This window comes from Lolium perenne, chromosome 1 (assembly GCF_019359855.2).
Source record: "Lolium perenne isolate Kyuss_39 chromosome 1, Kyuss_2.0, whole genome shotgun sequence".
NCBI classification, from domain to species: Eukaryota; Viridiplantae; Streptophyta; class Magnoliopsida; order Poales; family Poaceae; genus Lolium; species Lolium perenne.
Window position 1 is genome coordinate 33,357,819 of NC_067244.2, and position 72,089 is coordinate 33,429,907.

Consider the following 72,089-nt stretch of genomic DNA (forward strand, 5'->3'; position numbering starts at 1 on the left):
CATGTAAATCCAAGCTAATTAGGACAAGGTGCGGGCACTATTGGCAATCTATGCATGAGGCTTGCAACTTATAGGATATCTTATACATAACACATATGCTTTATTACTACCGTTGACAAAATTGTTTCTTGTTTTCAAAATAAAAGCTCTAGCACAAATATAGCAATCCATGCTTCCCTCTTCGAAGGGCCATTTTTTACTTTTATGTTGAGTCAGTTTACCCACTTCTTTCTATCTTAGAAGCAAACACTTGTGTCAACCGTGCACTGATTCTTACATACTTGCATATTTGCATTCATCATATTACTTTGTATTGACAACTATCCATGAGATATACATGTTACAAGTTGAAACCAATTACTGAAACTTAAATCTTCGTTTGTGTTGCTTCAATGCCTTTACTTTGAATCTATTGCTTTATGAGTTAACTCTTATGCAATTCTTATTGATGCTTGTCTTGAAAGTTCTATTCATGAAAAGTCTTTGCTATATGATTCATTTGTTTACTCATTGTCTTTACCATTGCTTCGAATCACTTTATTCATTACATATGCTTACCATAGTATTAATCAAGATTATGATAGCATGTCACTTCAGAAATTATCTTTGTTATCGTTTACCTACTCGAGGATGAGTAGGAACTAAGCTTGGGGATGCTTGATACGTCTCAAACGTATCTATAATTTCTTATGTTCCATGCTACTTTATTGATGATACTCACATGTTTTATACATACTTTATGTCATATTTATGAATTTTCTGGCACTAACCTATTAACAAGATGCCGAAGAGCCAGTTGCTGTTTTCTGCTGTTTTTGGTTTCAGAAATCCTACAAAGGAAATATTCTCAGAATTGGACGAAATCAACGCCCAGGGTCTTATTTTTCCACGAAGCTCCAGAAGACCGAAAGGGAAACGAAGTGGGGCGACGAGGTGCCGCCACGCCAGGGCCGCGCGGCCAAGGGTGGGGCCGCGCCGCCCTAGCGTGTGGGGCCCACGTCAGCCCCCCGAATCTGCCCTTCCGCCTACTTAAAGCCTTCGTCGCGAATACCCCAGTACCGAGAGCCACGATACGGAAAACCTTCCAGAGACGCCGCCTGTCAACACCCGGATTTTTAAGTCCAGATGCCTATTATGCCATTCATCGCAATCCCAGGAATATTATTTTTGCGAGACATAATAGATTAATATCACAACACATCATTCATTACAACGCATAATTGTCTTACAACAAGGGATCACATGATCCAGTCTCATTACAATACTAGTTGATCTATTGATCAATTACACAACACATAGCGGAAGCGAAGTAGCGTAGTAGTAGTCCATCTATTCCACAGGCAACTGTTGACGTCAGGAGTGATCCTAGTTGTCGTAGATGTCCTGCTGTCCTTCTTCCGGGTTCCGGTACTCTTCTTCATAGTCTGGCCATTTGAATAGCCAGGGACACAGCCGTGAGTACTTTAAAGTACTCGCAAACTAATACTAATGTAAGTAGTATCAACTATAATAAGGGGGTTCTAAGCTCTAGTTTCATTTGCATAAAGCCAGTTTTATTTCATAAGCATAAATCAAACCTCTTCATTTGCCTAACTTACTCAAGTGGGAACATTAGTGTCATTCCCACAACTCAGTTGTGATTCAAGTCAAGTCACCCTTCACCATTCAACCTTTTTAAGAAATTCTGACACCGGAAACTGTATGGCCTTTCCAACCGTCCGTAACCGTGGACACGGCTATTCGAATAGGTTTACACTCTGCAGAGGTTGCACACTTGTGCCACAACATTTGATTACATCCGTCAGGGATAGCCCTGAATAATCGTAACTCAGTACGCGGATCATCAACCCTAACCTTTCACTTACATATCCTAGTATAGGCACCTCTGCCCATGAGCTTGGCCTCCCAGTGAAGATAACCGTCAGCCTGGGAACTGCACAGGGCTTGGGCCGGACAGTTCACCTCATTCACATCGTTTCACATCATTTCACCAGTACGGAGGCAGCCTCGGCATAACCCCTATGATGCTTGTTTAGAGGGAACCCATACTAAGATATATAAACTTCTAGTTAGACCCTACCCATAATCAGGTATTGTGGGGGTACTTGAAATTTGGAAAGGTATCGCATCCAAATCAATATCAGTTTTAAATCAAAAATCACCATCTTCTCTTAGTCATATCACCTTTCAAACATCATTCAAAAACAACTTCACTTCACCAAGTTCCCATCTAGAGTAGTCAAGTTTTATTTGTTAGCAATAGCACTAATCATGAGGGGTGCTAACTTAGCTTTTCTTGCTCTAGATTTAAGCTTGGTGCTCATGTGCTACTCTAAACCAAGTGAATCATGAATCAAAAAGTACTTTGAAAATAAAAGCAGTAAAACTTGTATAGTAAAACTTGGGATAGGACCACTAAGCATAAAGTAAAAGAGGGTGATGCATTGCTCTTGAGAGCTTTGCACTTTGCAAGTGTATTAGCTTGCCTTGGTTAGCACAGTTGTCAAAGTGGTCTTCCTCTTCCTGGTAGAAGTCCTCTTCTTCCTCGTAGTCTCCGGTACTAGCGTCTATAAATGAATACGAGGGTAACAATCACCAAACAAATCTTAATGGGCTACTTAGCCTTATTGGCTCACTCAAGATGATCTATTATCAACACAAACCTTACTTAACATTATCTTAGGGTTTTCTTTATTTCATGTTGGAAACACACTTTAATTCTACTATTTGATGATTACACGATTTAATGCTACTTAGGGTTTCTGTTTATTATTCTTGAGAAATAATTTCCTCTCATTGAAGGTTGCTAAGATTTAATTTCCTCATATGATAATATATGAACTCATGTTGACCAAGGTCAACAATTCATGCTCATCATTTTGGGACAATGATTTAAATGAGGTGATGCACCTCATGCAATTTAACACCAACATAGTAATGGTTTAATATCGTCAAATAATTCCATATGAGATTTAATAGACCATGGTCTCTACCTCATGTAGAATTACTTGAGACAAAGATTTAAATGAGAGGGATACTTCTCATATGATTGAATAATTAGTTGGAACAATTTAAATGCTACTATGGCAATCATTTAATATTCTTAAGTGAGCAAATATAAGACCAAGCAACAAGGGTCATCACATTACTTCATACAACTTGAGAAGATGATTTAAATGAGGTTCTACACCTCATAGATTTAAAATCTTAAATTTTGGAAGTAATTTAAATGGGCTAGTATTGACTACATAGCCAATTTTTGATTCTAGCCCATGATCATATGAAGCAACCATATCATATTTTTACATAAACAATTAGAGTATTCGAAATGTGATTTATTAGAATTTGAATCACCTCATAATAGTTTATGGTTGATTTTAAATAATTATTTGAAGTTTGAAAAGGCCCTGCCTTGTTATTTTTACTATTTCAATTCTACAACAGATCTTGGTTTGAATCCGGTTGGGTGAGATAGATAATTTCATGAGCTTTCCAAATATATAAAGTTTGTCAAATTTGGTTTGGTAGATTTGGAGTTATTCAATTTTTAGCAACATACCAGTATTGAATTCACACTGAAATGATTTATTCGCATTTGAATTGACGGGCTTAGGCGGGAAATGCTAATGGGCCGCAGAGGGATTAAACGGGCCAGCCCAGTGGGCGGCCACGCTGGACGAGAGGGGACTGGCGGCGGGGTCCACTGTCAGCCAGTAGTTTCCCAGCCCGAATCGGTACGCAAGGAGGGCCGTCGGATCAAAAGGCGATCGCACGGCGGAGGGTCGTCCTCATCCTCGACATGGCTCGCCGGAGATCTAACCCTACCGGCGGCCAGACTAGGGGGTCGGAGAGCTACCTGGAGGAGGGCGAGCGTCGGCGAGGTGGGAGTTCGACGTTGGAGATGACGGCGAGTAGATTGGTGGTCGTGGGAGCTCCGGGGGTGCTCGGAATCGTCGGCTTCGTCGAGCTGCTGAGGCGGCGGGCTCCGGCCAAATTCCGGTGAACTGGTGGCTAATTGAGGAGAGGAAGAGGTATTGGCGAGCTAGAAGAAGGTGGGGAGGCGACTGGTGTGAAGGATTGGTCCCGGGGCAGCCTGCTTTTATAGTGGCGAGTGGTGGCCGAGGGGTGCGGTGAGGTCATCGCCGTCGATGCGTCTACAGGGAAAGAGGGGCATGGGCGAGGGTGATGTAGGGTTGGTGACGTCGAGGCGGACACGACGGGCGTCCGGGCGTTGAAAATGGAGCACAGGAGCGTCGTCGTCACCATCGTGTACCCGAGCACGGCGGCGGACAGTCGTCGTTCGTGACGACGGCTACAGGGCGAGCGCGTCCAAGCGGTGTTGTCCGTGAGGTAGCTGACGTCGAGGTGAGGGTGTAGGAGAGAGGAGAGGGCTGGGGGTGGTCAGGGTCGATGGGAACGGAGGGCGTCCTGGCGCGTCCTGTGGCTGGGTCGTGCACACTCTGGCACGATCTGGCCATGGTGACCACGTCGCGTTCTGTGTGATGCCGTGCGTCTACTGGCCAGGGCTCGCGCCAGCAGGTACAGGGGAGTGAGGCAAGCTTCCAGGACATGGTTAGAGAGAGAGGGGAAGAGAGGGGGCAGGTGTGACAAGGTGGTGACCATGGTGATTGGCATGGTGCTGTCCTTGAGGTTTTTGTGCATTACTCTTGGTTTCAGTGGCATGGCCAGGTCAAGTGGGGTGAGTCCAGGCTATTTGACAAGGTTAGCAAGATTGGATAGGCCTAGGGCTTGTAAAAATAATTTTTGCCAAAGTTGTATGTGACACATGCAAGTACTTGGCATAGTTGATGTGTGATGATCATGGCCAATCTATGTGAGGTCATGGTGGGGGTTTAGAGGTACCAAGGGCACTATAGAGAGGTACAAGTGAGGGAGAGAGGGGAAGTACAAAGTTGGTGGGGTGATTGTACCCTAATTTTTACTCTATGTAACAAAAAGATCACATGCAATGGTCTCTCTTGGATTTGATTTTTGGCCAAATTTCTGCATGGGAGTGGTCTACATAATGTTTGGTACTCATTGGTGGTCTTGGTTTGAATTTTGGACAAGATTTGTGAAGATTCGAAAATTGGAGGGAATCTAGATTTGGTTTCAATGTTGCCACTTGGCTTGACTATTGTGAGCAATGGTCAACTCTCTGGTCAAAGTGGTCAACATCAAAAGTGTTCATCTTGATGAGGTCTTGGATGAGGTGCAAAGAGTTGGCAGGGTTTGGTTTGAAAATTTCTTAATAGAAGGGCTCAAAGTGGGTATCTGGTTATAAATGGCACATGTGACCATATTGCATGTAACTTAGGATTTGAATTGTATTTTCATTTGATTTGAGTTTCTTTGATTCCAAAAGTGTTAATAAGTGTTTATTAACCATTTACAACCAATGGTGCAAGCCAAAAGGGTCTGGGTTAAAGATTTGCAAAATTGGCCATAGCCACATATGTGATGAAGTGCATTTTTTTCTTAGTTTCTTATTTTATTTTTCTTTGCTTCACTTAGGCATGGTTTACGGTTTATTTAGTATTAGATTAGGTCTAGAGATGGTTTCACACCATTTGGGCAAAGTAGGAGTGCATAGGACAAGATTTGATAAAATGGCTAAGTGCCACATATGCATCAATGCATATGTTGCATTTGATTTTTACTTTGACTTGGCTTGACCCAATTGGGGTTGTTGAGTGTTGAAATGGTATATAGGAGTGATCCAACCATGCATCACAAGTCCTAGGGTCAAGGTCCTCAATTTCATAAATTTGCTACTTTACTCTCATATGCCTCTATGGCATTTTTATTTTCTTTTTATTTTCTTTGGTTTCAACTTGGAAATGGTTTGAGAAGTACTAGACAAGGTTTATAAAGGTTTTCCAAACCTCTAAACAAAGTAGAAAGGTCTAGGGTAAAGATTTGTAAAAATAGCCATAGGCACATATACCTTTTTCTTATTTAATTTCCTTTTATTCTATTTTAACTAGGGTGATGAAAAGAGGGGTGAGGTTTAGGTTTTAAGATTATTCAAAGTACTATAACAAGCAATCATGGCAATAGCACAAGGATTAAGCAAGATTACTATGGATCAAACTTAATTGAATAAAAGTTTTTGTTGGTTCCAAAATTTGGAACTAGGGAAGTTCATTTGTTTTATTTTGAAATTTTTGGGATGTTACAAACCCTTCCCCCTTAAACAAATCTCGTCCCGAGATTTTAAGAAAAGTTAGGTTCCTAAGAGAGATTGAGTATTTTGATTAACAGGAAGACATACTTGGCATGGTCTGGGGTGCTTCCTGAGCTTCAGTGGCATTCATGTGGTAGAGGCGGCCGTTGTTGTTGTTCTGGTTCCTTCTACCTGCGAAGCGACGCTGTTGCTGGGCAGGTGCAGCAGTGTTGGCGGCAATCTTGGCAAGCTTCTTGGGGCACTCATTGGAGTAGTGACCCACAACTCCACATTCATAGCAGTTCACAGTTGACTTGTCTTTGGGAGTGACGGGAACAGCGTTGCTTCCAGTCCTCGGGGCAGTATTGGGGTTGTTGTTGTTACCGTTGTTGTTGTTGCTGTTGGGGTGGGTGTTGTTGTTGTGATTGTTGTTGTTGTTGCCTCCGGGCTTTGGGGGTCCTCCATTGTTGTTGGGGTAGTTGGGGCGATAATTCTGAGCAGGGGGTTTGTTGTACCTTGGGGTGAATCCTCCAGAGGAGTTGTTGCGGTACTTCTGGGCATTGTTGGGCCCATTCTGGTTCATCATTCTTCTCTTGCGGTTCTCGTTGGCTTGATGCAGCTTCCCTTCCATCTGAATGGCTGAGTCTACTAGGGCTTCGAGGTCAGCGAACGGAATGTTCACTAACACAGTTTGCATCTCGTCATGCAGTCCGTTCAGAAATCTTTCCTTCCGCTTCTCATTGGTGTCGGTCTCATCCGGGGCGTACCTTGACAGGGTGAGGAACCTATCGCGGTATTCCACCACGGACATCCTTCCTTGCTTGAGTTCGCGGAACTCGTCTCTCATCTTCTTGATCAGTCCTTGGGGCACGTGGTATTTGCTGAACTTCAGCTTGATGTCTTCCCAGGTCATCATCTGTCCTGCATTCATGGCACGGGTGCTGGTCCACCAAGCTCTGGCTGGTCCTGCTAAGTAGTGCGTGGCAAACAGCACTTTCTCTACGGCTTCAACTCCCGCAACTTCGAGGTTGTTCTCCATTGTCTGGAGCCAGTCATCAGCATCTAGGGGCTCTTCAGTCTTGTTGAACATGGGTGGGTTGGTGTTCTGAAAGTTCTTCAACTTTGACCCCGGGTGGTCGTGGTTTACATGGCCGTTGTTGTTCTGAGCAAGCTGCTGCAGTGCAGCAATGTTGGCTTGGCGCTCAGCTCTTTCGACTTCTCGGTCTGCCATCATCGTCTGCAGCAGTTGCATCATGGCATCCTGGGTGGCGTTGCGGGTTGGTGGGGCCATCTGAACATTGAGGTAGATGATAAGATAAGAGGGAAATTTCTATGGTTTGTTTTGTTAAATTTTTTAAAAGTTCACAAATTGAAATTTTGAGTAGTGTTGCGGGGGTAAAAACCAACAACACTTTTTCATTCATACCAAGCATCACATATTACAAATCTAACACACCGTTGGTTTGAAGAACCATTCATCGCTCTACGATACAAGGGGGATCCTGATACAACTCACACCTACTTAAGTGCTGGGGTGATACTACTCTTCAGGGTGGATTCTTCGTCTTCACGGGTGATGTGCTTGGCGAGAGGCGAGGGCGTTGTCCAAATCCCTATGGGTTTTGTACAGCCTGAAGTCCTGGTGTGCTACATAGTGGTTCATCTTCGTGGGTGGTGGCATGGTCATCGATCTTCCCATGGAGTCATGTCTTGGGTAGTAGATGAAGCGAGTGTTCTTGATCTTGTTCTCATTTTGTCCACACAGACGGGAAATTGCTTCCTGCATAGCTCTGACTAGTCCTTCCTTCCAAGTGTTTCCCGTTACAGAAAACCAGATGGTTTCCCATACCGGGGCTCCAAACTTTCTTCGTAGATCAGTAGAAACTTCCCACCGAGGGGGTTCTCCGGAGTGGTTGTTGAGGGGTATTCCGAAGAACTCGGGATACGGGTGTCCTAGATATTCCACTAGTTGCTTCAAATCCTTTTCGAACCTCAGTTCTCCTCCGTGACCAAGCTGATAGCACTCCCATTTGTATTCCATCTATGAACAAAGAGGAGGAGTAAATTAGAGAAGTATTCAAGTGTGCAAAATTTTAGATAGTGCTACAAAGAAAAAGTAGAGCATGAATTTCTCATTTTGAAAAAGATTTTCAAGGATAAGAGTGAGAATAAGTTTTTCACAAATATTCACTTCTTTGGTTTTGAAACTAAGTTTTACAGACGTCCATTCTAACTAGGGTCTCCTAAGGTCAACAATGGCTCTGATACCAACTTGTCAACACCCGGATTTTTAAGTCCAGATGCCTATTATGCCATTCATCGCAATCCCAGGAATATTGTTTTTGCGAGACATAATAGATTAATATCACAACACATCATTCATTACAACGCATAATTGTCTTACAACAAGGGATAACATGATCCAGTCTCATTACAATACTAGTTGATCTATTGATCAATTACACAACACATAGCGGAAGCGAAGTAGCTTAGTAGTAGTCCATCTATTCCACAGGCAACTGTTGACGTCAGGAGTGATCCTAGTTGTCGTAGACGTCCTGCTGTCCTTCTTCCGGGTTCCGGTACTCTTCTTCATAGTCTGGCCATTTGAATAGCCAGGGACACAGCCGTGAGTACTTTAAAGTACTCGCAAACTAATACTAATGTAAGTAGTATCAACTATAATAAGGGGGTTCTAAGCTCTAGTTTCATTTGCATAAAGCCAGTTTTATTTCATAAGCACTTTAGTAAATCAAACCTCTTCATTTGCCTAACTTACTCAAGTGGGAACATTAGTGTCATTCCCACAACTCAGTTGTGATTCAAGTCAAGTCACCCTTCACCATTCAACCTTTTCAAGAAATTCTGACACCGGAAACTGTATGGCCTTTCCAACCGTCCGTAACCGTGGACACGGCTATTCGAATAGGTTTACACTCTGCAGAGGTTGCACACTTGTGCCACAACATTTGATTACATCCGTCAGGGATAGCCCTGAATAATCGTAACTCAGTACGCGGATCATCAACCCTAACCTTTCACTTATATATCCTAGTATAGGCACCTCTCCCCATGAGCTTGGCCTCCCAGTGAAGACAACCGTCAGCCTGGGAACTGCACAGGGCTTGGGCCGGACAGTTCACCTCATTCACATCGTTTCACATCATTTCACCAGTACGGAGGCAGCCTCGGCATAACCCCTATGATGCTTGTTTAGAGGGAACCCATACTAAGATATATAAACTTCTAGTTAGACCCTACCCATAATCAGGTATTGTGGGGGTACTTGAAATTTGGAAAGGTATCGCATCCAAACCAATATCAGTTTTAAATCAAAAATCACCATCTTCTCTTAGTCATATCACCTTTCAAACATCATTCAAAAACAACTTCACTTCACCAAGTTCCCATCTAGAGTAGTCAAGTTTTATTTGTTAGCAATAGCACTAATCATGAGGGGTGCTAACTTAGCTTTTCTTGCTCTAGATTTAAGCTTGGTGCTCATGTGCTACTCTAAACCAAGTGAATCATGAATCAAAAAGTACTTTGAAAATAAAAGCAGTAAAACTTGTATAGTAAAACTTGGGATAGGACCACTAAGCATAAAGTAAAAGAGGGTGATGCATTGCTCTTGAGAGCTTTGCACTTTGCAAGTGTATTAGCTTGCCTTGGTTAGCACAGTTGTCAAAGTGGTCTTCCTCTTCCTGGTAGAAGTCCTCTTCTTCCTCGTAGTCTCCGGTACTAGCGTCTATAAATGAATACGAGGGTAACAATCACCAAACAAATCTTAATGGGCTACTTAGCCTTATTGGCTCACTCACTACAACAAAACAGAGTTTAAGTAACACAACCATGTAACACATAGAAAAGTTTGTTACAAGTAAAATTGGAGTAACACATCATTTGTGTTCCAAAGGTAGACAGTAACACGCACTAGGTAGAAAATGAGAATGTGTTACAACGATATTACAGCGGTAACATACACAAATTGTGTTACTCTTGAAGTGATACAAATCATAATGCTAGTAACACACAACAATACATTTACCTGGTGTTACAACTCCCGATAGGGTAAACGGTTGCGAAGACTTCTAAAATAGTTGCATCCATAAGTCTCCATTATCATAACACATAAGATAAACAATTTAACATGTTTTCTTTTAATTTTTTATTTGGGCGTATTCAAGATTTGGAACCGCTAACCCAACGCACATGCGGCTCCTTGACATATGGAACCCCCAGAACAGAAAAAACATTGTATGACCCATAATTTTCATGCGAACCAATTGAACCGACATGCTGGACCACGCGATATGTAATCGGACATAGGAAACATAACTAGAACAACATATACTTTTGGTGCGGTGCGGGAATCGAACAAGCCACTATTCCTATGATTTTCCAAAGTTTTTTAATATTTTTCTTCTTTTATTAAAATGGTTAGTATTTCCTAAAATAGGGAATGTTCACCACCATTAAGTTCTTACCAAAAGAGACAATGTAACGCAGGCCCAAAATAAAGCTGGTCTTAGTCGCACCCACCCAAGGAAAATAAAGCGCGCGGAGATGAAAAATATTATATGTCGTACGCGGGCTTTCAATTTTTTCCAGATCGAACCTTTTTAACTCCTGGCCGCCCGCCCCATATTGACCTATCTCTTCGTAGTGCAGCCCCGTGGAACTTTTCTTCCTCGTCCTCAACAGCCGTGGCCTAGATCTTTGGAGACTGCATGCCGGAGGCGTTTGTATAGGCGAGGAAGGTGGCAGCGGTCTTGAGGCGGTGCCCCGGGTGTAGACTGGCGGCTTTCATCGAGGCCAAAAATTCATGGGGCTCCAGATCTCCACCAGATCTATCGGCAATGGAAGACGGTCAGTTCGATTTGTTTTTGAATTGTGCCTTCTCATCGATCTGTTGTTGCGTGTAGATCCGCAATATTTTAATCTGTTTCATCACGAGATCCAAACTCCGATTTCCTCTTTCCTTGGTCTTGTGCCAGGGGTACTGGGGTTCCAGTCTTGGGAGCAACATCACGAGATCGTCAGAATATGGGTCGCGGGTAGTTATTTTTAGTGCCACCAATGCAGGGACGGACCAGAGGCGTTCATTTATCTTGCTGCTTTGTCATCTCTTTTGCCTGCCAGGACATGGAAAGAAATATAGCCCGCTAGCTCTTGGATCTACCATCGGTTCAATTTCAAATCTTCTATTCTGACATGTGCTTTTGAATTCGCTTGTTATCTTGGAATAGTATACCACGTATTTGCTATCTCTGATGTCCTTTATTTTGCTGAATTTCCTGGTTATGTTTGGAATGCGTACAATTGTTAATACTGAAACAGCGTTTGCATCTCAATCTGTACACTGTAAATTATACGTAACTGATAGGTATTACCATGGGAATAGTGGACAGACTAGGTTATGGTTCTGAGTATATTCTAAAAAAACATATTTACTCTTACTTCGTGAAGCTCTGTTCTTATCAATTTTTTAACGTCACTACATATATAGATGACTTCCTCTAGTTCTAGACCTTCAGGTAACATGCATAATTATTATATCATAATTCACAAGGCTCTAGTGTTGTAATCTTCTGGTAGTGTGCCATGTTTATTAGGAGGAGTATCAATTAATTCTTTTGTTACTGTATATATTTCCTAGCTATGTAGGACAATCAGTTGCTACTTCAACTGAGGTAAGATATTCTGTGTCACCTACACATGCTACGATTATCTGGTTGATTTCTATCTGCATGCTAATTATTTTCAGTATTTACCTAATGACTATAAATGACTCTTAAACAGATCAATTTTCATATGCCTTGGCTTTCGGTGTCACTGGACTCTTGTATACTCAATGTGTGCAGACAACTGGATGATGATGTTGTTGAAGTGTGTGGAGATTGGAAGATGAGCATTTGCTGGTAGAACAATGTCATGTATTTTAGTTGTGTAGTCCCTAGCTTTCATGTACAATCTGAAATAATGTATATATACGTGCTTGTTCACTTTTTTAGATTCCTTTTTTTTAGTATAATGGCTATAGAAAAGATAACTTTTTTTTGTCCTCCTAAGGCTGCGTCTTGTATTTCGACATATGGAGAACCCATTAATATATGGGTTGTCTTGTATATTTGTAATAAATATATTAATATATTTAATTTGTGGATGTGATGGGCTTCAATTTCACTCATATCTCGTATTTTAGCGGCAAAATGCATCAAGAAAAAACAATTAATTAACTGAGCATGTGCAATGATTTTATTAATAAATTTCCATTTCATAAATTGGGCACCTAATTGTGTATTTAATAACTCTAATAATACATTATAATGTGTTACTAGGGTAGTTGACAACTATAAATAATAATGTTACAATATTTACATATTATGTTACTAGTTTGACGAAGAAGGTGTTCCTAATTATGTTACTATGAGTGTAAAAATATGTTCCAACAATATTCTACGCCTACCTAAGGATGTTACTGTTGGTGTTACTATAGTTGCAAAAATGTGTTACCAATGTCTCTGGTAACACATAATATGCATGTTACTACTATATAGATTGTAACACTGTTTTTAACATATGGTAACAGTTATTACGTGTGACTAGGTACACCACTTAGTAACACGGCCTAATGGAACACATTCCATAATATGTTACTAACTGGCCTAGTAACACTATTTTGGACCTTTAGTAACACAAGACTGTGTTACCAAAGCTCTGTCATGTTGTAGTGACTCAAGATGATCTATTATCAACACAAACCTTACTTAACATTATCTTAGGGTTTTCTTTATTTCATGTTGGAAACACACTTTAATTCTACTATTTGATGATTACACGATTTAATGCTACTTAGGGTTTCTGTTTATTTTTCTTGAGAAATAATTTCCTCTCATTGAAGGTTGCTAAGATTTAATTTCCTCATATGATAATATATGAACTCATGTTGACCAAGGTCAACAATTCATGCTCATCATTTTGGGACAATGATTTAAATGAGGTGATGCACCTCATGCAATTTAACACCAACATAGTAATGGTTTAATATCGTCAAATAATTCCATATGAGAGTTAATAGACCATGGTCTCTACCTCATGTAGAATTACTTGAGACAAAGATTTAAATGAGAGGGATACTTCTCATATGATTGAATAATTAGTTGGAACAATTTAAATGCTACTATGGCAATCATTTAATATTCTTAAGTGAGCAAATATAAGACCAAGCAACAAGGGTCATCACATTACTTCATACAACTTGAGAAGATGATTTAAATGAGGTTCTACACCTCATAGATTTAAAATCTTAAATTTTGGAAGTAATTTAAATGGGCTAGTATTGACTACATAGCCAATTTTTGATTCTAGCCCATGATCATATGAAGCAACCATATCATATTTTTACATAAACAATTAGAGTATTCGAAATGTGATTTATTAGAATTTGAATCACCTCATAATAGTTTATGGTTGATTTTAAATAATTATTTGAAGTTTGAAAAGGCCCTGCCTTGTTATTTTTACTATTTGAATTCTACAACAGATCTTGGTTTGAATCCGGTTGGGTGAGATAGATAATTTCATGATCTTTCCAAATATATAAAGTTTGTCAAATTTGGTTTGGTAGATTTGGAGTTATTCAATTTTTAGCAACACACCAGTATTGAATTCACACTGAAATGATTTATTCGCATTTGAATTGACGGGCTTAGGCGGGAAATGCTAATGGGCCGCAGAGGGATTAAACGGGCCAGCCCAGTGGGCGGCCACGCTGGACGAGAGGGGACTGGCGGCGGGGTCCACTGTCAGCCGGTAGTTTCCCAGCCCGAATCGGTACGCAAGGAGGGCCGTCGGATCAAAAGGCGATCGCACGGCGGAGGGTCGTCCTCATCCTCGACATGGCTCGCCGGAGATCTAACCCTACCGGCGGCCAGACTAGGGGGTCGGAGAGCTACCTGGAGGCGGGCGAGCGTCGGCGAGGCGGGAGTTCGACGTTGGAGATGACGGCGAGTAGATTGGTGGTCGTGGGAGCTCCGGGGGTGCTCGGAATCGTCGGCTTCGTCGAGCTGCTGAGGCGGCGGGCTCCGGCCAAATTCCGGCGAACTGGTGGCTAATTGAGGAGAGGAAGAGGTATTGGCGAGCTAGAAGAAGGTGGGGAGGCAACTGGTGTGAAGGATTGGTCCCGGGGCAGCCTGCTTTTATAGTGGCGAGTGGTGGCCGAGGGGTGCGGTGAGGTCATCGCCGTCGATGCGTCTACAGGGAAAGAGGGGCGTGGGCGAGGGTGATGTAGGGTTGGTGACGTCGAGGCGGACACGACGGGCGTCCGGGCGTTGAAAATGGAGCACAGGAGCGTCGTCGTCACCATCGTGTACCCGAGCACGGCGGCGGACAGTCGTCGTTCGTGACGACGGCTACAGGGCGAGCGCGCCCAAGCGGTGTTGTCCGTGAGGTAGCTGACATCGAGGTGAGGGTGTAGGAGAGAGGAGAGGGCTGGGGGTGGTCAGGGTCGACGGGAACGGAGGGCGTCCTGGCGCGTCCTGTGGCTGGGTCGTGCACACTCTGGCACGATCTGGCCATGGTGACCACGTCGCGTTCTGTGTGATGCCGTGCGTCTGCGGCCGGGGCTCGCGCCCGGCGAGTACGGAGTGAGGCAAGCTTCCAGGACATGGTTAGAGAGAGAGGGGAAGAGAGGGGGCAGGTGTGACAAGGTGGTGACCATGGTGATTGGCATGGTGCTGTCCTTGAGGTTTTTGTGCATTACTCTTGGTTTCAGTGGCATGGCCAGGTCAAGTGGGGTGAGTCCAGGCTATTTGACAAGGTTAGCAAGATTGGATAGGCCTAGGGCTTGTAAAAATAATTTTTGCCAAAGTTGTATGTGACACATGCAAGTACTTGGCATAGTTGATGTGTGATGATCATGGCCAATCTATGTGAGGTCATGGTGGGGGTTTAGAGGTACCAAGGGCACTATAGAGAGGTACAAGTGAGGGAGAGAGGGGAAGTACAAAGTTGGTGGGGTGATTGTACCCTAATTTTTACTCTATGTAACAAAAAGATCACATGCAATGGTCTCTCTTGGATTTGATTTTTGGCCAAATTTCTGCATGGGAGTGGTCTACATAATGTTTGGTACTCATTGGTGGTCTTGGTTTGAATTTTGGACAAGATTTGTGAAGATTCGAAAATTGGAGGGAATCTAGATTTGGTTTCAATGTTGCCACTTGGCTTGACTATTGTGAGCAATGGTCAACTCTCTGGTCAAAGTGGTCAACATCAAAAGTGTTCATCTTGATGAGGTCTTGGATGAGGTGCAAAGAGTTGGCAGGGTTTGGTTTGAAAATTTCTTAATAGAAGGGCTCAAAGTGGGTATCTGGTTATAAATGGCACATGTGACCATATTGCATGTAACTTAGGATTTGAATTGTATTTTCATTTGATTTGAGTTTCTTTGATTCCAAAAGTGTTAATAAGTGTTTATTAACCATTTACAACCAATGGTGCAAGCCAAAAGGGTCTGGGTTAAAGATTTGCAAAATTGGCCATAGCCACATATGTGATGAAGTGCATTTTTTTCTTAGTTTCTTATTTTATTTTTCTTTGCTTCACTTAGGCATGGTTTACGGTTTATTTAGTATTAGATTAGGTCTAGAGATGGTTTCACACCATTTGGGCAAAGTAGGAGTGCATAGGACAAGATTTGATAAAATGGCTAAGTGCCACATATGCATCAATGCATATGTTGCATTTGATTTTTACTTTGACTTGGCTTGACCCAATTGGGGTTGTTGAGTGTTGAAATGGTATATAGGAGTGATCCAACCATGCATCACAAGTCCTAGGGTCAAGGTCCTCAATTTCATAAATTTGCTACTTTACTCTCATATGCCTCTATGGCATTTTTAGTTTCTTTTTATTTTCTTTGGTTTCAACTTGGAAATGGTTTGAGAAGTACTAGACAAGGTTTATAAAGGTTTTCCAAACCTCTAAACAAAGTAGAAAGGTCTAGGGTAAAGATTTGTAAAAATAGCCATAGGCACATATACCTTTTTCTTATTTAATTTCCTTTTATTCTATTTTAACTAGGGTGATGAAAAGAGGGGTGAGGTTTAGGTTTTAAGATTATTCAAAGTACTATAACAAGCAATCATGGCAATAGCACAAGGATTAAGCAAGATTACTATGGATCAAACTTAATTGAATAAAAGTTTTTGTTGGTTCCAAAATTTGGAACTAGGGAAGTTCATTTGTTTTATTTTGAAATTTTTGGGATGTTACACCGCCGCCGCCAATCCCATCTCAGGGGATTCAGGAGATTGCCTCCGGCACCCTGCCGGAGAGGGGAATCATCTCCCGGAGGACTCTTCACCGCTATGGTCGCCTCCGGAGTGATGTGTGAGTAGTTCACCCCTGGACTATGGGTCCATAGCAGTAGCTAGATGGTTGTCTTCTCCTCATTGTGCTATCATTGTTAGATCTTGTGAGCTGCCTAACATGATCAAGATCATCTATTTGTAATGCTACATGGTGCGTTTGTTGGGATCCGATGAATATGGAATGCTATGTTATGTTGATTATCAATCTATCATCTATGTGTTGTTTATGATCTTGCATGCTCTCCGTTATTAGTAGAGGCTCTGGCCAAGTCGTTACTTGTAACTCCAAGAGGGAGTATTTATGCTCGATAGTGGGTTCATGCCTCCATTAAATCTGGGACAGTGACATAAAGTTCTAAGGTTGTGGATGTGTTGTTGCCACTAGGGATAAAACATCAATGCTATGTCTAAGGATATTTGTGTTGATTACATTACACACTATACTTAATGCAATTATCTGTTGTTTGCAACTTAATACTGGAAGGGGTGCGGATGCTAACCCGAAGGTGGACTTTTTAGGCATAGATGCATGCTGGATAGCGGTCTATGTACTTTGTCGTAATGCCCAATTAAATTTCACACTACTCATCATAATATGTATGTGCATTGTCATGCCATCTTTATTTGTCAATTGCCCAACTGTAATTTGTTCACCCAACATGCTATTTATCTTATTGGAGAGACACCACTAGTGAACTGTGGACCCCGGTCCATTCTTTTACATCGAATACAATCTACTGCAATACTTGTGCTTACTGTTCTTTGCAAACATCATCATCCACACTATACATCTAATCCTTTGTTACAGCAAGCCGGTGAGATTGACAACCTCACTGTCACGTTGGGGCAAACTATCTTGATTGTGTTGTGGAGGTTCCACGTTGGCGCCGGAATCCCTGATGTTGCGCCGCACTACACTCCGCCACCATCAACCTTCAACGTGCTTCTTAACTCCTACTGGTTCGATAACCTTGGTTTCTTACTGAGGGAAAACTCGCTGCTGTACGCATCACACCTTTCTCTTGGGATTCCCAACGGACGAGTGCTTTACCGTCACAAGCAATTTCTCATGTACTTGACCTTGTGACCAATCACTAGTGGTGTGATTGCTGGTGTACACTGCTGCACCTAATTATGGCTCTTCTCTAGAAAAAAAACTAGGACTATATTGGCCTTAATTAATTCTGATTTCGCATGTGTGTGGCACATGTTTTTAAATCATCAAGTTCATTATCCTTAATGACTTATTTTCCTATGATATTGACAAGGATAGATAAGAGAGATGCGAGAGGCGCACAATACTCATGTCACACACTTTTAAGTTTGAGCTCTCCAAATTAAGTAATTTGTAGGTTTCTAGGTTAATAGCGTTAACGTAAACTTCAACCTTGCATCCTTTGGTAATTAAATTACATTCCATGAACGGTCATATAAGATATTTATATGACCTTAGAGAATACATGCTCGCATTTAGCTCCTCGTGGGTCTGACGCTCAATACTAATCGAATTATGCTACAGATACTCCCTTCACTTGGGGATTATCGAACACTTTTCTGGCACCGTCGCCGGGGAGTGTCGAGCTAAGAGCATCTCTAACAGAGCCCGTAAAAGGCCCAAAACCGGAAAATAACCGCCGTTTTACGGGTTCGGGGCGAAAAACGGCGCCGATCAGTGACCGAAAACGGCCCAAAACCGAAAATATTTTTTCGGGCTACGTTCAGTTCGCTCCGTCGGCCTGTATTTGTAGGGGCCGACGGAGCGAACCGAACGCAGCCCGAACACAATCCCTAATTTGCGCGCGAGGGAACCTTCAGCTCATCCCAACCGCCGCCGCCCCAGCCGATCTGTGCGCCCTCGCGTCCTCCGCCGCCGCCAACCTCCGATTTGTCCCCGATGAGTCTCGAATCGACCCCGCCGGCCGCCGTTGCTACCGCGCCGGCCGCCGTTGCTACCCCGCCGGCCTCCGTTGCTACCCCGCCGCCGCCGGCACCGTCTCCCGAGATCGCCGCCTCTTCCGCCGCTCCACCAACAATCCCGGCCACCGCTCCGACCCCTGTGACCCCCGCGGTCTCGTCGACGACTGCGGCGAAGAGGCGGCGCGCGGGAACGCATCTGGTCCCGCAAGCCGGTGCAGGGCGGTCCCCGGTGGTGGGTCGGCGGTGAAGCCGAAGGCCGTCCGTGCGAGACCGAAGAGTTCGGGTCCGAAAAGGACCAAAGTGAAGGCGGCGACTGGCCGTGGCCCCGCGCCTCCCTGCCCATCTCCGCCTACGCCGCCGCCGCCTCCGGAAGCCACCGCCGCAGCCCATCCCGTGCTCGACGATGGCGCAGCAAGGTACACATGAAATTTCCTCCCTTTTTTCCATTGCAAACCCGTACTCAGGCCTCGTGAAATTAGGAACGATTCCACCTACATGGAGATGTTGGGGGAGGTGAACATTAACCCACTACCGCCATTCGGCAACGAGAACTACTGCGCGGAAGAAGGGGAAGAAGGGGAAGAAGGGGACGAGGGGGACGAGGAAGAGGACGACGGTGTGGTGGAGGTCACGGCCGATGGAAGTCGGAAGAAGAGGCGGCCAACAACTACACGGAGATTGAAGACGCCACCTTGTGCCGGGATTGGGCCTCCGTGGGGATGGATGCTGTCTCCGGCACGGATCAAACAGGCAAGCGCTACTGGCAGCGCATCGAGGACAAGTTCCACAAACTCATGCCGCGCGTTCGCCATCCTGTCGATCGCACCTACCGATCCCTCCAAGGTCGTTGGGACGCGATCAAACCGGCGTGTAGCCGGTGGGCAGAAGCTATGGACCAAGTGGTGTCCAATCCTCCTAGCGGCGCAACTGTCGACGAATATGTGAGTGCATACTTCATAAAGTTAATTCAAGTTTTAGCGTTGCCGAGATATAGACGATTTGTTGGTTCCTATTGCATATGTAGGATCGCATTGCCGATGCTAGGTACAGAGACATGGCCGACAGCAAGGGCAAGAGCTTCACCATGCGTCATTGTTTTGATGTGCTCCAACACCTTCCCAAGTGGAAGTTGAGGGATGAAGAGGTCGCTCCGAAGAAGGCTGCGATGGTTGCGCTCGACGACACCGAGGACGAAAAGGATGGCAGGAACGCCGACAAGCCGGAGGGGAACAAGAAAGCGAAGGAAAGGATGAGGCTCGAGGGGGAGACTGCATTGTTGAGGGACAAGTTTGATCAAATGATGAAGTCGAAGGAGGCGATAGCGACCAAGACTTTGGAGACCAGGCGTGTCATCATCGAGACGAAGAAGGAGGTGAGCCTTGCAAAGCTTGAAGCCAGCCGAGAGGAAGCAAATGCCACAGCCAAGTTGGAGGAGATGAGGATCGATGTGAAGAAGGCCAAAGCAACGAAGCTACTATTGGCCGAAGAGAGGGAAATCTTGATGATGAACACGAAGGAAATGAATGAGGTTCAGCTGGAGTGGTGGAAGGAGGCCTCGGCGGAGATCACGGCGAGGCGAAGAGCAGCTCGTCAACAGGCAACTGCTGCTGCAGATGTGCCTCCAGGAGGTGGTGCCGATGTGACTCTAGGAGCTGCCGATGGTGCTGATGGCGGTACTACCTATGTTTGATGCCGGCGGTTAGATCTGATGGTGAACTATGAACTGTGTTATTTGATTCCGTCATTTGATGTATGCACTATGAACTATGCATGATTTCTATGCATGATTTGTTTGTGTTTTAAACGTTCAGCTTTGATCGATCATATGCAAATCTATTTCATAAACCTTGGTTTTACGGGTTCGGAAGCCCCAGGCGCTGTTTTTCGGTTTTCGTTACGGGCTCTGTTCTGCGCCTGCCATTTTTCGGCCCGTAAACACGAGTTCGGTGCACCGAACTCGTGTTTTTCGGTTCCACTTTTTACGGGCTCTGTTAGAGATGCTCTAAGTTTCTACTCTTTTTTGCATTTTTGGTTGATTTTGTTTTCATATTATATTAATTTGTAGGATATAAATCAAAAACTAAAAAATCTACTAAGATAATCAAATCAACGAGTCCTTGTTGATGCATATGAAACTTTGCAATATTTATGTGGGTACCAATGCTTTGAGTGTAAGGGGAATTATTTTGAGAGTGGCAAGGAAGTACATGTGAAGGAGGACAATGAAAGAATAGTGGTGGAAGAATGGAGTAGCTACCCATCTTCTATTCCTCACAATAAATGAACATAAGCAACATAGAGTACTGTTTTCCAACAAATAAATTAGGAAGTTGAATAAAAATAAAATTGGGAAAAATAAATGAACATAAGCAACATAGAAGTTGGGGTGGAACATGTGTTTTTTTCTGCCAATGGAACCTATTCCAGTTTCCCGCCATAAACTTCATCTGCCCAAGGGCAAAGCATACCCTTTCCCGCGGTGTGGCCCTCCACGTGGCCGTTTCCTCACCATAACTCACGCCCCTTCGTGGTCACTCTCCGAGAACCCAGTCCATACACCACAGACCCCAAATACCAAACCGCCTTGCACGCTAACCACCCTCCAGCCTTCCTACACCGAGCGCACCCAAAACAGGCCACACACGCAAGTTGGAGATCAACCCGCTCTCCCTCTCCCCGTCCCCGTCCCGCCGTCTTCCACCGCGCGATGGCGCCGGCGCCGACCACCGCGACCGTAAGCCCGGCGCCGGTCCACCCGAACCGCGTGCGGGTGCTCCTCCCGGGCCAGGGCCCGCCCGCTGCCGGCCCGGTGGTGTACTGGATGCTGCGGGACCAGCGCCTCGCCGACAACTGGGCCCTCCTCCACGCGGCGACCCTCGCCGCCGCGTCCGCCGCGCCGCTCGCCGTCGCCTTCCCGCTCTTCCCCAAGCCCTTCCTCCTCTCCGCGCGCCGCCGCCAGCTCGGCTTCCTCCTCCGCGGCCTCCGCCGCCTCGCCGCCCACGCCGCCGACCGCCGCCTCCCCTTCTTCTTCCTCACCGGTACGCGCTTCTTTCTTGTTTCTTCCTCCGGCACCGCGTTTGTTTTTCCTCACCGGAAACCGATTCGAAATGTGCTGTAACTGCATATTACGTGTCGCTGTCAGGTGGGCCCGCGGAGATACCGGCGCTGGTGCGGCGGCTCGGGGCGTCCGCGCTCGTCGCCGACTTCTCGCCGCTTCGGCCGGTTCGCCAGGCGCTGGATGCGGTGGTCAACGACCTGCGCCACGATGGTCTCACCGTTTACCAGGTAACTTCAGTACAGCAATGCACACCGCAATCACAGGAAACTTTTCACGGGAATTCGACCCGAGGGCTTTGTGGCATTGGCACGCAGGTGGACGCGCACAACGTCGTGCCAGTATGGGCGGCGTCCCCGAAGCTGGAGTACTCGGCCAGGACATTCAGAGGCAAGATGAACAAGGTGTTGGACGAGTACCTGGTGGAGTTCCCAGAATTGCCAGAGGTGGTGCCATGGGACAGGGAGCAGCCAGAGGAAATTGATTGGGACGTGCTCATCGACACAGTTTGCAGGTCGTGAGAGTTTTTGCGGTTTTTTTTACTTAATATGTGATGTGCAGTGAGAATTTGTTACAACTAGTGAATGATTCCCTGCTGCTGCTGCTGCTGCTGCTGCTGCAGGGAGGCAGAGGACGTGCCGGAGATTGACTGGTGTGAGCCGGGTGAGGCTGCCGCAATGGAGGCACTTCTGGGTAGCCAGGATGGGTTCCTAGTGAAGAGGATCAAGAGCTATGATACGGACCGCAATTATCCCACAAAGCCAAAGGCATTGTCCGGCCTTTCGCCATACCTGCATTTTGGGCAAATTTCAGCACATCGATGTGCTTTGGAGGCAAAGAAGCGCCGCCATCTTAGTCCCAAGGTGCCATTGATTACTTTGCCATTTGAGATCTTATGCAAAAAAATACATATTATTAGATGGCAGAATGTATTTCTTACTTTTAGATACCGAACTGCAAATCTAAATGTCAGTGCTTAAGTTAGTTCTTGTGTTATCTAAAAGTGATATGTCAATTGTTTGGAAACAGTCAGTTGATGCTTTCTTGGAGGAGCTCATAATAAGGAGGGAGCTAGCTGACAACTTCTGCTATTACCAGCCTCACTATGATACGCTAGCTGGTGCTTGGGACTGGGCTAGGAAGACACTGCAGGATCATGCTTATGACAAAAGAGAGCATATTTACACGTGAGATACTTTATATTCGAATTTGCACCTTATATGTATATTTATCTGCTTGCCCGTAACAGTCTCATTCTGTTGGTATTTGCTAAAGAAATTACTCTTGCTTGCAGGAGGGAGCAGCTTGAGAGTGCAAAAACAGCTGATCATGTATGTCTTAAAAAAGCACACTGTACTCTGCTGCAGATATTAACATCGTTCATACCTCACCTCCTAATCGAATTACATATTTTTCTTATTGGAATCTACATCAGCTCTGGAATGCATCACAGTTGGAGATGGTCCACCATGGAAAGATGCACGGATTCATGCGGTATAATCAATTATGCCGAGTTGCCTGCTTTAGATATCATAGTGTTTACAAATTCATTGGATCTTCCATCATTTTGATTTCATTTGGGATGTTCTGAATTGCCTGAATTTATTATTGTTGTTGCTAAAAGGACAGATAACTGATTAATGCCCTATAATCCTTTACCCCATATAGTTCTTGCAAAATAGACCAAATAGCTAGCAAATCTGTATGATAGGACCATCAGTTCGTCTACTTCCAACACGCAGACATATTCTTGAATTAGCCAACCATTTTCTATGCTCATATTCTTAATATTCAGGTCATAACTATATTTTGTAACTGGGTATTAATGAAAAATGTAACATTTTGAATTGTGTTACGTTGCTTGCATATATGTTCCCGTTTCACTTTAGAGCCACATGATTTTTTCCAAATCCTTACTTACTTTTGCAGTTATGTTCTTTGTAAAGTATATTTCTCTGCCCTGATACGGCAATTTTCTGCAGAATGTATTGGGCCAAAAAAATTCTAGAATGGACCAGTGGACCTGAAGAAGCACTTTCCATAGCAATATATTTGAATGACAAGGTAATTTTGTGTTGTTTGACAACACTTCAGAGTTGTATTAGTTTGCATTTTTCTTGCGTTATACTATTGGTGCTGTTAAATAACTTGAATTCATCAAACACATGAAACAAAGGCTTATCCTCACCACAGCTTATGGCGGCCCTACCTGGGTAGCTAGCTTAATTATGCACAAGCCTAAGCTGTTGCAAATCTACCAAAGTTTAGTGTTAAGATCCTAGAGTACAGATCTCATGAAAATACCTTCTAACCATTTGTTGCAAGAGCCTATATTTGATTAAAAAATTAGTAATATTTATGAGATAACAGAAGTTATGTTGATATGGCGGTGTAACTGGTGAAGTTGATGCTGCCTGATATTGCACGATGGCAATTACCACCATGCACAGTGGATAGATCAAGTGCCTGGACAGGAATCAGAAGATGCAAACTCCGGCTAAACAACAAGCAAAACCCAGCAGCCACGGGTAACACCTTGACAATCCAGCCCCTAAACACAAACCAATTCAATTCTCAACTAGTGCACACGCAACATTCGTCCACCTTCAATCATGGCGATTTTCTGGTTTTCTATTCTCTGGAACTAATCTTGGGCTGTCAGGAAAAAGAAACTACCAACAGGTACACGTGTGCGTAGTCCACGTGATTCCTTTGCAAAAACTCTTGAGTACTTCCTATTTAATTTATATTGGACACCAGCAGGATACTAACCCATGTGGATACAAATACAATTAGACTTAGTACTGTAGTACACTATTAATGGAGCAAACAGAGCAACTTCCAGCTTAAAATCTCCACGCATGCTTATCTGTTCAGCTCGGAAATTTAATGTACTAGTTGCTGTCGGATACCTGATTCAAACTGTGATCAAGTAAAGGTGGGTTTTACCTTCTCTTTTCGCACAATCTGAAAATTATTTGCGCCAGTCAACGTCTTAGAAATAATACTTGTGTTGCACACCAAATCTCCTTCCATTTTTGGTCTAAACTGAGAAACAGCAGGTATGGAATATATAGATGCCTGGCAAGTACCACATTATTAGACACAATTTGGACATCTATTTGCCAGTTGCGACTAAAAGAAAAATCATTCGACGATTTTATAATTGGGTGGTTGGAACCAGTAGGAACTAATGAGAATAAACACCATTTACAAAGAAGGTTCACTCCACGATGTTCATGGTTGTAGTTTTATTTTATCCTCCCCGGCATAATCAACATAAATACTCGTAAATCATAAATATGTGCAGGACAAAATAAGTATTCGGTGGTGTTGACGAGCTAAATGCCATCAAAACAGAATATACATAGTACAATTCGAAGCTGAACAAATTCGTGCAAGGAATCTTCTGAAAATAGCACACACCATTTCAAAGCATATGCCTTTTGGATAACATGGTGGCTCAAGCCTGAGAACATAGTTGGTGATCTAGTGCACCGCCTACTGTTTCATTGTTTAAGAATATAATCAAGAGTAACTTTTGCTCGGTTGGTTCTTGTATGAGAAGTTGGATAAGGTGTCTACTGCAATTGAGGTAAAAGATCCTATGGGCATAGCTCAAGGCTATTTAAATTTCCATACCCACCATTTTATCTTTGTTAGTTCATATTGTAGCTGTTCACTTTCAAGTACTTCAGTTGATTGATCAGTTTATAGAAAGAACAAAATCTTTGTGTATCATTGCATTGACATAAAATATGATTTACAAGCCTAGGACTTAACAAACGAGCACAACCACGGAGTACACCAACAAACAACTGCTGCACGGTCTTTACAACAGACAGCCACCAAACCAGCACGGCTGCAATCTGTTGCAGTATGTTTTCAAACTAAATCTTTTTTTTTGAACGGTAAACTAAATCTGTTGAGTCAATCTGTTGCAGTATCACATAGATGGCAGGGACCCCAGTGGCTACGTTGGTTGTATGTGGTCTATATGTGGCCTCCATGATCAGGTTTGTGTGATCCCCTTATTTTAGTCGAAACCCTTATGAATGCTCTTCAGAAGCACAGTTTATTAATCACAATCTGGAGGTCTGAGTAGTTTTACCACCACACTATTTCCTCAGGGTTGGAAGGAGCGGCCGATATTTGGAAAGATACGTTACATGAATTACGCTGGCTGCAAGAGAAAATTCGACGTTGATGCTTACATTTCTTATGTCAAAAGATTGGTTACTCAATCTAAGAAAAGGAAGCTGGATGAATCTCTGAATTCAGTAGTCAAGTATGCAAAGTCTTAGAAGGACTAGTCCAGCTACTAACAGTAGTTTAGTATATATTTCAAACCTAGAGTATACAGGTTGTTCTGGGCATTTTCTTATATTAAATAATTGCGTTAGCTAGAAAAGTATACAGGTTTTAAGGTTCAGACCATTTTACAGCCATTGACATTCTTGTGATATCTATTGGTAAAATTGGCATTTGTTAAGACTGGCTGAATTCAGTTGAAGTGAACACACTGATTTGACTGGCGTACATGAATCTAACACTGGCAATCTGGTATATTACCAAATGAGCAAACGAGTTTCACCTTTAGCTGTTGGCAATTTTAAGTTGCTGAAACCACATTGATGTCGTTCATGTTAACTGTGAGGTTGCTGAAAGATGTGCTCTGGTCAGCTGAAACTACATGTGTTATCTTCCTGTTAACTTGCTGAAACCAAATGCCACAAGTACACGAATAATACTGCAAATACCATAGCTTTTCATTCACGCAGTGTACATCACATTCATTCTTACGGAGTACAACTGTAAGTGTCACTAGTTAAGGAAAGAAGAGTAAGTGTCACATTTTATACGTGGTTATGCCGCCCTGACCGAGTGGCACCCAGCAAACCAAACAGTGAATTTCCAATGCGTTGGTCACAACCAGCTTGGGCCACCATATGGTGCAGACCACTGGCGGTGCCGCGAGCGACGGCGTCGAAGAGGATGGCCGTGGCGGGACGCCGGTGGTTCGTGGCGCATCCACGGTGATGGGTTGGTGCTCAATTGCTCATCATCGTCCCACGTGGCCACGTGACAGTGCGGCGAGGATGGTGTCGGCCGTGAGCCGCTCAGGCCCCGCCGACCGTACGACGAGCGTCTGGGTGACGGTGTCTTCCGCCACCACCATGTCCGCCGCCACGACGCTGAGCTGGGAGTCCCTTATAGCGTTGAACGCCCCGGAGATGGGGTGCGCCTCCAAGGGGGTGGTCACGCGCAGCACCACCTTGTCCTGCATTGCCTTCACTTCTACGGACTGCCGCGCCGGCGCCGGCCCTGGCCCCGCGACGCCGTCCCTGAGACGGGCCTCCAGCTCCTGGATGTAGGCGACGGCGTCGCTGAGCAGCGAGAAGTTGTCCATCCTGGAGACCTTGGGCACCACCGCGCGCAGCGCGTAGAGCCGCTTGTTCAGCTCATCACGCCGCTGCCGCTGCTGCTCCGCGTCTTGTTGGTTCAGCGGCGCCTCTGGTGTCTTGCGCTCCCGCTTCAGCAGTCTCCGCTCGTCGCCGCCCGGTTTGGTGAAGTTCATACCCTTCGGAGCCTCCTTCACCATGGCTTGCCCGCCGAGCCGCAGCGCGCATGTGTCCTCGCATCCCGTGGTTCTCACCGACGGCATTGAGGCGCTACGGGAGAGGTCCTTTCCGAAGATCCTCAAGTGATCGTCCGACGATGTGGCCTTGACGCGGAAGGCAGATTGGATGGCGCGCACGACGTCGGGGTTCTCGCGGATGTCCACGACGGAACCGAGCTCAAACACACCGCCTTTGCACGGGACAAAGACGACGGTGCGGAGGCCAGCGGCCTGGGCGAGGGAAGCACGGACGTACCACCCAGACGCAGGCGCGGATCCGGGTAGGCGCCGGGGATCCACGGAGACCCAGGCGTAGTGGCCGGAGGCCATCGCACGGCCTGGCCCGCCGCCGTCCTCGGGGAAGGAGAAGTACATGGACGCGAGGAAGTACATTTCGGGGCCAGTGACACGGTCTAGCCGGAGCGCGTCGTCGGTGCCGCCATCATCGTCCCCTCCGCCGTATAGCGCGTGCAGCCGCAGCAGGACGCGCTTGCGCGCCAGGTTCTTGTACACCGCGCCGGCTTCCTCGGGCGCGCCCGCGGCGGCAGGGTCGGCGTCAGGCGGGGGGGCATCGCGGCAGTGCCCATCACCCCAGACGAGGACGGGACGGGCTCCGGCGCCGGCGCAGGACTCTTGCCAGTAGATGCCGTACGTCCAGGTTCCTCCCCGCTCGACGAAGTCTTGAAGGCGCGCGCAGCGCGCCTGGAGCTCGGCCGGCGACGACACCGTCCCGTGGAGGTGCTGCGTCGTGGTAGCCAGGTGGTGCGCGGCGTCCTGCCCTAGGACGGCCGCGAACAAGGCCGCGTCCGCGTCCGACCACGACATGCCCGCGCGATCGGACAACAATCGCGTGCTGTAGTAGAATGGTAGCTCTCGGTACGTTGAGTGGTTTCATCAGATGCTTGTAGTTTTATAGAGAGCGCCAGCCGCCGGAGCTAAACAGAGAAAGATCAGTAGGGAAGAAGATGATTTGTTGCGAGTGACTCGCGACAGCGGTGTGCACAGGGCAGTGGCAACTACTGCTAAAGTGTGCTCTGAACTAGCAAGAAAACAAAAAGGTTCCGAAAATGGTATGGCAAACGCACAGCACCTATGCGGTTACGGGTCTGATAGCTCTTTAGTTCCTAATCCTGCTTCGAGTTACTTGAGGAATTGAAGACGGTTAAGAATTAGCCAAAATAGCTAAACAGCGTTACGGCTACTTTGGAAAGCTTGGCAACCGCTTCATGGTGTGAAGTTTAGGGTTTGGAGAGGGAACTGCCCAGCCCCTTGTGCATGAATATCTCCGTATATTGATGCACGTGCTACAAATTAATACAAGTCTGTCCAATACGCACAAGATACACAAGCTACAAGGCATCTCTAATACAAAGTCCAACATCATCTCTCAATCTTAACCGTGTGTTTAGGAAGCTAAGATTGCCTCGACAAACCTTAAGCAAATGCAGTAGACAATAACTTTGTGAAGATTTCAGCACGTTGCTCATTAGAAGAGATGAACTTGATTTAGTGTAATTTATGTGCAACATGATCCCTCACAAATAACTTCAATGTGTTTTATCCGTGTAAGAAAAACATAATTAGACAAAAAATATGCAGCTCGTCAATGTTATCTATACCTAATAATAAAGAAAATAAGGTTTCTTGTTCGTCCGTTTTTTATTGCCCTCAGTATTCAGTAGTAATTACAGGGCCTGCCACCGCTTTAGTTAAAAAACGGTCAACGGTTTCAAACCTAGCAGTCTATCGATTCCCCTCTTTCCTTTCTCTCTCTCCCAACGCCGGCCACACGCGAGACGCCGGAAGAACAATCCCACCTAGCTCGGCGAGCGCCGACCACCCACCCCATCGGGTTGCCTGTTGGCTTCTCCAGCGCGCCGCCGAGGTACTCCCTTCCTCGCCTCGTTCTGGAACTCCCCGACGCGCTCCTCTCCCCTTTGTGCCTACAGATCCGCCGGTGAGCAGTGGTACCGGTGGGTTGCAGGGATGAGGAGGTGAGGCCGACTCTAGGCTGGCAGAGAGGGGATGATCAACAATACAGTGCAGGGAGGAGATGTGGGGAGGCCGAAGAGCTGGGGAGAGGGCATCGAGGGTGCTGGCTGTAATTCTGCCATGGAGAGCCCGGATCCGTGTTCCTCACACCAGCAGTCGATTTTGTGCCAGAAAACGAAGGGGAGCGCTGCTGCTCGGGTTGGGAGCTCCCGCTGCTTGGGGCGCGGCTGCTGCCGGTAATGCTTGGGATTTGGAAACTCGCTGCAGCGCCTCGGGACAGGGAAGCCACTGCTCGGGTCATGGTGCCTGACGTCCCGGGGTGGACAGTCTTGCCGGGGTGAGAGAAGGGACGAGACGGGGTAGGATGTGTCGTACGTCGTTGTGCTGAAGAGAGATTGATAGAGAGAGAAGAATTTCAGACAAAGCGTATGAAGATATGACATGTCAGCTATGTTTACCAGCGTGTGAGATACAACAGAGAAGAAAATGCCGATCTAAGTAGAAAGCTGATAGTAATTCTAGCGCAATGTTCATCCACTTGTTATTTGTCATACTGTATTTTCCAGCCTGAAGAATGGGTTATTTTGAGCTGGACTATGATTTCACACAGGTTCAGCGTTGGGGCGTGAAACAGTATTGAGCTCTGCTCCGCTTAGCTAGCGCATGCCGAGTATGGCTGCGGTTGAGTAGAGTGCTAATGCGAACAAATTAAAATAGAGATGGAGCAGAGCTAGCAAACAAAAATCCTGTTCCACCTAGCTGTACAAACACGACATGCATAAATTCCACTAGCTCTAAGATTTCTTGGATATTGCTTGTACTTCCTGCGTCCCAGATTAATCTAATCTTATGCTTTTAATACAGTGGTATTCCGCACAAGCAGATGTTTACACATATGCAGATTTGACATTTTTCAAGAATGCCAATAGACATAAATAAGGTCAGTGAGAAATGTGTCCCAAATGTTGCAGATCGATGCATGTCAGTAATGTTAGATAGTGACCGAATATTTGAGTAGATGTGTCAAAAAAAAAATTACAAGTTTGAATGCAAGAAATTATGTTATTTGTATGCTAGCCAGTAGCCATTGATGTTTAAACATTGTCCAATCTGACATTCTCTTGTACTTCGCCGTGAGTTGCGCTCTGTTGGTGGACATAACGGAAAATGGTGCAATCAATTTTGGGTATTGCGAATACTCCTTTGGACGCATATAGTAAGTAGCATTGAGATTCTGCATCTTTTTTATTTTTTTTATGAATTGAAAAAATTTATCCTATCGTTGGGTCGGAGGTTTGGTCTGAAAAAATTAGGAACAAAACGTCTACCGCATTGAAGTTTATAGCCCTTGATTTCCATGAAATTATAATTCTTCCCACCAGGATCCTTTTAAGCATCTCTAAGATGAGTATGTTCAAACTATGTCTTTTTTCATTAATTCTCCATTAGTTTTTTCCAATAATTGAAGACAACTTGGGTCATTTTCATCTATTACTATATTTTTTATTCCGTGCAACGCACGGGCAATTTTACTAGTCTCACTAAAGGGATGGATACCTATCTTCGAAAATACCAAACCCTCGCAGATGGGCTCGATAGAGGCGGAGCTTCATGGAGGCCATACAAGGTGCCGACCTAGTGATGATGACATCCCTACCTCACTACTACCTCCGTCATTACAAGAAGATGATCCTGCTGTGAAGCTCAAGTCCAATGAAGTTAGGATTGGACCAATGACACGAGCTCGTGCGAAGCTACTTAAACAACAGGTGAACTTGTTCCTAAATGATATTTTGATCGATGAGAGCTTTATACTGCCTAAGTCCTATTATTTATGTATGATCAGGTATGAGTAGGGAGCAAGCATCGCACGAGGAGGAGAGGAGCAGCTGGACCAGAAGATGAACATGAAGCTGGACATGGAGCTGGACGTGAAGACATCCCATGGACGCGCGAGGGAGGAGCGGGAGGCATGCACGAGAGGAGGAGATGTTCCAGCCGGCGCCAGGACCGGTCAACCGGCTGCACCGCCGGGCCGCCCGGTTCCAGGGCCGGTCCGACCGGCCCCCACGCCGGATCCATCCGGTTTCAACCGGATTTTATGCTTGTGTCAACCGGGCACTATCCAGTAAGCCCGGGAGGTCCGCCCGGTCGTCGCCCGGTGCCAGACCCGGTCCAGACCGGACCGGCCGGTCCCAGGCCCGGTCAACCGGATTCCAAACCGGCCGTGTCCGAGTCTGTCTCGACCACATCTGTTCTGGGTCGGTTATTTTCGTACTTTTTCGACCTGAGGTCATCCTGGACGCCTATATAAGTCCATAGGACGCCCCCAAAGTTGCTTCAGACCACGTTTAAGATAAACCCTAATTCTTAGTTGTTTGCTCTGCAAAACTATTGAATCCCTACACCATATTGCTTGATATTGTGTAGATCTGAAAGTCTTGTGTGATATGCTGTTCCATTGGGAATTAGAAGGTTGCAACTTACCGCTTCGTGGTCGGCGGCTACGTGCGCAAGTGTGTGGAGTTGCGAATATCTTGCAGGGTTGAGAGCTGTTGCATTGGCGACAGGGACCAATCGAGAGATCTCGTTGCGTCATACAAGTTATCATCCACTACATCGTCGTGTTCCTCCGCTGCTATCACCCCGTGATCATCATCACCACCGTTGCTTACTGAGAAGATCGGGCCACCCCTTATCATCTTGGTATCAGATTTCCAGTTTTCCTCAGTAAGCCATCCACAATCCACCTCATAGTTGAGTTGTGAGTGTTTCCTATCCACCAAAAGAAAATTAGGGTTAGGGTTTGCCATAGCTTTAGATTGCACTAATTTCAAGTTTTAGTTGCCTTTCGTAGTTGTTTTTGCGTATATTTTTCTTCCATCTAGTATTGTTAGGGTTTGAGTCTCTATTATCCTCTAGCTTTATCATATTGTGTCAGTTTTTGTTACTCCGAGTCCACATAGCGTACAGTGTACTTGTTCCTAACCATAGACACAGCCTATCGATATAAAGTAACTAGGAACTTCCCCAGAAGAGACTAGTTTTACCGCTCGACAGGCTGCTCATTAGGGTTTTGGTGCTTTGCATATCTTGTTGGCCGTGTTATCCAGGAGTTGAGTCAAAAAAAAAAAAATAGAAAAGAAGCAAAAAGTGCTACATAGCTGCGTTAGAAAAGAAAAATACAAAAAGAAAAGTGAAGTGCTAGTAGAATCAAGTAAAGGCCTAAGTTTTCTTTAACTGCACCTGTAGTTGAGCAATCTTGTGCCTGTTTCGTTGAGCTTTGCTAGTGTCTCTCGAGTGCATTGCAACCTTTCATTCATATAGTTGCATTGCCACATTTATCGCCTTGTGTGAGTATCTTTGGTTGTCTACGGTCAGCGCTAGAGCTTGTTATTGGTGCATAGGTATCCTACCTACAGCCCCATATATACCATGCTTTGTCGTGTGATTGTTCGTATACCCTTGATATTCGCTTCGCTACATCTGTGCACTAGTTGTTACTAGACGTTGGCGACGGATGCTGCCGGCGAGCTGTGGCCATCCCCTCCAGACATCACGCTGTATGTGCAAGGAAGACCCATCGAGGCCCACCGCGTGATCCTCGCCGCCCGGTCCCCATACTTCCGTAGGAAACTCGCGACGGAGTGGAGAAACCGCAAGGAGGTGACGTTCTCCAGCAGACATAGCCTGTCTTTCAAACTCATGCACAGCCTCGTCCACTTCTTCTACTCCGACAGATGCGAGGTAGCCGCGGAAGACCTCGAAGATTTCGCGCGGATATGCAAAGCTTGCAAGTGTACGGGGATGGTTAAAAGACTAATTGCTCACAAGAAGCGTCAAGATACTCGAACGAGAGATTTGGGTCGGGACTATTCACAGAGACCTTTCGTTCTTCAAGGACGGTCCATGGATCATCGTGCAGCAGACAGCCTCCCGTCGGCTCTCCGCCGGATCCTCCACGACTCTCTAGCAAACTCCAGAGAGGAAGATCTCCGCAACAGCGAGCTAGCCGAGACCTGCAGAAGCTCCGCGTACGACGACCTTGCGGACGTATGCATAAAAGTGGGCGACAGGGTCTTCCGCTGCCACCAGCTGATTCTTACCTTGAGGTCGGAGTACTTCAAAACTAGGCTGTCTCGACGAACCGATTTCCTCCATTCCAACGGAGGAGAGCTTCTGCTCCTGGAGGAGCATGATGTGAGTGCGGAAGCGTTCGAGAAGATGCTTGAGTATGTCTACACGGACGAGCTAGAGGATCTGGATGATGATGATCCTCTCTCTATGGCGGAAGAGCTTTTCGACATCGCGTCCAGGTACCTCTTGTTTCCGCTTAAGCGAGTCGTGGCTGACCTGCTGCTGCCACATCTGGATCTGGACCTCGTCTCACCGGGGGAGATATGCCGATGGCTGGTGCTGTCGGACATGTACGACGTTGCCAAGGTGCGGGAGCACTGCCAGGACATTATCGACCGCAACTTTGAGGCGTTTGCAGAGTCTCAAGGGAGTTCCGGGCCTTGCTTCTGACGCTTTCCTCACGGGATGTGTGGAGACGAGGCGTCGTGGAGGGCTGCTCCGGTGCTCCCCCCTAAATGAAGTTGAAGGATCACATTTGTTTTTTTTTCGTGTGTTGGGTCCACCGAAACCCATATCCAGCCCATATAAACCATCTATATTGATACAATATATGTATGTCGCGTAAGAAAAAGAAAAGAGGTCATGTGAGCAAGATCTTTGTAGGACCTTTCTATTTTGGCACACACACGTGACCGTAGATACGTACAAAAACTAGGTACACCACAACGGGGGCCACATAGGCCTATATAGGGTTGTACAGATGGTAGACCTACCCTGAATTTATGATCGTGCCACTGCTTACGAATAGGTATGGGAAGATCTCCACCGTTATTGTGTTTGATGCGCCCAAAATTTCCCAGGGAGGAGCACCGGAGCAGAACCCGGCGTCGTGACCGAGCGCGCCAGCTGACGGCCAATGCGACCTTTTTAATGATTCACGAGAGAGATGGTTGAGAGCAGCGCTAGCAGGAGAGATCAGAGGGCGCTCTCTCTTTGAAGCAATTTTTGATGGCAGTTATGTTTGACTGCAATGGAAGTGGGAGACGATGCGTGCAGGGGTGCAGCTTTTTTTTAAAAAAACGAGGCAAAAGATTTAGCATTTTCATTTATAAAGAAGTTTTAGAGTGTTACAAACCAGTGATAAAGGCAAAAGCAAAGATCCAAAACATAAGGTTACTCTCGCTTAATCAGAGTACTTAGAGCATGTCTAACAGGCCCCGTATAACCCGCCCAGCCCGTAAAATTCCGGCGGGATACGGGGCAGGCGCGATATGGGCCGTCTAGCAGGCCCCATATTCGGGCCCGCCCGTTTCGGCGGAATACGGGGCCCAGGAAATCGGCCCCGTCGCCCCCTACTTATACTGGGCTCAAGTGCGAGTGAGGGGTTAACCCCTCACTCGCAACCCTAGCTCCGCCGTGCGCCGCCGCCTCCTTAGTTAGCTCTGGCGAGCAATTCCTCACTACCCCGCGCCGCATTCCACCCCCGCTCCGGCATGGACGCCCGCCGCCGCAGTAGTGCCTCGCCGGCGAGCGGATCGAAGCGATCCCGCTCGCCGGACACCGTTGAGGAGGCGTGGCGGCTCAAGTGCAAGAGATCTGCCGCCGGGAGCCGCCGTGCGGCGTGCCGGTACGCCGGCGCGCTGTACGTGCCGGATTCGCTCCGGGAGTTCGCCGCGGGTGGGCGGTGGTACCGACAAGACCCGCCGCTCAAGCCGATGAGCGGCGGAGCCTTCGAGAAGTGGCTCGCCGAGTGGCAGCGCGACCGCGCGTCCAAGGCGGCATGGGCGGCAACCATCGGCAGCACCAGCGGCGGAGGAAGCGGAGGCGGCGAGGAGGAAGAGGAGGCGGCCTTCCGGCGTGCGGTGGCCGAATCCGAGAAGGATGCCGCCGAGAAGGCTCGGGCGGAGGCAGAGGAGGAGGCGGCGGCCATCGCCGCCGTCCAGGAGTTCGAGGCGCGGGAGGCGCAGGAGGAGGCGGCCTCCATCGCGTTCATCCCCTACGTCATCCTTGACGAATAGATGTTGGGTAGATTTAGTATGATCACAATGTATGTATGATCCATAGTATGATCAATGAAGATGAACTTCCCGGGGTTTTAACTTTTGAAAATACGGGACGAAATACGGGGTTTGCTAGACGGAATGGCTCTTCCGTTAGCAATTTTTCGATACGGGGCGAAATGCGAACGTTATACGGGGCGGCGGAATACGGGGCCTGTTAGACATGCTCTTTAACACGCTTTTGACCTTGCCAAGGCCCATAAAGACTCTATTTTTTTATCCTAGAGACCACCATATCGACGGTGGAGTAGGCATTTTCCAAGCCGGCGGATTCAGATGTACACCCTGCCGTCGAGCACAAAAGCAGTAGGAGCATCTCCGACTTCATCATCGCTCGGTTGGAATTTCGTGATTGTGCTGGAATTCATTATTATTGCCTTTCTATGTCTAAAATCTGTACTTCAAGTTGGAGGATGGGAAGGAGTTTTATCTGTTCTCATTATGCTTCCAGCCTACATACTCACTATTTCGTTAACTCTCATTACAAAAAAAAAAATATATGCATGTGAGGAAGTATGCCATCAGCAACTCTACTTCGGTAGAGTGCGATGTAGTATGAATATTACTTATTTATGGGTTATGAATTTGGCAAAAAAAAAGGAAGAAAACAAAACCACGCAATTTTTTGCGCCTCCGGCGAACGCGGCTACGGCACCTACGACGACTGCATCATCGACCAGGACTACCTCGAACACGACTATATCACATTCGGCTACCTCGGCAACAACATCGCGACAACGTCTACAACTACACATCAGCAACAACTCCAGTCAACAGCGTCCGCGTCGTCACTTCAGTCCATGATAGTCCCGTTGTTACTGCGGGAGGGAAGAGAAGGCACCAGAAGGGAACGCCGATGATGACAAGGAGGAGAAGAGGACGGAAGTGCGGGACTTCAAACCCAGTCGCAATCGTCCGCTTCACTCCCGCTACGGCTGAGGGGGAATGTGTAACATCCCAGAACTTAGGACAAACGCGGGTAGATATAAAAAAGGGTTGTGCATTGCATCATAGAACGGGGGAAATTTTCGCGCTTAATTGCATAACACTAAAGAGTGATCGAGGTTTTTCTCTCGTTGCCATTAGGGTGAGGGTGATGAGAGTGCTATGAATTTCGACATGACCTCTTTTGAAATTAGGGTTTTGGAGAGGAGTTTGAATTTGCATTTCAAATTTGAATTTTCATAAGTAAGCCATAATTTAAATGAATTCATAATTAATAACTCAAACAATTCAAAGATTCATATAAGTTGTTCAAAGAAATGCATTATAAATATATTACGCATATCTCATAAGGAAACTTGAGCTTTATTAATAAATCACACATGATACAATATCATTACATATTTCACTGATATTACAAGAAATAGGATCAAATACAAATAAGAAATGAGTAAATAAAAATGAAGATTACAGCATGAATTATTTCCTAGACTAAGTTCTTCTAAAAATCTTCACTTGATCATCCTTTACTCTTGATCCAATTGAAACTTGGAAGATACACAAGGAAAGAACAAAGATTGTCCACTAACAAGTGGCAATGCCACTTGGACAGTAAAAAGAATGAGAATTAGGGAGATAAGCTCAGGCGGGGGGATCACGTTCCAACCAGAGCCAAAGCATATGGCCACAGATCTTTTCCCATGACTCACCACCATGGTGAAACCTGGAGAGGACACCACAACACAGAATCAAGCTTGTGTTGTCGACCAAGCAGGCCATGTTGGCATGCTATAAATAGCACAATAAACAGTATATAGGGATGAAACCTCCAGGAACATCAGTTCATCAGCAAGAACACAACAGCAACCTCATAGTCATCCAGTTCATTCATCCCAAACCAAACCAAACCAGCAAGAAACCATCGCGACATAAGTCAAGAACATCCAGGAGATAGGAGGAGAAGGGCCAGTTGATCAAATCAACCAGCAAAGCTTCTTCATCAACAAAACAATTCATCGAGGAGTTGGAGCAAGGTATAACTAATACCTGGAAAGGATCCAAAGGATCCAATCCATCATAAGCATGCTCATACACACACATGGTGTGGAGCAGATGCTCCATAGAAATTTAAGAGTGCTTTTCTTAATGGTCCCTTACATGAGGAAGTATATGTGAAGCAACCCCCGGGGTTCGAGGACCCCCATTTCCCGGACCATGTCTTCAAGCTCAAAAAGGCCCTATATGGACTCAAACAAGCTCCTAGAGCTTGGTATGAGCATCTAAAGGAGTTGCTTGAAGACCGTGGTTTCGAAGTGGGGAAATTGATCCCACTCTTTTTACTAAGAAAGTCAATGGGGAGCTTTTCGTATGCCAACTCTATGTAGATGACATCATATTTGGCTCGACTAACACAAAATTCAATGACGAGTTTGCTATGTTGATGACAAATAGGTTTGAGATGTCAATGATGGGTGAACTCAAGTACTTTCTTGGGTTCGAGATCAAGCAAATGCGACAAGGCACCTTCATCAATCAAGTAAAGTACCTCCAAGACATGCTCAAGCGCTTTGATATGAAGAACGCCAAGGGCATTGGAACTCCGATGCAACTCAAGTGTAAACTCTCTCTTGACGAGACCGGCAAGGCGGTGGATACCAAGCTCTACCGTTCGATGATAGGTTCGCTTCTTTACCTTTGTGCCTCTCGCCCGGATATAATGTTAAGCGTTGGTATGTGTGCACGGTTTCAAGCAAGTCCAAAGGAAAGCCACCTAGTGGTGGTCAAAAGGATCTTTCGATATTTAGTTGATAACCCACACTTCGGATTATGGTACCTGATACGTCTCCAACGTATCTATAATTTCTTATGTTCCATGCTTGTTTTATGACAATACCTACATGTTTTGTTCACACTTTATGATGATTTTATGCGTTTTCCGGAACTAACCTATTGACAAGATGCCGAAGTGCCAGTTCCTGTTTTCTGCTGTTTTTGGTTTCAGAAATCGTAGTAAGGAAATATTCTCGGAATTGGATGAAATCAACGCCCAGTATCTTATATTTCAAGGAAGCTTCCAGAGCACCGAAGAGGGACCAGAGGGGAGCCCTGGTGGCCCCACACGTGGTGGCGGCGCGGCCAAGGGGGGCGCGCCCCCCTAGTGTGTGGAACCACCAGACCCCTTCCGACTCCGACTCTTCGCCTATTTAAGCCTCCCTGACCTAAATCTTCGAGACGAATAAGCCACTGTACGAGAAACCTTCCAGAGCCGCCGCCATCGCGAAGCCAAGATCTGGGGGACAGAAGTCTCTGTTCCGGCACGCCGTCGGGACGGGGAAGTGCCCCCGGAAGGCATCTCCATCGACACCACCGCCATCTTCATCACTGCTGCTGTCTCCCATGAGGAGGGAGTAGTTCTTCATCGAGGCTAAGGGCTGTACCGGTAGCTATGTGGTTAATCTCTCTCTCCCATGTACTTCAATACAATGATCTCATGAGCTGCCTTACATGATTGAGATCCATATGATGAGCTTTGTAATCTAGATGTCGTTATGCTATTCAAGTGGATTTTACTTATGTGATGTCCGGAGACTCCTTGTCCCACGTGTGTAAAGGTGACAGTGTGTGCACTGTGTGGGTCTCTTAGGATATATTTCACAGAATACTTATTCACGGAGTTATGATTTGAGTTGGATGTCTCTATGAAATTGTGGTGTGTTAGTACCTCCTATGAATGCTCACAGTGACAGCGTGGGGTGTTTATTAGTACTTGGGAATACATCTTTAAGGTTTGCCTACATGATGAATTAGTGTTCGTTATCTTGCCAGAGAGTAATTCAGAATAGCATAGTGAAGTGCTTATTTATATTCCTTTATGATTGCAATGTTGAGAGTGTCCACTAGTGAAAGTATGATCCCTAGGCCTTGTTTCCAAACATCGAAACACCGTTTCCAACAAGTTCTGCTGCATGTTTACTCGCTACCATATTTTATTCAGATTGCTATTACCACTCATATACATCCATATTACTTGTATTTCACTATCTCTTCGCCGAACTAGTGCACCTATACATCTGACAAGTGTATTAGGTGTGTTGGGGACACAAGAGACTTCTTGTATCGTGATTACAGGGTTGCTTGAGAGGGATATCTTTGACCTCTTCCTCCATGAGTTCGATAAACCTTGGGTGATTCACTTAAGGGAAACTTGCTGCTGTTCTACAAACCTCTGCTCTTGGAGGCCCAACACTGTCTACAGGAAAAGAAGTGTAAGTAGACATCAAGCTATTTTCTGGCGCCGTTGCCGGAGAACGAAGAAAAGCTACACCACAGAGATTTCTACCTCCCACGTCAACCACGCGCCAGTTGTGGACAACAAGCTATTTTCTGGCACCGTTGCCGGGGAGGAAAGGTAAAAGGCACTCACACTCCGGTCCCAGGTAACTAAGTTATTTTCTGGCACCGTTGTAAGTGTTCGAAGCTATTTCCTTTAGATCCTGCAATTGCATCTTTTTGTTTCTTGTTTTTCACTAGCTAGGCATAATGGAAAGCAACTATGAGCTTTTTAATCTATTTCCTGAGTTAAGAGATGGATTGTTTGATGCGAAAATTAAAAAATCTATGGAACCTTATTTGCATGCTAGTAGCAATGATATTAGCATGAACGCTTTGAACACCATTGTTGCTAATGCTATTGAAAATTCTAAGCTTGGGGAAGCTGGTTTTGATGAGCATGATATTTTTAGTCCCCCAAGCATGGAGGAGAAAATTTTCTTTGATGATACTTTGCCTCCCATTTATGATGATTATAATGATAGTAGTCTTTTGGTGCCACCTACTATGGAGGATAAATTTTATTATGATTATACTATGCCTCCTACACTTGATGAGAATAATAATGATAGCTACTTTGTTGAATTTGCTCCTACTACAATTAATAAGAATGACTATGCTTATGTTGGGAGTAGTAATAATTTTATGCATGTAGCTCATGATAAGAATGTTTCATTTGATAGTTATATTGTTGAGTTTGTTCATGATGCTACTGAAAATCTTTATGAGAGAGGAAAATATGGTTGTAGAAATTTTCATGTTACTAAAACACCTCTCTATATGCTGAAAATCTTGAAGTTGCGCTTGTCTAGTCTTTCTATGCTTGTTGCATTATTCTTCATGAATTTGTTTATTTACAAGATTCCTATGCATAGGAAGTGGGTTAGACTTAAATGTGTTTTGAATTTGCTTCTTGATGCTCTCTTTTGCTTCAACTCTTATTTCTTGCGAGTGCATCATTAAAATTATGAGCCCATCTTAATGGCTATAAAGAAAGCACTTCTTGGGAGATAACCCATGTTTTTATTTTACTACAGTAATTTTGTTTTATATTTGAGTCTTGGAAGTTGTTACTACTGTAGCAACCTCTCCTTATCTTTATTATTGCATTGTTGTGCCAAGTAAAGTCTCTAATCGAAGGTTGATACTAGATTTGGATTTCTGCGCAGAAACAGATTTCTATCTGTCACGAATTTGGGCAAGGTTCACTGTAGGTAACTCAGAAAAATCTGCCAATTTACGTGCGTGATCCTCAGATATGTACGCAACTTTCATTAGTTTGGAGTTTTCTCATCTGAGCAAGTTTAGTGCCCCAGAAAAATTCGTCTTTACGGACTGTTCTGTTTTGACAGATTCTGCCTTTTATTTCGCATTGCCTCTTTTGCTGTGTTGGATGGATTTCTTTGTTCCATTAACTTTCAGTAGCTTTGGGCAATGTCCAGAAGTGTTAAGAATGATTGTGTCACCTCTGAACATGTGAATTTTTGATTATGCACTAACCCTCTAATGAGATTGTTTTGAGTTTGGTGTGGAGGAAGTTTTCAAGGATCAAGAGTGGAGGATGATACAATATGATCAAGAAGAGTGAAAAGTCTAAGCTTGGGGATGCCCCCGTGGTTCATCCCTGCATATTTCAAGAAGACTCAAGCGTCTAAGCTTGGGGATGCCCAAGGCATCCCCTTCTTCATCGACAAATTATCAGGTCACCTCTAGTGAAACTATATTTTTATTCCGTCACATCTTATGTGCTTTACTTGGAGCGTCTGTGTGCCTTTATTTTCTTTTTTGTTATTTTCATTCTCTGAATAAATTCATGCTTGTGTGGGAGAGAGACACGCTCCGCTGGTTCATATGAACACATGTGTTCTTAGCTTTTAATGTTCATGGCGAAGGTTGAAACTGCTTCGTTCATTGGTCGGTTCAGAAAATGTTGCATGTGGTAGTGGTATAATGAAACACTTGCATAATCTTGTAGATCATTGAGCTTTGATAACTTGATTCTTTGCAAACGTTTTGAGGTATTTAGATGGTAAGGCTTGTTGTTTAAATAAGTTAAAATCAGTAGTGGATTGTTTTCTTTAAGCTTGTGCCGTACTACAAACTCTATTTAAATAGTTGAAGGTGTAGTTGGACTTGATAGCTTTCCATGTCTGAGAGTTCATCGTAATAACTAAGTTGTTCTGAAGGTCGAGGGAGCTAGCGGGGTACTTGTGCCACCGTGAACGGCCCTCCTTGGAGTAAATTTTAATCATGCTCTTAATGATGAACCTGCTAGTTGTTTGCAATAAGCTTGTGAGTTCTTTTTGACTAATGTTAAGCTATGGTTTTTGGCACTTCCACCATCCAAATTTGCTAGCCTCTTCGGTACTGTGCATTGCCTTTTGCTCACATTGATAATTGTGCATACTTCGCCAGTACATCCAAACCCGTGGGAGGACTTTCTCTTGTTCTCCTACACATAAGCCATACATCTTCCTCAAAACAGCCACCATACCTACCTACCACAGCATTTCCATAGCTGTTCCGAGATATATTGCCATGCAACTTCCATTTTACATTACATTACATGTTGTCATTTGTTATTTATATATTGCTTTGCATGATCCTATACAACTGATGTGTGGTTTACCCATGTTACGCTAGATCATTGCACATCCTGCTACACTGGCAGAGGTATACAGTTTTATACACCATGTTTTATTCATTATGAGTTTTGTACAAAAAAGTGTCTTTTCATATTAGGGTGTTGCCCCTAAAAGTGAAAAGAACCATGGAGGCCATCAAAAAGAGAAAAAGAAAAGAAACAAAAAAATAGAAAAGAAAAAGAAAAAAGAGAATAAAGAAAAAGGTGGGCAGCATTACTATCTTTTATCCACACTTGTGCTCATGTTTTAGCACCTGCAGTATTCATAGTCATCATTTGTGCTCATGTTTAGCACCTATATTCCATATGAGAGAGTTTTCATGTTTTACTAGTATAACTATGTTGGGAATTTACACTATAGAACTTGGGTTGTATATTCCAATGATGAGCTTCCTCAAAAGTGCTCTAGGTCTTCGTGAGCAACCAAGTTGGATGCACCCCCACTAGTTCCATTGGAGAGCTTTCATACACATATAGCTCTATGTGCATCCGTTGCATGGAAATCACTACTCCTTGCATAGCTTCGATCATAAGACTTCCTCTTTTCTAATGATCACTTATAGCTTTGTAAGACTTTCTTCCATTTGGCCTTCCAAACCCCCATTAACGTTCTTTATGCCATAACATCCTGGTGCCAATGCCAAATGCTTGCGCTCACCAGTTGAGTAGACTTCGAAACAGTTGATTCATGACGTTCATGTTTATGTTTACTTGACTGAATCCTTCTTATGTTGTGAAAATTTACTTGATGCTTGGAATGAAGGATAGAACTTCTACGCTGAATACTTAACACATCTTTAATGAACTTTGTACGGTTTCATGTCTTTAAAGCAATAGTTCATGAAAACTTCTAGCTTGTTTAACTCTTGCATTATCATCTCTTATATCAATATAGACATTTGCTTTGAGTGATTTGATCTCAGCTTATATGCTTTACATCATTATTGGATCAAGATTATGTTGGTAGCATGTCACTTCAGAAATTATCTTTGTTATCGTTTACCTACTCGAGGACGAGTAGGAACTAAGCTTGGGGATGCTGATACGTCTCCAACGTATCTATAATTTCTTATGTTCCATGCTTGTTTTATGACAATACCTACATGTTTTGTTCACACTTTATGAGGATTTTATGCGTTTTCCGGAACTAACCTATTGACAAGATGCCGAAGTGCCAGTTCCTATTTTCTGCTGTTTTTGGTTTCAGAAATCCTAGTAAGGAAATATTCTCGGAATTGGACGAAATCAACGCCCAGTATCTTATATTTCAAGGAAGCTTCCAGAGCACCGAAGAGGGACCAGAGGGGAGCCCTGGTGGCCCCACACGTGGTGGCGGAGCGGCCAAGGGGGGGCGCCCCCCAGGTGTGTGGAGCCACCAGACCCCTTCCGACTCCAACTCTTCGCCTATTTAAGCTTCCCTGACCTAAATCTTCGAGACGAATAAGCCACGGTACAAGAAACCTTCCAGAGCCGCCGCCATCGCGAAGCCAAGATCTGGGGGACAGAAGTCTCTGTTCCGGCACGCTGCCGGGACGGGGAAGTGCCCCCGGAAGGCATCTCCATCGACACCACCGCCATCTTCATCACCGCTGCTGTCTCCCATGAGGAGGGAGTAGTTCTCCATCGAGGCTAAGGGCTGTACAGGTAGCTATGTGGTTAATCTCTCTCTCCCATGTACTTCAATACAATGATCTCATGAGCTGCCTTACATGATTGAGATCCATATGATGAGCTTTGTAATCTAGATGTCGTTATGCTATTCAAGTGGATTTTACTTATGTGATCTCCGGAGATTCCTTGTCCCACGTGTGTAAAGGTGACAGTGTGTGCACCGTGTGGGTCTCTTAGGCTATATTTCACAGAATACTTATTCACTGAGTTATGATTTGAGTTGGATGTCTCTATGAAATTGTGGTGTGTTAGTACCTCCTATGAATGCTCACAGTGACAGCGTGGGGTATTTTTTAGTACTTGGGAATACATCTTTAAGGTTTGCCTACATGATGAATTAGTGTTCGTTATCTTGCCAGAGAGTAATTCAGAATAGCATAGTGAAGTGCTTATTTATATTCATTTATGATTGCAATGTTGAGAGTGTCCCCTAGTGAAAGTATGATCCCTAGGCCTTTGTGGTGACCCTGCATACCACTGCATGTTGTAGTAGGCCAGTCGTTGATATAACATTCACGAAGTACCATTCCGCAAATATTACATCTCTCAGAGTAGTACAACAGAACATAGCAGGTCCATAACTCATTCATTTATTATTACAAGCATAATGTACATATCATATCGGAGATCCTCTTGGGTCCTAAGAGGGATACTCCTGGGTTCGAGGCGAACCCATTTTAACTTACAATATAGAAGTTAAGTACTAGGTGGTACATTTATTTCCTCGAGCAGTTAAGTACTAAGAGTTCGTACTGCTCAGATACTACCACTACTCGGTTAGTCTAAACTTGATCTCCTCCGGAACCCTCCCCGGTTCCGTAGACTATAAGGTAGTCTACGCCTTCAACACCTCCAGAGAGGTCTGGTTCTTCATAGCCGATAATCTCGGCTCCTTCAGGGTTGTCGTTGTCCTCCTCCAGATGGTTCAGACAATCTAAGCAGGGTATTTAAGAGTGGGATGAGTACGAGCGTACTCAACAAGTTCATTATAGAAAAGAGGTGTTTAATGCACTAGCTACGATATTAGACCAGAAAGTCTAATACCAATGCAGGTTTTGATAAACATTTCTTCAAGAGGTTGCTTTTATTTCAAAGAACTATGTCCGTCAGCCTTCACCGGTTTACTAGAACTTCATGGAGCTCCTTTCCGGCCGCGTTCGCAGTTCCATATCCCGGAACAGGGAGTGACAGGTCACGGTTCTTTACACTCTGCAGAGGTGTGTTGCTTTACCCATAAGAGATCTTAACCTTGGTGCCGACCGGGCAGCTTTCCCGTTCACACTTCCTTCGGTGTGAGGCCCGGTATAAGGTCATAGCCAATCATATTCCTCCGCTACCTCGCACACCCACCCTTTGTTGCATGCCCCGACCCAGGGTCCTCGCCGGTCCCATGATTCCCATATTAGGGTGGACCCCGACCACGACAACAGTGCTGGGGTCATACCATAAACTCCTTCGCCGGTAGATGCAACCCCTCATAGACCGCAATACCGTGGGGACTTTGTTGGGACCCCCACCCTACAACCTGATCCTCGGGCGACAAGTGTAACTACGGTCTCTACCATGGGGACTTAAGGCTTCCCCAGCCTACCGCTTGCCCCCTTGGAATACAAGTGTTCTACGGTAAAGCGCGTCCGTTGATATACAAGAGGTGGAAATATGATTGACTATTCCGTCCCACTCCAGATCTTATGGTTAACACGGGTATTACGGCACAAGAATCACTGGACGACATTTGTTGTTTAATCCTAGATGGATTTAAACCCTTGTAATGGAACCTCCACCATATCAACACAATCCATGGTTCCATTGCCCACCACATAGTCATATTCATAGTTATGAAAATAGTGGTTTTGGTTTTTATGCAATAGTGATAAACATAGTACTTTGCAAGTAATTTGGTAAAAATACTCAAATGACATGAGCAAGTGATGAACTTGCCTGAACACTGCAAAGTGTTGTAGTTGGATGGTGTGGACTGACCCTTGTCCTCTGTTGCTGAAAAATAGCATCATTGTCCGATAAGGGCAATGGTTAAAGAAGCATTTATGCATGATTCCAGTTTTAGGGTTTGTTCCCCCCTTCCGATGTCTTATCATTTCATGTGAGAGGTTAATACTAAGAATAATTTAGGGATACTCTTTTTAGGGTAAAATACAACCTTGAAATGTTGTCAAGGTGTTTTTTTTAAAGTCCAAAAGCATTTATGGACTTATTTTCATTTTTGAAAATACAAGGTGTGATTTAAATGATTATTATAATCATCAAATTAAGACTTATTTATAGTTGTCTTAAATATTCCTTTTGATATTTTATTTTGGTAGAAAATTTTATGCTGAGCAGTTTTCATATTTTTAATTATTTTTTAGAGCTATATTCTATTTTATAAAATTCTTAGAAATACTCACTTAAATGGGTATTTTGGAAATGTCCAAAATACCCCTCGGGCCCTTCTGTCAGGCGACCGAGCTGGTTAGGTTGAACCAGCCCACTGGGCTCGGTCCAACGGACCCAGTCGCGTCGTCTTCCTCCCTCACTCTCTAACCCTAATCCCCTTCGGGCTCCCGCGACCAAAATCTCCTCCGTCGTCGCCGCTTTAATTCCGCCGCCTCCGGCCGTCGCCGGGGACGAGGTGGTGCGGATCTGGACCGCCTCTCGATGGCGGACCTGATGGTCCGCGTCGATCTGACGCTGGCGTCGCTGTTCGCTCGCCATCGACCCTCCAGTGGGCCAGGCCTTCGGCGTCCGCCGCCGCCGTGCGTTGGAGAGGCCGTGGCCCTCCTTCCTGGCGCTCCCCATGCGCGTGGTGCAGCGCTGAGGTGTTGTGGTGGTCGCCAGGGCTTGGCTTGGCCAGGCCTGGTGCCGCCGTGCTCTGGCGTGCGCCGCCGTGACCGCCATGACCGTGTCGGCCATCTCCTCCCCGGTATGTGCTTCTCCTTCCTTTTTCTACCTGTTCTACTTCTCCTCCTCCTCCTCCTCTTCGTCTAGCTTGGCCACTAGCCTGCTTGTCCTCGTAGAGATGCTGGCCGTGCCGATGTGCTGCAGCTGCTACGCCTTGCTAGCTGTGTATACGCGTATGCTGTTGTGCTGCTGTTGTGCTGCTTGTGCTGCTGTGCTGCTGCTACGCTGCTTGTGCTGCTGTGCTGCTGCTGTGTTGTTCTTCTCTAGCACCTGCTGTTCTAGCTTATGAGCTTTTGTTCATAAGCATAATGTGATGCTTTGTTTAATTATCTTGACTCGTGCTGTTGCTCTGTATCCATGCCTCTCCTGTGTATGCAATGGCTTGCTTATGGCTTGATCATGCTGTGATGATCCTTGCTGTTGGCAAGTTCCAGTGCTCCTGATGTGCTATTATCTATGCTCTAATTCATGGACATGCTCAATTGAGCCTATCTGTTGCATTAACAACTCCATCCCTTGATGAGTGCTTCTGGATACAATCATAATTCATTGATTTGATTATCCGTGGAGCAATTATTGACTATATGTGGCTATTTCATTGACTGGTTCCTTATCTGCTGTTCAGTGATGCTCTAGCATGCACTGGCATGCTCTAGCAAGCTTCTGATGATCACATGATCATCGGTTGCTTGTAAATGATGTTGTTTCATAACTGTGCCTCACTATTGCTCACTCTGTGTTGTGTGTGCATCACACATGCTTGTCCTGGTGTGTGCTGGTGCTAGCTTAAGCATCAGTTGATGCTTGCAATGATCCATTGGATCATCTGCAAGGCTCTGGTGCATCTATTGCTTGTGTATTTCATTTATCTGTGTTGACTTGCTTGGCTGAATGGATAAATGATGTGAACTGCTTGCAGTTATGATCATCTTTTTAATTGTGACAGGCTAGATGGATGCCAACCCTTGGTTGTGTACCCTAGTCCATTATTTGAACCCTTCTGGTGATGATAATTGTGCAAGGCTTGTGATTTGGGGCTGTTTCAGTGGTTGTGGTGGCCTCAACAGCAATTCTTGCTGTTCAGGAAGCTCCCACCCATGTTGGCTGGCTGTGGCTTGATGAATGCATCACTGGACAATCCCTTGTTGGATTTCCAGTGAGCTTTACTGTTGACAAACAAAAATAGGCACAGGTTGCCTATCTGTGTGATGGTATTACTAGCTGTAGGTGCTAGGTGATTTGGGCTAGGCTAGCTGTGAATCCATCCTTTGCTGGATTTCCTTAGTTGCGCCACTGATTTGACATAACTAGTGTTCCCTTGGATGATTTCCTATTGGCCTCTCTGTTGGAGATATGCCCAAGAGGCAATAATAAAGTGGTTATTATAATATCTTTATGTTTATGATAAATGTTTGCATACCATGCTATAATTGTATTAACCGAAACATTGATACATGTGTGTTATGTAAACAACAAGGAGTCCCTAGTAAGCCTCTTGTATAACTAGCTTGTTGATTAATGGATGATCATGGTTTCGTGATCATGAACATTGGATGTTATTAATAACAAGGTTATGTCATTGGTTGAATGATATAATGGACACACACCCAAATGAGCGTAGCATAAAGATCAAGTCATTAAATTCAATTTGCTATAAGCTTTCGATACATAGTTGTCTTAGTCCTTCGACCATGAGATCATGTAAATCACTTACACCGGAAGGGTACTTTGATTACATCAAACGCCATTGCGTAAATGGGTGGTTATAAAGATGGGATTAAGTATTTGGAAAGTGTGAGTTGAGGCATATGGATCAATAGTGGGATTTGTCCATCCTGATGACGGATAGATATACTCTGGGCCCTCTCGGTGGAATGTCATCTGATTAGCTTGCAAGCATATGATTTGATCATAAGAGATGACATACCGCGGTACGAGTAAAGAGTATTTGTCAGTAACGAGGTTGAACAAGGTATGGAGATACCGATGATCAAACCTCGGATAAGTAAAATATCGTGTGACAAAGGGAATTGACATCATATGTAAATGGTTCAATCGATCACTGAGTCATCGTTGAATATGTGGGAGCCATTATGGATCTCCAGATCCCGCTATTGGTTATTGCTCGGAGAGGAGTCTCGACCATGTCTGCATAGTTCGCGAACCGTAGGGTGACGCGCTTAAGGTTCGATGTCGCATAAGTAGATTTGAATATGGTATGGAGACAAAGTTTGTTCGGAGTCTCAGATGTGATCCAGGATGTCACGAGGAGGTCCGGAATAGTCCGGAGAATAAGATTCATATAAGGGAAGTTGATTTCTGGGTTTCGGAAATGTTCGGGATTTTTCCGGTGGTTGACTGGAAGGTTCTAGAAGGTTCCGGAGGGGTCCACCATGGGGCCCACGACCTAGGAGGCCTAGCATGGGCCGAGGGGATGCTCCCTGGCCTAATGGGCCAGGGGCACATGGCCCCAAGGCCCAGGCCGGCCAACCCCCTAGGGTTTCCTAGGGGGGATCAACTTGGGGGAGGGGAAAGCCCTCTCCCCCCTCTTGGCCGCCGCCCCCCCAACCCTAGATGGGAAGGGGGGCCACCTTGGCCGGCTGGCCCCCTATATAAAGAGGGGAGGGGGTGGCCGGCCACACCCCCCATCCATTGCCTACTCCTCTGGCCGCCTCTCCCTCCACCATACGCTGCTCCGGCTTAGGCGAAGCCCTGCAGTTTTTCTTCCTCCACCTCCACCACCACGCCGTCATGCTGCTGGATTTTGGAGGAGATCTACCACACCTCCGCTGCCCGCTGGAACGGGAGAGGAAGGAGCTTCATCGACACCGTACGCGCGACCGAGTACGGAAGTGCTACCGGATTGCAGCACCGGGGACGATCGTCTACACCAACAACGAGATTAATCTCGTAGGCTTTGGAATCTTCGAGGGTTAGTCTCATCTCCATCTCGTTGCTTCGATCTTGTAGATTAGATCTTGGGTGTTCTATAGATTAGATCTTGGATTTATTCGTCTTTGCGGTAGGAAATTTTTTGTTTTCTATGCTACGAACCCCATCAGTGGTATTAGAGCCATGTCTATGCATAGATCTGTTGCACGAGTAGAACACAATGGTTTTGTGGGCGGTGATGCTCTTGTTGCTTTAGTTTGTGTACTTTGCTTCTTGCGGGATGGTGGGATGAAGCGGCCCGGGCTAACCTTACATGACCACGTCTCATGAGACTTGCTCCACGCTTGACATGCAACTTGTATTGCATAAGTGGCTTTGCGGGTGTCTGTCTCTCCCACCATAGTTAATATTGTAATTTACACTTCTATTGTCAACACTAGTGTAACACCCCAAATTTCAAAACAAAGCGAAAATGAATTTCCTTTTTCCAAAAATGAGAACCAACAAAAACTTTTCAAAAATAGGGTGCTATGCTTAGTGCTCATATCTAATATTTGTGTTTTGCCATGATGAGTGTTATTATGCTTATGTGATAAACCCTAAAACCCTAAAGTGATCAAGTGAAGATCACCAACCAAATGAAATTAAAAGAGAAAGAAATCAAATAAGAAAAACCCTAAACCCTAACCTTCTCAAAAATCTTTTGGATCTATTTTGAGAAACCTAAATTAAAGAAAAAGCCATATGTGGGCCTATAGCCTTAATATGTAAATCTTGAACCCTACCTTTTCTTACTTTGCTAAATAATGGTGAAACATTGCAAAACTTATTAAACCCTAAACCTCATCCCTCTTGTCATCAATCTTTGAGAAATAAAATAAAAAGGAAAGATCTTATTTAAGAAAAAGGCATATGCAAGCCTATGGATACTTGTGGAAAATGAGGAGCTTTGCCTTATCTACCTTGAGTAGATGAATTGAAATACCTCAACCCACTCAACAAAGCACTTATCAATCAATTCAAGTGTGAAACAAAAGATTTTTAAAAAGAAAGTAATAATGCCATAGAGGCATATGAGAGCAAAATATCAAATTTGTGAAAATGAGAATCTTGACCTTAAGACTTCTAGTGAATGGTTGGATCACTCCTATATACCATTTCAACACTCAACAACATCAATTGGGTCAAGCCTAGTCAAATTAAAAATCAAATGCCACATATGCATAGAGGCATATGTGACACATAGCCATTTTCACCAATTCTTGTCCTATGCACTTCTACTTTTACCAAATGGTGTGAAACCATCTCTAAACCTAATCTAACCCAAAATTGACCCTCAACCTTGCTCAAGTGAAGCAAGGGGAGCACATTACAAGAATAAGAAAAAATGACATATCACCTCTCATGTATTATGGCCAACTTTACAAATCTTTGAGCAAGACCATTTGAAATGGTTTCAATGGTTTGAAAATGTTTCTAAACTAATAAGAATCACATTGGAGTCAAGAAAAGTCAAACCAAAGGGAGAGAAATCAAATAGTGAGATAATTCCATTTTTCACTCACATACACATTTAGCCAAATTATCCAATCTTGACCTAGCCACCTCCATTGCCTCAAAATGGTTTGAACCTTTCACCTAACTCAATTTAACACCAAATAAACCTCACTCTTGTCAAAATGAAGCAAAGATGAATAAAAGAATAAAAGCTAGAAAATCCCAAAACCCTTACATATGGTGTATGCCATTTTTATAAACCTTGACCCTAGACCATTTTGGCCTTCACCATTAATTGTAATATGATACTAAACACTTATTACAACTTTTGGAATCAAAGAAACACAATTCAAATCAAATTCAAACTCAATTGGGGATCACATGTGATATTGGTCAAATCTGCCAATTCTAGTCTGATCACTACTTTGAGCCCTTGCCATTCAATTTTCTCAAACTAACTCTTGCTAACTCTTTGCACCATTTTAAAGTCAACATCAAGGTGAACACTTTTTGTAAAGACCACCTGGCCAAAATCATTTTGGATCATTTGCTATGCTCATCCAAAGTTGGCACTTTTTGTTATGGGGAACAATCTCCCACTTATCAAATTTTGCCATTCTTTGAATTTCTAAATTCCACCACCACACATAGTTGTCTCTGGTCAAATACAACCTATCTAAACACACACAATTCAAGTTGGCCAACTATTTGAATTAAACCAAATTTGGATCAAAATTGCAAATAGCATCTATGCCACTATGTGACACTATTTGGAATAGTGCTCTACCTCAACCCTAACCTACCCCATCTCCACCCTACCTGTCCCCTTGTCCCCTCTCTTCATCACTCCACCACAGCAACCCTAGGGAGGGGCCAACACATGGCATAGCCATGGCCATGCCGGCCATGGACACATGGTGCACCCTCCTCCCTTCTCCTTCCCCTCAACCCTGGCCCCCATGTCCCTGAGCTTCCCCTTGCATCCCTGAAGCTGCCTAGCCACACCATTGCTAGAGAGGAAGCCCACACGCGTCAGGCAAAGCGCGCCCAGAGCGGCTGGGGCATGCCGCTCGCGTCGCGCGAGTGCACGCCACGGGCACCCCCAGGTCACGCGTCGCCTCGCCGCAGCACACCTCCCCTGGACCCCCTAGCTGCACGTTGAGCCTCGCCGTCGCTTTGCCAACCCGCCAGACACGCGCCGTGCCCCGCGCGAGCGCCGTCGCCGACGACCAGGTCCCCGTTTTCCCGCAACCCTGCCGCCAGAACGTCGCCGTCGCGCGCACACACCAGACCGTCCCCCACCTCGCCGTCTAGCCTCCTAGCACCGCCTCGACCTCACCTACCTAGCGCCGCCCTCGCCTACCCCCATTGCTCGCCGGAAACGCCGCGACCCTGTCGACTTCGCCGCAGACCTCTGGCCACCTCGAGCGCCTATAAAAGGAGAGCTCCTCCTTCTCCTCCATTTCTCACACCACTCAACTCCCCTCTTCTCACTGATCCTCCTCGACCTCTTCTCCTCTTGGATTAGCCACCGGAGCCGCCCAATCGAACGCCGGAGCCCGCGGCGGACCTGAGATCGCCGCTGTCGATTCAAGCCACCATTCGAGCCGCCGTCTGCGCCATCTGCTTCCTCGTCCTCGACACCGTCGCCCTGCATCCTCGCCGCCGCTCGCCGGAGTCCAGGAGCACCGCCGACCCCCTACCCCCGCCGCGGCAGCAAGCCCTTCTCCCCGACGGAGACGACGAGCCTCAGCCGCACGATCCCGTTCTAATCCGGCGGCTCACGATCACCAGTACCGTTTCGGTAAGCATCGCTCGCTGACGAGTGGGTCCCCCTGTCAGCTGGCCCGCTGCGCTGGATGCACTGCTGGGCCGGCCCACTCTCTCTTTCGCTGTGCAGCCCACCTAGCTTTCCCGCCGGCCCTCTAAATTGAAATCGAGTTTAATTTATTCCAAATGAATTTCAATACAGCACAAACTTTGAAATTCAATAGTTTCAAATCTACTGAACCAAAATTGATGAATTTTATACCGTTGGAAAGCTAGTGAAATTATCTATCAAATGCCACTGGTCCCATGACCAGATTCCTTGTAGAATTAATCTGACAAAAAGAACAAGTCAGGGACTTTTGCACATTCAAATAATTCTTAAAAATCAACCAAAATAGATATAAAGTTAATTCCAACTCCAATAGCTCACATTTGACTTACACTAATTGTTTATGCAAGAAAATGGTGTGGTCACTTTGCATGATCATGCCCTAGTTTAAGTAATGGATAATAGGGCTAGTTTAACTAGTGGATATTATCCAAAACTATTAAGTAATTCTTATGAAGTCCTATACTTCATTTAAACCTTGTCTCAAATGAATTCATGTGAAGTGTGGACCCCTGGTCCAAACTCTCTTATATGAAGTACTTAGAGATTTAAAGCCTATATAGTGTTATTAAATGGTATGAGGTACTCTACCTCATTTAAATAAATTTCTCAAATGATGATGATGAATGGTTGACTTGGGTCAACATGATTTCATGTATGATTGTTTGAGAAATTAAATCTTAAGAAGATTTCAATGAGAGAAAAGTATTTCTCAAGAACCATATGGAAATTATCATGTACATATGTAAGGAGAGGAAATTATTTTTCCTCAAGCAACACAACCAATGCACCCAAATTGTAGTAATTGTGAGAATAGAATAGTTGGGTGTAAATACAAGTAATGTTAGAATAGCCAATGAATTGTTGATGATGTTAAATCACCTCAATGGTAGTTGTTAACCTAGTTACAACTATGTGTTAAATCATATGAGAGGTTTCCCTCTCATTTAAATCTTGGTCTCAAGTAATTCAACATGAGGTAGTGACCATGGTCTATATAATCTCATGTTGAGTATTTGGTGACATTAAATCACTACCATGTTAGTATTAAATGGTATGAGGTATGGAACCTCATTTAAATCATTTTCTTAAATGATAAGTATGAAGAGGTTGACTTTGGTCAACCTAGGTCATATATTGTTCATGAGAGAATTCAAATCTTAATAAGATAATGAGAGGAAATTATTTCTCTAAGTAATTAAAAGTAACACCTAAGTTAGTATGAGAAGAAATTATTTTTCTTAAATAAGAGGAACACCTCCACCCACTTAATATAGTGTGTGATGCTAGTTTAAGTTGTGTAAAGCTTGGGTGTGCTTAGTTTAGTATGTAAGTTTGGTATGATGATTGTGTACCCCGTATTCGTATTTTAGACGCTAGTACCGGAGACTATCAGGAGGAGGAGGACTTCTACAGAGAGGAAGGAGAAGAGAACTTGGACCCTCACTTCCACCAAGGCAAGCCAATACCAATGCAAGCTAATATTCTTGCAAAGTGCAAAGCCCCTTTGGGGCAAGGCACCATGAATCTCACCTTTTCTTACATAAGCCTATCCCAAGTTTATACATTACAAGTTCTTACTTGTTTTCTCAATAAGTTTCTTTTATAGTTAACTTTGGTCAAAGTAAAGAAGTTTACTAGAGTAGTAAAGTTAGCAAGCTATTACCAACGCAAGCTAGATTGATGCAAACCATTTTGGTTGCAAGATAATACTCTTGCAAAGTACAAAGCTCACTATGAGCAAGGCATTACCTTATTTACTTTATGCTTATGATCCTATTTCTCCAGTTTTACTTTACAAGCTTTATTTACTTTTGTTTTATCAAAGTACTTTTTGATTCATGATTCACTTGGTTAGTATTGGATTGGTACAAGAGTATCAAAGTTAGCCTAGAAGCAAAGCAAAATACTTAGCACCCCTCATATATAGATGCTAGTGCTAATTTGAAAGTGACTACTCCAATTGGGAACTTGGGAATTGAAATGACTTTGAAAACCTTGGAATGATGAGTCATTCTATTGAGAGATTTTGAAGGTGAATATGACTGGTGAATGACTTGGTGAATTTTACAAAAAAACACTGATGGTTGGGTTCGGATGCGATACCATTCCAATTTTACAAGTACCCCCACAATACCTGAATCTGGGTAGGGCTTAACCGGAAGTTTGTGTGTCTTAGTATGGGTTCCCTCTAAACAAGCGTCATCGGGGTTATGCCGAAAGCTGCCTCTACCACAACAGAAATGATATGATATGATGCGAAATGAGGTGAATGTCCGGCCCAAGCCCTGTGCAGTTCCCAGGCTGACCGTCTGTCTTCACTGGGAGGCCAAGCTCATGGGGAGAGGTGCCTATACTAGGGTATGTAAATGAAAGGTTAGGATTGGTAGTTCGTGTACTGCGTACGATAAATCGTGGGCCGATTACCCCGACGAGCTATTGCAATTGTTGTGGCACAAGTGTACAACCTCTGCAGAGTTAAACCTATTCGAATAGCCGCGTCCTCGGTTATGGACAGTTGGAAAGGCCATACTGTTCCGTCATCAGAACTGTTTGAAAACTATGAATGGTGAAGGGTGACTTGTGGATTTGAACTTGAAAGGTGACATTGTTTTGGAATCACAACGGAGTTGTGGGAATGACACTAATGTTCCCACTTGAGTTAGTTAGCACATGAAGAGTTGTTTACAAAAAGGTTTGTGAACTAAAATTGGCTTTATGCAAAATAAACTAGAGCTTAGCACCCCTTACTAGAATTGTTAGCACTTACATTAGTATTAGTTTGCGAGTACTTTAAAGTACTCACGGCTGTGTCCCTGGCTATTCAAATGGCTAGACTATGAAGAGGAGCAGAACTATCAAAATGACGACCACCAGGATGTCCACGACAACTAGGGAATCTTCTGACGTCAGACGTTGGCCTGTGGACTAGAGAGTCCCTTCTATTTACGCTTCCGCTATGAAACTATGAACTTTGTGTATGTTGATCAATAGATCAACTATTTGTGTAATATGGATCATGTGATCTCTATTTGTAAGACGACTATGGTATGTAATGGATGATGACTTATGATATTCAACTGTTATGTCTCGGAACAACAATATTCCTGGGATTGCGATGTATGGCACAATAGGCATCTGGACTTAAAAATCCGGGTGTTGACAACTAGTATCACCATTGTGGTTCATGTTCGTATGTAGATTGGATCTTACTCGAAAACCCTAAACCACGTAAAATATGCAAACCAAATTAGAGGCGTCTAACTTGTTTTTGCAGGGTTTGGTGATGTGATATGGCCATGATGTGATGATGATTATATTTGATGTATGAGATGTTCATTATTGTATTATGGCAACCGGCAGGAGCCTAATGGTTGTCTTTAATTTTTGTTAAAGACCTGCGTGTCTATTCATCATGTAATAGCTTTATTTCAAGTAGTTGCTATAATAGCTATAAGTGATGGACAACCATGAAGCGGCGCCACTAACCTTGACGCCATGCTGGTGATGATGGAGATCATGTCCGTGCTTTGGAGATGGAGATCAAAAGCACAAAAAATAATGGCCATATCATATCACACATTATGAATTGCATGTGATGTTAATCCTTTTATGCATCTTATTTTGCTTAGATCGCGATGGTAGCATTATAAGATGATCCCTCTCACTAAATATCAAGATAATAAAGTGTTCATCCTTAGTATGCACCGTTGCTAAGACTTGTCGTTTCGAAGCATCTCGTGATGATCGGGTGTGTTAGACTCTACATGTGCATACAACGGGTGCAAGCCAGATTTGCACACGCGGATACCAAGGTTGCCTTGACGAGCCTAGCATGTACAGACATGGTCTCGAAACACGGGATACCGAAAGGTAGAACATGAGTCATATGAATGATATGATGAACACTTTGAGTGTTCGCCTTTGAAGCTACATCTTTTCTCGTGAAGATCGGACTTGGTGTAGTGGATTTGGTTCGTGTAATCACTAAGACAATGCGAGGGATGTTGTTTTAAGTGGGAGTTCACCTAGTTAATTTCAGAATTAAAATTGAACTCAATTTATCATAAACTTAGTCCAAACTCTTTGCAAATATGTTGTAGATCATGGTGCCCCCTCCATCAATTTTAACCAGTTCCTAGAGAAAGAAAAGCTTAAGGGCAATGGTAGCAACTTCACTGACTGGTTCCGTCATGTGAGGATTTTCCTCACTGGTGGAAGCCTGCAATATGTGCTCGATGCACCGCTAGGTCCCCCACCACCTCCTGCAGGGTCCGAGGACATAAAGAATGTTTATGAGACTCGGGCAACTCGGTACTCCGAAGTTCAGTGTGCCATCTTGTGCAGCTTAGAGGCAGAGCTCCAAATGCGTTTTGAGCACCACGACCCCTGTGAGATGATGCGTGAGCTCAAACTTATCTTTGAGACTCATGCGGCCGTGGAGAGCTATGAGGCCTCGAAGCAGTTCTTTACCTGCATGATGGAAGAGAGCAGCTCCGTTAGTGAGCACATGCTCGTCATGTCCGGGCATGCGAAGAAGCTCAATGACTTGGGGATGATGATCCCTAACCAGCTGGGTATTCATCGTGTCCTTCAATCGCTGCCAGCAAGTTACAAGAACTTCGTGATGAACTAGAACATGCAGAACATGAATAAAGATTTACCTGAAATCTTTTCCATGCTGAAATCTGCTGAAGTAGAGATTAAGAAGGAGAACCAAGTGTTGATGGTCAACAAGACCACCAGTTTCAAAAAGCAGGGCAAGCCTAACAAGGGTAACTTCAAGAAGGGCGGCAAGAAAGTTGCACCGCATCCTGAGAAGCCTAAGGCTGGTCCTAAACCTGAGACTGTGTGCTATTACTGCCAGGGGAAGGGGCACTGGAAGGGCAATTGCTCCAAATACTTGGCCGATCTGTAGAGCGGCCACGTCAAAAAGAAAGGTATATTTGATATACATGTTATTGATGTCTATCTTACTGGTTCTCGTAGTAGTGCCTGGGTATTTGATACTGGTTCGGTTGCTCACATTTGTAACTCGAAACAGGATCTGCGGAATAGACGAAGCCTGGCAAGAGACGAGGTGACGATGCGCGTTGGAAATGGATCCAAAGTCGATGTGATCGCTGTCGGCACGCTCCCTCTACATCTACCTTCGGGATTAGTTTTAAACCTTAATAATTGTTATTTGGTACCTGCGTTGAGCATGAACATTATATCTGGATCTTGTTTAATGCAAGACGGTTATTCGCTTAAGTCTGAGAATAATGGTTGTTCGATTTATATGAGTAATGTCTTTTATGGCCATGCACCTGAGATGAATGGTTTATTCTTGTTAAATCTCGATAGTAGTGATACACATGTTCATAACATTAATGCTAAGCGTATGAAATTGAATGATAATTCTACTTATATGTGGCACTGCCGTCTTGGTCATATTGGAGTGAAGCGCATGAAGAAACTCCATTCCGATGGACTTCTTGAGTCACTTGACTTTGAGTCACTTGACAGATGCGAGGCATGTCTAATGGGAAAAATGACTAAGACTCCATTTTCTGGAACAATGGAGCGAGCTACAGACTTATTGGAAATCATACATACCAATGTGTGCGGACCAATGAGTGTAGCATCACGCGGTGGTTATCGTTATGTTCTAACCTTCACGGATGATCTGAGTAGATATGGATATATTTACTTTATGAAACATAAGTCCAAGACTTTTGAGAAGTTCAAGGAATTCCAAAGTGAAGTAGAAAATCAACGTAACAAGAAGATTAAGTTTCTGCGTTCTGACCGCGGAGGCGAATATCTGAGTTATGAGTTTGGCATGCATTTAAAGAAATGCGGAATACTTTCACAGTTGACACCGCCGAGAACACCACAGCGTAATGGTGTGTCCGAACGTCATAATCAAACTCTCTTAGATATGGTTCGGTCTATGATGTCTCTTACCGATTTGCCGTTATCGTTTTGGGGTTATGCATTAGAGACAGCCGCATTCACTTTAAATAGGGCACCATCTAAATCCGTTGAAACGACACCGTATGAACTATGGTTTGGAAAGAAACCTAAGCTGTCGTTCCTTAAAGTTTGGGGTTGCGAAGCTTATGTAAAGAAGTTACAGCCTGACAAGCTAGAACCCAAAGCGGAGAAATGTGTCTTCATAGGATACCCTAAAGAAACAATTGGGTACACTTTCTATCACAGATCCGAAGGCAAAATCTTTGTTGCCAAGAACGGATCCTTTCTTGAGAAGGAGTTTCTCACTAAAGAAGTGACTGGAAGGAAAGTAGAACTCGACGAGGTTAATGAACCTTCTCTCATAGATCAGAGTAGCGCAGTGCTGGAAGAAGATCCTGCACAGCCTGCACCGATAGGAGAGGAAGAGAATGATGATGATCATGAAACTTCGAACGAGGAAGCTACTAAACCTCGCAGATCGACGAGGGAACGTACCACTCCTGATTGGTATGATCCCTGTCTAAATGTCATGATTGTGGACAACAATGATGAGGACCCTGCGACGTATGAAGAAGCGATGATGAGCCCAGATTCCAACAAATGGCAAGAAGCCTTGAAATCCGAAATGGGATCCATGTATGATAACAAAGTATGGACTTTGGTAGACTTACCTGATAGCCGCAAGGCTGTCGAGAATAAATGGATCTTCAAGAGAAAAACAGATGCTGATGGTAATATTACTGTCTATAAAGCTCGACTTGTCGCAAAGGGTTTCCGACAAATTCAAGGAGTTGACTACGATGAGACTTTCTCACATGTAGCGAAGCTAAAGTCTGTGAGGATTTTGTTAGCAATAGCTGCATTTTTTGATTATGAAATTTGGCCGATGGATGTCAAAACGGCGTTCCTTAATGGTGATATTGAGGAAGAGTTGTATATGGTACAACCCAAAGGTTTTGTCGATCCTGAAAATGCTGACAAGGTATGCAAACTTCAGCATTCCATTTATGGACTGAAGCAAGCATCCCGGAGTTGGAATCTACGCTTTGATAGAGTGATCAAAGACTTCGGTTTTATACGGACTCATGGTGAGGCCTGTATTTACAAGAAAGTGAGTGGGAGCTCTGTAGCGTTCCTGATATTATATGTAGATGACATATTATTGATTGGGAATGATATAGAACTATTAAGCAGTGTTAAAGGTTGTTTGAATAAGTGTTTTTCAATGAAAGACCTTGGTGAAATAGCATACATTTTAGGCATCAAGATTTATAGAGATAGATCAAGACGCCTAATAGGCCTTTCACAGAGTACATACCTGGACAAGATTCTAAAGAAGTTTAGAATGGATGAAAGCAAGAAAGGGTTCTTGCCTATGTTGCCAGGTAAGGTCTTGAGTAAGACTCAAGGTCCAGCTACAGCAGAAGAAAGAGAGAGGATGAGCAAGATCCCCTATGCTTCGGCAGTAGGCTCTCTCATGTATGCCATGCTGTGTACTAGACCAGATATAGCACATGCTGTTAGCTTGACCAACAGATATCAAAGTGATCCAGGAATGGAACACTGGACAGCGGTCAAGAATATCCTGAAGTACTTGAAAAGGACTAAGGATATGTTTCTTTGTTATGGCGGTGACCAAGAGCTCGTTGTAACCAGTTACACCGATGCAAGTTGGAACACCGATCCTGATGACTCTAAGTCTCAGTCTGGTTACGTGTTTATATTGAATGGTGCGGCAAGAGCTGGAGCAGCCCAAGCAAAGTGCACGGTGGCGAAATCTTCAACAGAATCTGAATATATAGCGGCTTCAGAGGCTTCATCGGAAGCGGTATGGATGAAGAGGTTCATTGTTGAGCTTGGTGTGGTTCCTAGTGCATTGGACCCGTTAGTCATTTATTGTGACAACACAGGTGCCATCGCCAATGCAAAGGAACCAAGGTCACACAAGAAGCTGAAGCATATCAAGCTGCGTTTTCATTCGATTCGCAAGTACATCGAAGATGGTGAAGTAGAGATTTGCAAAGTACACACAGATCTGAATGTTGCAGATCCGTTGACTAAAGCTCTCCCTAGGGCAAAGCATGACCAACACCAGAATGCTATGGGTGTTAGGTACCTTACTATGTAATCTAGATTATTGACTCTAGTGCAAGTGGGAGACTGTTGGAGATATGCCCAAGAGGCAATAATAAAGTGGTTATTATAATATCTTTATGTTTATGATAAATGTTTGCATACCATGCTATAATTGTATTAACCGAAACATTGATACATGTGTGTTATGTAAACAACAAGGAGTCCCTAGTAAGCCTCTTGTATAACTAGCTTGTTGATTAATGGATGATCATGGTTTCATGATCATGAACATTGGATGTTATTAATAACAAGGTTATGTCATTGGTTGAATGATATAATGGACACACACCCAAATGAGCGTAGCATAAAGATCAAGTCATTAAGTTCAATTTGCTATAAGCTTTCGATACATAGTTGTCTTAGTCCTTCGACCATGAGATCATGTAAATCACTTACACCGGAAGGATACTTTGATTACATCAAACGCCATTGCGTAAATGGGTGGTTATAAAGATGGGATTAAGTATTTGGAAAGTGTGAGTTGAGGCATATGGATCAATAGTGGGATTTGTCCATCCTGATGACGGATAGATATACTCTGGGCCCTCTCGGTGGAATGTCATATTAGCTTGCAAGCATATGATTTGATCATAAGAGATGACATACCGCGGTACGAGTAAAGAGTACTTGTCAGTAACGAGGTTGAACAAGGTATGGAGATACCGATGATCAAACCTCGGATAAGTAAAATATCGTGTGACAAAGGTAATTGACATCGTATGTAAATGGTTCAATCGATCACTGAGTCATCGTTGAATATGTGGGAGCCATTATGGATCTCCAGATCCCGCTATTGGTTATTGCTCGGAGAGGAGTCTCGACCATGTCTGCATAGTTCGCGAACCGTAGGGTGACGCGCTTAAGGTTCGATGTCGCATAAGTAGATTTGAATATGGTATGGAGACAAAGTTTGTTCGGAGTCTCGGATGTGATCCAGGATGTCACGAGGAGGTCCGGAATAGTCCGGAGAATAAGATTCATATAAGGGAAGTTGATTTCTGGGTTTCGGAAATGTTCGGGATTTTTCCGGTGGTAGACTGGAAGGTTCTAGAAGGTTCCAGAGGGGTCCATCATGGGGCCCACGACCTAGGAGGCCTAGCATGGGCCGAGGGGATGCTCCCTGGCCTAATGGGCCAGGGGCACATGGCCCCAAGGCCCAGGCCGGCCAACCCCCTAGGGTTTCCTAGGGGGGATCAACTTGGGGGAGGGGAAAGCCCTCTCCCCCCTCTTGGCCGCCTCCCCCCCAACCCTAGATGGGAAGGGGGGCCACCTTGGCCGGCTGGCCCCCTATATAAAGAGGGGAGGGGGTGGCCGGCCACACCCCCCATCCATTGCCTCCTCCTCTGGCCGCTTCTCCCTCCACCATACGCTGCTCCGGCTTAGGCGAAGCCCTGCAGTTTTTCTTCCTCCACCTCCACCACCACGCCGTCGTGCTGCTGGATTTTGGAGGAGATCTACCACACCTCTGCTGCCCGCTGGAACGGGAGAGGAAGGAGCTTCATCGACACCGTACGCGCGACGGAGTACGGAAGTGCTGCCGGATTGCAGCACCGGGGACGATCGTCTACACCAACAACGAGATTAATCTCGTAGGCTTTGGAATCTTCGAGGGTTAGTATCATCTCCATCTCGTTGCTTCGATCGTGTAGATTAGATCTTGGGTGTTCCATAGATTAGATCTTGGATTTATTCGTCTTTGCGGTAGGAAATTTTTTGTTTTCTATGCTACGAACCCCATCACTCTCCCCTCTTTGCTTGCACCAAATGGCTAGTAGCCAAGTGATGATACAAATAGGGTTTCTACCCTCTTTTGCTTCTGTGACATAGGCACATGCTTAATTATGAGCAAAACCATGGTTTGCTCATGTTTATCTGGTATACCTCACTCCAGCTCCTAGAAATTTGGTGTTGGTGTAGAGGTTTGCTTCTGATTGATGACTTAAGCTTGCCCTGCTCCTCCTGGCTAGCTTGAGCTTGCTCTACTCCATCTTGTGTTTGTTCACAGTTGACAGTTCTTGGGGAAACTGTCCCTGGATGATTTCTGGTGGTTTGCTGTTCTTCCTGTTCTAAGTGTTCTTGCTATCTGATGACTTACCCTGCTGCTTGTCGATGGATGAAGCTAGGGTTTACTGTGGAGGTTTTTATACCTCCCCTTCTTTGCTCTCCAGGTCGACAGCTTGGCCTGGCAAGCATGTGGTGACTCACTGGACTGTGTGTGCTGTTGGGCATGCACACTGCCTGGTGAGCTATTTGGCTGTGTGTGTGTGTGTGTAGCCTGGCTTGGAACTTGGGTTGAGAGTAGATCAGCTCGGCAGAACTGAGCATATCCTCTCCATTCCCATTTCTTTTCTAACCTGCCAAGTGGCAATGCCACTTGGCATAACTAGTGCTTTGTTGTGTTTGTGTGCAGGTTTCAAGATGATGATCAAATGATTATGAAGATCATCAAGCTCAAGCTTAAATGAAGATTAGCTTGTAGTTTTAGGATAGATCAATGCCTTGTACTTTTCTTTTCTTTTTCTGTTTTGCCAATTCTTGTAATGTGTTGTAATATTCCTTTATTGCAATTGTGAATATTGTAAAGACAATGTATATTGTGTGATAATCAATAAAGCTCAAGATTTTCTCTAATGAGCTTTACTTATTATTTGGATTGTTCATATTTTATATTGTTTATAATTTACTTAATGAATTAACTCAAGTTTGAATTATGAGTTATCTATTTGATGTTTGAATTTGAAATTCAAATTCAACTTAGGTTTGAATTCAATCATGCAACTTAAATTTGAATTCAATCATGCAACTTAAGTTGGGATATAACTTCTCTCCTCTCTTCTCAAAACCCTAACTTAGTTGAATAAGAGCAAGTTTGTCGCACTCTCGAAACCCTAACCCTGTAAGGTGTCGAGAGAGAAACTTGTCCCCCTTCGATGCAGTTTTGTTTTAAAAGCGCAAAATTTCCCCAGAATTTACGATGCAATGCACATCCCTTTCTAAAATCTACCCCTCGATCGTCTCTAAACCTGGAACATTACAGGCTTTCCCCCTTAAAGAAAACTTCGTCCCGAAGTTGTGGTTGTAATACCTGAAGAGTTCGGGGCATGTTTTCCTCAGGTCTTCCTCCTTTTCCCAGGTGGCTTCCCTCTCGGGGTGATGTTTCCATTGTATCTTGCAGTACTTAATAGCTCGATTCCTGAGTTGTTTCCAGTTCTCCTCGAGAATCTTCACTGGCTTCTCGATGTAAGTCAAATCTGGTTGTAACTCGAGCTCATCATGTGATACTGGCTCATCTGGGGTCTTTAAACATTTCCTGAGTTGCGACACATGGAATACATTGTGAACTTGAGCTAGCCTTCCCGGTAGTTCCAATTCAAAGGCTAACCCTCGGTTTTGACTCAGAATCTTGAAAGGTCCGATGTATCTAGGGCTTAACTTCCCCTTTACTCCAAATCTCTGAAGTCCTTTCATCGGGCTCACCTTGAGATATACCATGTCTCCAACTTGTGGCTCCCATGTCCTTCTCTTCTGATCGACATAACTCTTCTGTCGACTTTGGGCTATCTTAAGCCTATCTCTTATAATGTCAATGATTTGTTGCTTTTCTTTGACATAATCAGGATTAAACTCTTTGCTTGCTCCAGTCTCATACCAGCATATGGATGATCTACACTTCCTTCCGTACAGAGCTTCGAACGGTGCCATCTTTATGCTGCTTTGATAGCTGTTATTGTATGAAAACTCTGCTAGTGGCAAGGGCTCCTCCCATGATCCTCCGAAGTCTAGGGCACAAGCCCTAAGCATATCCTCTTGGATCTGGTTAGTTCTCTCTGTTTGTCCACCTGTCTGAGGATGATAGGCGGTACTATAATCCAATTTGGATCCTAAAGCTTCATGTAATTGCTTCCAAAATGCTGATGTGAACACAGATCCTCGATCTGACACGATCTTCTTGGGCACTCCATGTTTACTCACGATCTCTTTGATATAAAGATCGATGAGTTTCTCTCCTTTATCCTGCTGATTTACCGCTAAGAAGTGTGCGATTTTCGTCAACCGATCCACGATTACCCATATCATATCCTTCTTTTTATTTGTCATGGGTAGTCCGGTGATGAAATCCATTCCTATCTCCTCCCATTTCCATTCTGGGATGGGTAAAGGTTGTAACTTTCCTGCCGGACTCTGATGTCCAGCCTTCACTCTTTGGCAGGTATGGCATTCTGCCACGTATTGTGCACTACTACAAACAGCCTTACCGCCGGCGCCTTTGCATTCGCCGGCGATCACCTCGCCGGTGGTAATGCCTCATCGCCGGCGCCTTCCAATTCGCCGGTGGTAAGGGGCCGTTACCGCCGGCGTTTTATGCAAATCGCCAGGGGTAAGTGTTTCCACCGGCGCCTACTGATTTCGCCGGTGGTAAGGGCCGTTACCGCCGGTGTTTTATTAAAATCGCCAGGGGTAAGTTGTCTTACTGCTGGCGCTTACCGAATACATGTACAATTTCGCCGGTGGTAATATTAACAGGAGCAAAAATAAAAAAAAACTCGAATTACACAGCATATACACCAGAATTCATAGCATATACATAGAATATACAGGCAAATACCAGAATGACAGCAAGATATACATCATTAGCAAGATACACATCACTAGCAATGATACACATCATTAGAAAGTCCCAAAATGTCCCGAAATGTCCATAACATGCATGCATGCATCAATAACACAAGTGTCGACCATATGGTTCAAACATCACGACTCGAAGTAGCACATATTACACAAATACATACAAGTCCAGTCGACGACCTAGCTAAACAACAACGACATAGTAAACTATAGAGGCGGTGGCGGCAAGCATCATCACGATGAAAGGGGTCCTCCACATCTCCCTCCTCTGTCCCTCTCGAAAGTTAGCGTATCGAGCTTCCGCCTCCTCCAAAGTGGTGTACCCCTTGTAACTGTTGCCGCTGAAATGGTGGACCTGCCTCCTACAGTCTTCCCAGTCCTCGTAGACTCCAGGAACCCTGCCGTGGTAGACGACATAGTACGTCATCTATGCAAACACAGAAAAAATAAATGAAAGTTGTTAGTACATTAGTAGAGAGAGATATAACATAGAGTACTAGTATAAAGAAAAAGCATGGAAATTACTTAAGTAATTTTATGACTAACATTTGCAAAGGACAAAAGTTTTTGAGTCAAGTCGGCTTCGGCGGGAAGGGACGGATGCCCTCGAGCGTGGTGAATGTTCTATCGTCACGTCCATCTTCTAATCGGCCTTCTATCTCGGCCTTAGAAAGTGCGGGACCATAGTGGAACAAGCCACCATTACCGCAGACATCCCTCCAGAGTATTGTGCAAATGGTCCCCTGGATGGCACGGAACTCGGCTCTCACGTTTTCATCGGTGGTGTCCGCTGAAAACCCACAAGTATAGGGGATCGCGGCAGTCTTCGAGGGTAGTATAACCCAATTTATTGATTCGACACAAGGGGAGGTAAAGAATACTTATAAGCCTTAACAACTGAGTTGTCAATTCAGCTGCACCTAGAAAAGCACTAGTAACAGGGGTGATGTGAAAGTAGCAGTAATATGAGAGCAGTAGTAATAGTAACACAGCAGCAGTAATAGCAATATGGGAGCAATGGCACCAGAAGATAGTTGATACTACTTCCAATGACATATAGAACGAGTATATAATGATGAGAGATGGACCGGGGTTCCCAGCGATCTACACTAGTGGTAACTCTCCAATAAGTGACAAGTGTTGGGTGAACAAATTATAGTTGGGCAATTGATAGGAATCAAAGCGTTAAGATAGAACATCAAGATTATTAATTATGTAGGCATGTTTTCCGTATATAGTCGTACGTGCTCGCAATGAGAAACTTGCACAACATCTTTTGTCCTACCAGCCGGTGGCAGCCGGGCCTCAAGGGAAACTACTGGATATTAAGGTACTCCTTTTAATAGAGTACCGGAGCAAAGCATTAACACTCCGTGAAAACATATGATCCTCACATCACCGCCATCCCCTCCGGTTGTCCCGATTTCTGTCACTTCGGGGCCTTTGGTTCCGGACAGTGACATGTGCATACAACTTGTAGATACAATCTAAGCAATTCATATAGAGCTTAAATCTAAGATCATGCCACTCGGGCCCTAGTGACAAGCATTAAGCATAACAAGATTGCAGCAACAATAACTTCACAAACTTTATAGATAGACTAATCATAATGTATCATCCATCGGATCCCAACAAACACAACACCGATTACATCAGATGAATCTCAATCATGTAAGGCAGCTCATGAGACCATTGTATTGAAGTACATGGGGGAGAGTATACCGACATAGCTACTGCTAGAACCCGTAGTCCATGGGGGAACTACTCACGGAGCATGATGGAGGCGATGGCGTTGATGGAGATGGCTTCCGGGGGCACTTCCCCGTTCCGGCAGGGTGCCCGAACAGAGTTCTGTCCCCCGAATTGGAGTTTCGCGACGGTGGCGGCGCCCCTGGAGTCTTTCTGGAGTTTCGTCAATTGGTACGGTGTTTTTAGGTCGAAAGGGATTTTATAGGCGAAGAGGCGGTGCAGGGGGGTCGACAGGATGGCCTCACCCTAGGCCGGCGCGGCCAGGGTCTGGCCCGCGCGGCCCTATGGTGTGGGGCCCCCTGGCTCTCCTTCGGTGTTCTGGAGCCTTCCGGGAAAAATAAGATCTTTGGCGTTGATTTCGTCCAATTCCGAGAATATTGCCCGAACAGCCTTTCTGGAACCAAAAACAGCAGAAAACAGGAACTGGCACTGTGGCATCTCGTTAATAGGTTAGTTCCGGAAAATGCATGAAATCATCATAAAGTGCAAGCAAAACATGTAAGTATTGTCATAAAACAAGCATGGAACGATAGAAATTATGGATACGTCGGGGACGTATCAGCATCCCCAAGCTTAGTTCCTGCTCGTCCCGAGCAGGTAAACGATAAAAAGAATAATTTCTGTAGTGACATGCTACTTACATAACCTTGATCATACTATTACAAAGCATATGAAATGAATGAAGTGACTCAAGGCAATGATCTATAGTTGCTAACAAGTAGATAACATATAGCAAAACTTTTCATGGAGAGTACTTTCAAGACAAGCATCAAAAGTCTTGCACAAGAGTTAACTCGTAAAGCAATAAATTCAAAGTAAAGGCATCGAAGCAACACAAAGGAAGATATAAGTTTCAGCGGTTGCTTTCAACTTTCAACATGCATATCTCATCGATAATTGTCAACATAAGGTAATATGATGAATGCAAATATGCAAGTATGTAAGAATCAATGCACAGTTAACACAAGTGTTTGCTTCTAAGGTGGAAGGAAGTAGGTAAACTGACTCAACATAAAGTAAAAGAATGGCCCTTCGTAGAGGGAAGCATTGATTGCTATATTTGTGCTAGAGCTTTGATTTTGAAAACATAAAGAGAGCACAAAAGTAAAGTTTTGAGAGGTGTTTGTTGTTGTCAACGAATGGTAGTGGGCACTCTAACCCCCTTGCCAGACAAACCTTCAAAGAGCGGCTCCCATTTTATTTTTATTTTTGGGTGGCACTCCTTCCAACCTTTCTTTCACAAACCATGGCTAACCGAATCCTCGGGTGCCTGCCAACAATCTCATACCATGAAGGAGTGCCTTTTTATTTTAGTTTTATTATGATGACACTCCTCCCAACCTTTGCTTACACAAGCCATGGCTAACCGAATCCTTCGGGTGCCGTCCAACAATCACATACCATGGAGGAGTGTCTATTTAGATTAATTAAGTTGGGACTGGGAATCCCATTGCCAGCTCTTTTTGCAAAATTATTGGATAAGCGTATGAAGCCACTAGTCCATTGGTGAAAGTTGCCCAACAAGATTGAAAGATAAAACACCACATACTTCCTCATGAGCTATAAAACATTGACACAAATCAGAGGTGATAAATTTTGAATTGTTTAAAGGTAGCACTCAAGCAATTTACTTTGGAATGGCAGGAAATACCACATAGTAGGTAGGTATGGTGGACACAAATGGCATAGGTTTTGGCTCAAGGTTTTTGGATGCACGAGAAGTATTCCCTCTCAGTACAAGGCTTTGGCTAGCAAGGTTGTTTGAAGCAAACACAAGTATGAACCGGTACAGCAAAACTTACATAAGAACATATTGCAAGCATTATAATACTCTACACTGTCTTCCTTGTTGCTCAAACACTTTTACCAGAAAATATCTAGACCTTAAGAGAGATCAATTATGCAAACCAATTTTAACAAGCTTTACGGTAGTTCTCCACTAATAGGTTTAAACTACATGCAAAAACTTATGATCTACTTGAGAGCTCAAAACAATTGCCAAGTATTAAATTATCCAAGACATATGAGGCATTTTCTGCTTCCAACCAAATAAAGATAAGTATTGTAGCTTCCAACTTTTATCATTGAACATTAAAAGTAAAACGAAGAACAAGTGTTCATATGAAAAAGCGGAGTGTGTATCTCTCCCAAACAAGGATTGCTAGGATCCGAATTTATTCAAACACAAACAAAAATAAAAACACACAGACGCTCCAAGTAAAGCACATAAGATGTGACTGAATAAAAATATAGTTTCAGGGGAGGAACCTGATAAGTTGATGAAGAAGGGGATGCCTTGGGCATCCCCAAGCTTAGATGCTTGAGTCTTCTTGAAATATGCAGGGATGAACCACGGGGGCATCCCCAAGCTTAGACTTTTCACTCTTCTTGATCATATATCATCCTCCTCTCTTGACCCTTGAAAACTTCCTTCACAACAAACTTCTCATAAACTTCATTAGAGGGGTTAGTACTCAAAAAAATTTGAATCCACCTTGGTCCTGTAGTGGCACATTGCAAGAACTCAATAAAACATTAGCTACAGCTCTCTATGTCTAGAAAAGCTCGCTTAAAGTCCACAAGAGACAATGCAAAAAACAGAGACAGAATCTGCCAAAAAAGAACAGCCAGTAAAGACGAATTTTAATAAAATATTTCCGTTGCTCAAATCAGAAAACTCAAAACTAATGAAAGTTGCGTACATATCTGAGGAACACGCACGTAAATTGGCATATTTTTCTGATTTTTCTACAGAGAAAACAGCCCAGATTCGTCACAGATAGAAATCTGTTTCTGCGCAGAAATCCAAATCTAGTATCAACCTTCGATTAGAGGCTTCACTTGGCACAACAAAACACAAAACTAAGATAAGGAGAGGTTGCTACAGTAGTAAACAACTTCCAAGACACAAATATAAAATAAAGTACTGTAGCAAAATAACACATGGGTTATCTCCCAAGAAGTTCTTTCTTTACAGCCATTAAGATGGGCTCAGCAGTTTTGATGATGCACTCGCAAGAAATAATAGTCGAAGCAAAAGAGAGCATCAAAAAGCAAATTCAAAACACATTTAAGCCTAACATGCTTCCTATGCATAGGAATCTTGTACACAAATAAATTCATGAAGAACAAAGTGACAAGCATAGAAAGATAAAACAAGAGTAGCTTCAAAATTTTAAGCATATAGAGAGGTGTTTTAGTACCATGCAAATTTCTACTACCATATTTTCCTCTCTCATAATAATTTTCAGTAGCTTCATGAATAAATTCAACAATATAACTATCACATGCAGCATACTTTTCATGATTTCCAAACACATAATTTTTATCAAGCTCAAAAATAGTGGAATTAAAACTTTCAAACTCACTTTTATTAATAATATAACAAGGTAGTTGATCAATCTCAAGAGATATGGGACACATAGATAAAGTCAAGAACTCTCCAATCCCATTTTCATTAGTAGTACAATTAATATTATCAAGTAACATAGGACCATCATCTAAAGCTTTATCATAAACATTTGCCAAGCAAAATTCTTTAGTACCATGCATTTCGACATCAGGCACAAACAAAGCATTATCATAAGATTTATCAAAGTAGCATGGATTATCATATATAACAGTAGCATAATTATTCTCACAAGTTTTACTCATAGGTACTATTTCAAGAGAATCCACAGGAACATAACATTCAACCTCTTTCGGTAAGCATGGAGGACAATCAAATAATGTAAGAGATAAAGAGTTACTCTCATTAGGAGGTTGGCATGGGTAGCTAATCCATTCTTCCTCCTTTTGTTCATCGCTCTCCTCTTCTTTTTCATCCAATGAGCTTTCAGGTTCATCAATTTCCTCCTCTTTTTCATCCAATGAGCTTTCAGGTTCATCATTTTCTTCTTCCACCGGTTCCTGCAAATTGTGAGTGCATTCTTGTGCATTAATGTGTCTCTCTTTATAATCAAGGATATAAGGATTCCTACTGTAGCATTCTATGCAAGAATTAAGGATAGTAGAGACATAATCTTTAAGGTCCTTACAAATAACACAAGTTTCATAATTCTCAACCATGAAGGATTCTATCTCAGAGGCTCCCATAAATAAGACAAATTGTTCTACCTCTTCGAACCCATAATGAATATAGCAATTCCGATTATAGCTCTTAATAAAATATTCCTCACTAAAGCCACATTGAAATTTAAGATGTTTAGTATCCTGTTGAGAGCAACAGTTTATGTCATGGCGTCTAAGCAAGATTCTAGCAATTGTATTTAATTTTTCTATCATAGCACTCATTATTTTCCCAGTTCTTGATTCTCTATAACAATTATAACATTCCATAAGCTCCAAGTAGGTTGTAGGTTCTCCCATAATAGCAGTTTTTAATTTTTTTGGTTTTTCAAATTTTTATGGATTTTTGGGTATATGAGACAAATAAAACAAGACAAAAATAAACTAAGCAAAAGTAAACTAAGCAAAATAAAACTAGACAGAAATAAACTAAGCACAAATAAACTAGATAAAAGTAAACTAAGCGAAACAAAATAAAATAAAACAGAGAGAGAGGTAGAGTGTACTCCCCAGGTGAACTTATGAGTAGACCT

General features: G+C 44.2%; 2 protein-coding genes, 1 long non-coding RNA gene and 1 pseudogene across 3 annotated transcripts; 3 read left to right on the plus strand and 1 right to left on the minus strand.

The window, feature by feature from the left end:
* The first annotated feature begins 10,842 nt into the window (after positions 1–10,842).
* On the plus strand, positions 10,843–12,332 carry LOC127333591 (uncharacterized). Its single transcript, XR_007871409.2, has 2 exons — positions 10,843–11,035; positions 11,164–12,332. It is a non-coding gene; the product is annotated as an uncharacterized lncRNA (long non-coding RNA).
* Positions 12,333–21,021: 8,689 nt separating this feature from the next.
* LOC127345925 (deoxyribodipyrimidine photo-lyase) lies at positions 21,022–26,143 on the plus strand. The gene is made up of 10 exons (XM_051372464.2): positions 21,022–21,497; positions 21,602–21,744; positions 21,832–22,028; positions 22,137–22,377; positions 22,544–22,701; positions 22,809–22,845; positions 22,950–23,008; positions 23,497–23,578; positions 25,459–25,530; positions 25,645–26,143. Exons 1-10 carry the CDS (start codon positions 21,167–21,169, stop codon positions 25,816–25,818), a joined length of 1,494 nt encoding a protein of 497 aa, XP_051228424.1. The 5' UTR covers positions 21,022–21,166; the 3' UTR covers positions 25,819–26,143.
* A 54-nt stretch (positions 26,144–26,197) lies between these two features.
* On the minus strand, positions 26,198–28,026 carry LOC127345937 (transcription factor ABA-INDUCIBLE bHLH-TYPE-like). The gene has a single exon (XM_051372481.2). The coding sequence runs from the start codon at positions 27,957–27,959 to the stop codon at positions 26,577–26,579; it is 1,383 nt and encodes a 460-aa protein (XP_051228441.1). The 5' UTR covers positions 27,960–28,026; the 3' UTR covers positions 26,198–26,576.
* A 2,019-nt stretch (positions 28,027–30,045) lies between these two features.
* On the plus strand, positions 30,046–33,718 carry LOC127329643 (BTB/POZ domain-containing protein At2g04740-like; annotated as a pseudogene).
* Positions 33,719–72,089: the final 38,371 nt, after the last annotated feature.

Bases quoted from the DNA above. Each gene is read 5' to 3' on its own strand.
- LOC127345925 (XM_051372464.2), top strand. From the start codon at position 21,167: ATGGCGCCGGCGCCGACCACCGCGACCGTAAGCCCGGCGCCGGTCCAC. The intron at 21,498-21,601 runs GTACGCGCTTCT...TGTCGCTGTCAG, and splicing joins CCCCTTCTTCTTCCTCACCG to GTGGGCCCGCGGAGATACCG. The intron at 23,009-23,496 runs GTATAATCAATT...AATTTTCTGCAG, and splicing joins AAGATGCACGGATTCATGCG to AATGTATTGGGCCAAAAAAA.
- LOC127345937 (XM_051372481.2), bottom strand. From the start codon at position 27,959: ATGTCGTGGTCGGACGCGGACGCGGCCTTGTTCGCGGCCGTCCTAGGG.